Below are 72,089 nucleotides of genomic sequence, written 5' to 3'. Positions count from 1 at the left end.
TGGCCTATGGCTAGAGTAGATAAAATGCAAATAAGTTAAGGGAAAGGGAAACAGGCTGATTAAATTTTTGTCTATGGAGTTAAATTCTTTTGGGGAGTTTCAGGTTTCCAACAAAATTGAGAGGAAGATATAGAGATTCCAAATACCTTTTGCCCATACACATGTATAGCCTCCCCTATTATCAACATCAGACACCAGAATACCTTTTTTGTTTTTTTTTTTTTTTCCCAAGGATGAACCTACATTGTCACATTTAATCACCCAACATCCATAGTTTAACTTAGGGTCCACTCTTGGTGTTATACCTTTATGGATTTGGACAAATGTATAATAATATATACCCATCATTATAATATACAGAGTATTTTCCCTGCACTGATGATCCCTAGTACTCCGTACTCGGCCTATTCACCTAGCCCCTCTCCTTCCTACTCCCCACTCCCTCCAGAATGTCATATAGTTAGAATCACACAGTGTGTAGTCTTTTTAGATTGACTTCTTGCACTAATATGCGTTTAAGTATCCTCCATGTCTTTTCATGTCTTAATAGCTCCTTTCTTTTTAGCACTGAATAACATTCTATTGTCTGTTTGTACCAGTTTATCTGTACATACACCTACTGAAGGGCATCCTAGTTGTTTCCAAGTTTTGACAATTACGAATAAAGCTGCTATTAACATTCATATGCAGGTTTTTGTGTAGACATAAGTTTCTACTCCTTTGGGTAAATACCAAGGAGCATGATTGCTGGATTGCATAATATGAATATGATTAGTTTTGTAAAAAAAAACAAAAACCATCAAACTCTCTTCGAAACTGACTATACCATTTTGCACTCCCACCAGCAATGTATGAGAATTCCTATGGCTCCATATCTTCGTCAGCATTTTGTATTGTCATGTTCTGGATTTTGGCTGTTTTAAGAGGTATGTAGTACTATCTTACTGTTGTTTTAATTTGTATTTCTCTGCTGACATATGATGTGGGGCATCTATTCATATGCTTATTTGTCATCTGTATATTTTCTTTGGTGAGGTGTCTGTTAAGGTCCATTTTTTAATTGGGTTGTTTGTTTTCTTCTTCTTCTTCTTCTTCTTCTTCTTCTTCTTCTTCTTCTTCTTCTTCTTCTTCTTTTTTTTAGATTTATTTATTTATTTGGGGGGGAGGTGTAGAAGGAGGAAGAAGGAGAGAAGCAGAATCCTTGCTGAGCAGGGAGCCCAACCGAGGCTCAATCTCTTGACCCTGAGATCATGACCTGAGCCGAAATCAAGATTCGAATGCTTAACTGACTGTGCCACCCAGGTGCCCCCAGGTTGTTCGTTTACTTACTGTTGAGTTTTAAGACTACTTTTTGTCTGAGAAAGTTTTTGGTTCTCCTTCAACTTGAAGAATAATTTGGCAGAGTGCAATATTTTAGGTGTTTTTTTTTTTCTATCTTGACATTTTAAATATTCCATTCCACTCTCTTCTTGCTTGCATGGTTTTCTGAGAAGTCTGTTATAATTCTTATTTTTGTTTCTTTATTGATGAAGTGCTTTCCCCCCTGCTCTGGCTTCTTTTTTTCCCCCTTTATCTTTGATTTTCTATAATTTGAAATTGTAGGCCAATTTTTTTCCCCATTTATCCTGCTTGGTGTTCTCTGACGTTTTTGGGTATGTGGTTTGGTTTCTGACATTAATTTGTGGAAATTATCAATCCTTACGGGTTCTTTTTTTCTGTATCTTTCTCTCTTTCTTCTCCTCTGGTATTCCAATTATGTAGTTGTCCCACGGTCCTTGCATATTCTATTCTTTTTTTTTCTTTTTTCCCAGTTTTTGTTCTCTTTGTTTTTGGTTTTTGAGCATTCTGTTGTTATATCTTCAAACTCAGAGACTTTTCCCTCAGTTGTGTCCTGCCTACTAATAAGCCCATCAAAGGCATTCTTTATTTCTGTTTTTTTTTTTAATCTTTAGAAACATTTTCTGTTTCTTTCTTAGGATTTCCATTTTTCTGATTATGTTGCCCATCTGTTCTTTCATGCCATCTACTTCATCCATTATAGCATATTAGATGTAGTTGTTTTAAATTCTGTCTGTTAAGTCTAATATCCTTGCCATGTCTACTTCTAATACTTGGTCTGCCTATTCAGATTGTGTTATTTTGCTTTTTGGTATGCCTTGTACATTTCTTTTTTAAAGATTTTATTTATTTAGAGTGAGAAAGACAGTGCACACAGAAGTAGGAGGGGAGGAGCAGAGGGAGAGGGAGAAGCAGGCCCCCCCCACTGAGCAAGGAGTCAGACATGGGACTGGATCCCAGGACCCCGGGATCATAAACTGAGCGAAAAGTAGATGTTTAACTTACTGAGCCACCCAGGTGCCCCTTACCTTGTAATTTTTTCCTTGATAGCTGGTCATGATGTGCTGGGTCAAAGGAACCGCTTGTAAATAGGCCCTTGGTACTATGGTGATAGGTACGGAGGGAGGGGAAGCATTCTATAGTCCTATGATCTGGTCTCAGTTTTTTAGTGAGCCTGTGCATCTGGACTGTGACCTTCACAAATGTTTCTAAGTTTTTTTCTCCAATCTAAGAGGGGACAGTCTTGCTGGAGCCAGTTGGAATCAGCTCTTTTACTTCTGCAGGTCAGTTAGGCTCTGATAGTACCTAGCAGATTAGGTTCTAGTTAACTAGTTTCCCCTGAGGGCAGTGCTCTGGTGTATTTCAGAATGGTTCTTTACTTTCTCCCTACCGGAAGTTTCAGGGATTTTTCTCTGATATTTAACTGTGGGAACATGGTCAAGCTGCTGGAGATAAATCTCATGATAGGAGGCTCTTCTCTGACTGGGTCTTTCTGGAGTTTTTAATTCTCACAGTTGTTTGCATTGGTCCTTGGGCAACATATCAGTTACAGTTCAGATTTACTACCCCCGCACTGGCTTCCATGGAGCCTTCCATTCCCTGCTCAGAGAGGCTGTGACTCCATGTATTCACCTGTTTCTTCAGTCTTGGGGACAGCAGCTTGCCCTGGGTCCTCCCCTCTCTTAAGAATTCAAAAAAGAGTTGGTTTTTCAGCTTTTTCTTATTAGGACATAGTGGAGATTTCTGAGCTCCTTACATGTGGAACTGGAAATTGGTTTTTAAAATTTATATTTCTAAGAGATACTAAATGTCTAAAACTCAAAACATAACGCTTGCAACAATGAGGCAGTCCTCTATGATTATATTCTATTTTAGTAGTGTTTGTAAAGATAAACTGAAATATTAATTTCATTAAAATTGCTGTTTTTTATTTGCTAATGTATCTATTAATTTATTCATTTATTCACCAGAATATAAGTATATATAATCAATAAAACCAGTGACTTACTTGAAATCTAAACTGATGTATAATGTAGTTTAGAAGATTAACAGGTAAATAAAATAACTTTAAATAGTGGTAAAAATGGGACAAAACAGATTTGTAGATTTTTTTTTTTATTCTGGAAAATATGGATGCCTGAGGCAATATTTTTTTAGAGATTTTATGTATGTATTTATTTATTTATTTAGAGAGAGCTTGCACGTGGGTGGGGGGGGGCAGAGGGGAGGAGCAAAGGGGGAAGGAGAGGGAGTGGAAGAGGGAGAGAGAATCTGAACCTGAACCTAACACAGGGCTCAATCTCCCAACGGGAGATTATGACCTGAGCTGAAACCAAGAGTTAGTCATTGAACCAAATGAACCACCCAGGCGCCCCTTCCTGAGACAATTTTATCCATTTTTTGGGCAAATTGTATTGGGGCTTTGAATTTATACTGATATCTTTCTTATGCTACTGTTCAGCAAAGGAAGAGATCCTTAAAGGTGATGTTGGTGTTTTGTTTTGTTTTACTTATCCGGTAATATGTTTATAACCGTAGTTGAAGATTGAAAAAAAAAAGAAACAAACAAACAAAACCCAAAAACGCGTATAGTCTTGGTTTAAAATAAAATTTAGCAAACTTACGAAAAGTTGGGATAAAAGTTTTAAAAAAGATTTTAATAGAGAAAAAAGATGATTCATACAGTTACAATTATCAACTGGTATAATTTTTTATACTCTTACACTATGTGGTAGTCACATATTTTCAAAATATCCAGCTTCAATCAAAAAGTTTATTTCTTAAAATTTTGAGAATCATTAAATTTAATATGCTATTGCTATCAAAATTATTTGCTTTCATTTTTTTTACTCTTCCTTTTTGTATTTCTTTAATTCTGAATGGGAAAAAGAGAACCATTTTACCATAGATTTGTTGGAAACAAAATTTTCTTTTAGATCTATAGCTATATATATATTTTTTAATCTGGTGGGGCAGATTTTCTTTGTCTACATAATCACTGACTACTGTTTAAAATTATACAAACTTAGCTATCATGCAAAGAATTTACATGAAATGCCCATTTGCTGAATGTCAATAATTTGTCTGTGGGCCAGAAGTAGAAGTAGTATGTACTAAGAGATGTGATCAATGCAAGACAGCCACTCCTTTCAGGCTGATCATAATACATCTTGAAACAGCATGAGATGGCTAATTAAAATTACTAAAACAACCAGTGAAATCAGTTTAGAAAAGTAATATTTTTGAATTTTTAAAAAAGATTTTATTTATTTATTTGAAAGAGAGAGTGAGCAGGAGGGAGAGAGAATTTGAAGACTCTGTGCTGAGTGCAGAACCCAACCTGGGGCTTGATCCCATGAAGGCAAGATCATGACCTGGGTCAAAACCAAGAGTCAGATACTTAACTGACTGAGCCACCCAGGAGCCCCTAGAAAAGTAATATTATTGAAGCATCAGTGTTACCATGACCTTTCTTCTTTTGTGCCTTTAAATAGTAATTCTTTTATAAAACTTGTAGAATGTTGGAGCTTATGACTAAGTCTATATACATACTTTATAGATGTTACAAAAATTTAGATAAGAAAAGATAAATACAACTCCTTTTTTTTCTTTTTTAATATAAAACAGTCAATGTCAAGATATACTAATTTTCTAAGTGGTTAAATGAGATTTATGCGTATACATACATATACACATACAAACTAACCAAATGGTTTTTCTAATTACAAATCATTTTACTCATTTTCAATGTAGAAGGCTGATTAGTAGAAATGGAAATGATCAAGGAAGAAAACAGAGATAAAGTGAAGTATAAGCATATTCATTGTTGGGTCTGTAAGTATGACGTAAATGCAAGCTCTTGCCCTGGGCCATCCCTGGATTTAAAACTCAATAGGAAAAGGAAAGAGGGATGTTATCATGGTTGAGAAGTGGTCATTAGAAGAATCAGTGAAACAAAATTATTTTCACAAAATGAATGAGAGACTATTTCTTTCTTCAGGAGGTTTAAACCCAAGACAAGACAGACATGTCTACTAATATTTTAAATATGAGGAAGAAACATATTTTGTATCTTAGGTTGGATTTCCTAGAAATTGAGCCTGCCTAAAACAGAGATTTTAGGTTCCTGGACTTACTGAAGTAGTGATCTTTAAGAAAAATGTGTAGTGCGGGGCACCTGGGTGTTCAGTCGGTTGAGCGGCCTACTTTTGATTTTGGCTCAGGTCTTGATCTCAGAGTCCTAGGATCAAGCCCAGTGTTTTGCTCTGTGCTCAGTGGGGAGTCTGCTTCAGGATTCTCTCACTCCTTCTGCCCCTCCCCACCTCCAATAAATAAATAAATCTAAAAAAAAAAAAAAGAAGTGTGTAGGGGAGTGAAGGAAGAACAACGAGGCAGAGGAAAAAAACTGACAAAAATGTGGTCTCCATTAAATGCTTTTGCTGGCCCAATCCAAGGGCTATTTTGGAGGATAAATTGCATTGTAAAAATATTCCAGTTGCAACTAGGGCAAGTAGCTTTGCATCCCCATGCAGCCAGGTGTCATCGACCTTCCTGGGGGTAGGGAGATAGCCTCCCAGGAGGAAAAGTTGGAGTTGGCTCTGTCAGCCAAGGGAATGGTTTCAGAGTAGGTTGTGTGTATAAGCTCTTATTTCCCCAGTATTCAGCAGGAAGTTAAGAGCACCAGGTAGAGGGGACTTGGGTGAAACACACCGTCATGCTAAGTAAAGGTACAAAATAACATGGGTAGAAGAGTTTAATTTCAGCTGGGAGGTTTGTCAGACTTGAGGAAATGAAGCTTTGGTTTCCCTACATAACTAGAGCTTGTAACTGAAGTTCACCCATTTCTGTTACTCTGAAGAATTACTTGTGGAAGATACCAGACTTCCTTTGGCAGTGATTTTAAAGCTGTATCAAGTAAAATAAACTCAAATAACTCACTTCCGGTTTTTATAGGCATATTACTAGTGAAGGTTGCAGGTTATCTTGAAGAAATATGAAACATGAAACAAGGATATTTTATGGTCCAGACCTTTATAGTTTCTGTCATTTTTTACTACTGCACTTTTATGCAGATTTGAGTTTACGTGTGGTTTGTTGTTGTGGGGGATGTAGTTTTCTATTTTGTATTTCTGGAGCTAGTGTTTGAAAAGTCTTATTTAGGAACGTCTTTTCTTTCCCCCTTCTATTTACATCGTGGTCTTGTGATTTAATGACAATAGAGGGAGCTATATTGTATTGGAGTTTGTAAAATTCATATGGTTAAGAGAATTAAATATGTGGGCATTGGGGGAGTCACAATGCACTTAACAATTATACTCAGGGACTCAAGTAGACATGGACGTTGAAGGAACCAAGTCTGTAATGTGTTCATAGTCTGATTGATGGCAAAGTATGAATATTTTTGAACATAATACAATTTTACCTTCAGTCTTCCATTCCTACGCTTGCATTAAATTCAGTCTTCTTGAATGTCCATATTCATTCTCAATAGCACACATTAAAAGTACAAATCGAGGATCTAATGTATAACATGGTGAGTGTAGTTGATAACCCTGTGCTGTAAAATTGAAATTTGCTAAGAGAGTAGAATTTGAATGTTCTCACAAGAAAAAAATGTAAGGTAAATATGTGAGATGATGGATGTGTTAATTAACGCAATGGGGGGAATCCTTTCAAAAGGAAAAAAATGTAAAATAATTACGCAAACTCTGTATTTCTAATACTCTCAGGAGAAAGTTAGCCACCCACCTATTTGGGAATTTATTAAATGATACCTAACTATGGACTGTTCCCAGAACAGCTTATTGTGTTGACCATATTATCTGTATTAGGAAGAATTCTCCCTGTATGTGTGTGTGTGTGTGTGTGTGTGTGTATTTTTTTTTTTTTTTTTTTTTTTTAGAGAGAGAGAGTGTGCATGAAAACAGGGTTGGGGGGGTGGTAAGGGACAGAGGGAGAAGGAGAGGCAGAATCTTAAGCATGTTCCACACCCAGTGCAGAGCCCTAAGTGGGGCTCGATCTAATGATCCTGAGATCATGACTTTGAGCTCAGGTCCTGATCTGAAATTGATAGTCGGATGCTTACAGGACCATGCCACCCAGGCACCCCTCTCTCTATTTATTCCAACAGAAGAATGTTTGGGATGTTATTTGGGGAATTGCCTAAGATATTTTTGCTTGAAGAAGGGATATCAATCTCTAGAGATAGAAATTAGGTTTTTACATACAGGAATCTTTGCTACGATGGTGAGAAATGAGATTCTTAGGGGCAGTGATCTCCCATTCTCACACTGCTTCTGATTCTTCTCATGCTTTGCAGCGTTCCCGGCATTCTTCTTCCCAGTGTGGCGAGAGAGCTGTTAGACGCTAAAGCAGAGACCGAATTCCTTCTGCAAACCAGTCTGAAGTAGGTGGGCTTCATGGGGGGAAACTAGAAGTCTGTGGAGTGGACAGCATAAGGGTTGATTTGAAAACATGTGGACTAAGTGGTGAGCCAAACACATCAGGAAATCTCAGGACTTAGGAGAGGTCAGTTGTGAAAATCAGGAAGATTGCAGTTGGACCCAGGGACTGGGACTCTCCCTCCTTGCCTGATGAGTTCTCAGATTTAGACACAACACCAGCGGCACCTTTTTGAAGTCTCCCCTGAGAAGCTCCCTGCTTCCTCCAGTAGGTTTGGCCCCTCCCTCCTTCCTGCTCCAAGGAGCTTCCTGTGTTGTTTCCGCACAGCTCCTAGGCCATCACTGCACCCAGCTAGAGAGGCAGCTGGGATTTTATATAAAGACTTAGAGTCAAAATTTTGAGTAGAGCCTCATCTTATGTCTTCCCTGTTGTAGGCAGCTTATTTATCTGCTTTGAATCGTTTTCTTTTGTAAAATCATTAATAGTATTTTATAAATACAGCTGTTTCAAGAAAGAGCAGACACACCATTTAGCACGGAGTGGGGGGGGGGGAGGATTTGCTTTGGCACATGACAGATTTCAAATCCTAGTTCACCACTTAATAGCTATGTTAATTTGGGCAAATTGCTTGATTTTTCGAAACCTGTTTCTAGTTAGTGATCAATTTGCATCGCATTTGGAATGGGAAACATCACTAAGCTTGATGTTCATATGTTGATTGTTGTAATGTTTACGTGTATATATTGAATATAATTATAATTATATCTTGTATATGATATGAAAAATGGTCTTCTCTGACAAGCCAACATTTACTCAAGAATGCATTTTTTATGAAAAGACAATGTTATTTTGTAATATCTTATTTCCTTCTGTACACAGATCTTATTTCTGCATGTTCTTTTGTACAGACATAATTTTATTCCTTTCACAATACCATACTCTCTTTATTATAGTGAATCGATAGTAAGTTTTACTATTTGGTAAAGCAAATATATCTATGTAGTTCTTTCTTATTATAATATTCTCGTATTTTCCCCATATTTTTTCCTTTAAATCAACTTTAAAATTAATTTAAATTAATGTATTAAAGTAATAATAATTGGAATACATATTAATGTGATTGACATTTCCCCCTAAATTCCGGACTCACATGTAACTACCTGGATTTCCACTTGGAAATCGAAATAGGCATCTCACACCAAACAGGTCTGAATATCCAGCCACTGTGCAGTCTCTCCATTCTCAGTCAATGGTAACACCCTTTGTGAGATAAAGCCAAAAATCTTTGACTCCATCCTCAACTTCACTCTTTCCCTTATGCCAAAGACCCGGTATCCGCACCTTAGCTTTCAAACATGTCCGGATGTAATCACTTCTCACAAGTTCTATGGCGCAATCTGGCCCACGCAGCCTCTATTTTTGACCCGGACAGCTTTGACAGCCGACGGCTGTTCTTCCTGTTTCTGTCCTTGCACCCCTTAGCATGGTTGATAGAGCAAAGAGAATTATCTTGGGAAAAGTTAGACAGATCACATCACTCCTCTGTCTATAGCCCTCCAGTCACTTCCCATTTGATTCTGAGTAAAACTCAAAAATACAATGATATGACCCGGTTCTTCCTCACTGGACTCACCTAGTACTCTACCTTTTGTCCACTCCACAGCTATAATAGCCTTCTTACACAACTGTCAACTCACAGACATTGTACTTTTCTCTCTGCCTGGAATGCTCTTTACCCAGATGCCACATGGCTTGCTCTCCTACCTCCTTTAGGTCTGCATTCAGATGGCACCTACTTGGGGCACCTGGGTGGCTCAGTTGGTTAAGCGTCTGCCTTCAGCTCAGCTCATGATCTCAGGGTCCTGGGATGGAGCCCCACATCAGGGGCCATGAGCTTCCTAGATCCTGAGCAAGGAGCCTGCTTCTCCCTCTCCCTCTGCTGCTCCCTCTGCTTGTGCTCTCTTGCTCTGTCAAACGAATAAATTTTTAAAAAATTGAAGGAAATTTTTAATTTTCTCACTGAAGCCTCTTTTGATCATTCTGTGAAAAATTGCTCTCTTTTCCTGCTTTATTTTTCCCCATGGCATTTTACCATTGTTTAACATACAATATGTTTTGTGAGATTAGGTCTTACTATGAGGGAACACAACATGGTTTTTCATTTATTCAGGGTCTATTTCACACTCTTCAATGCATTTTATAGTTCTTTTTAAGTGAGCTCTACCTCTCAAATAGTTTGCTCTAATATTATTTTATAAGTTTCATCATAATGATAAATGGGTTATTTTCCATTTTAACTGTTTATAGCTATTCTTAAAAAAAACTATTAATATGCTATATTGATCTTGTATCTAGCCATTATACCAAAGTATTTTATTAATTCTATGAGTTTGTGACCTGACTATATACAAGATTATGGAATTATAATGTTTTACTCAGTAGTCTTTAGCCATCAATTTATGGCCTCCCAATGTTTCAGATGAGAAGACTAGTGCTAATCTGATTCACATAATGAATAAAGCCTCCTTCCGCTTGCCTTCAACCTGCTTAGGTTTTCTCATTTTAACATGGGTTTTATAAATTTTTATTAATCCTGCCTATAAATTAGTGAATCTCTTCCGTATGCAGAATCAAACCATTCAGCTCAGAAATTTTTCTTCTATTTATTGTCTAATTATTAATTTTTATTCTATTCCCTTTTTTATTTATCTGGCATCCTTATTTTCTATAGTTTTAGATCTCCAGATAGCTGTCTGTCTTATCTTTTAGCTTTTCCCTGAAGATTCCATCCTTTTTATTCGTGCCCTGTGTTGTGAAATTTCATTTTCTATTTGATCTTCAAGATCAATAGATCTGTCCTTGGCAGTGATCCTTCCCATTTCCAGTTTCTCTATTGACATTTTACATTTAAAAATTATATAATATGTGTCCTAGAATGCATTCTATGCTCTAACTGCTTGTCCATGTGTATTAGCGAGATTTTAAAGTTTTTCTTTCCTGACTTTCTATCAATTCCATTTCAGCTGCTGCCAACTATTCCAAATTAACACTTGCTCTTCTGTCAGTCTTCTAAAGGGATACATTACTTTGTTTTCTTCTTTATGTATTCCATCAGCATTCATAAGAGTCTACAGAGTAGCAGGAAATTTTGGAAGGAAGGCATCAAAATGTCTGTCCTTGTGGCTCAGTTGACAACAAACTGGAGAGAATCACTTTCTGCTGAAAAATGGGGCAGAATCTGATGGTGTCTGATTTCCTTTGTGTAAATCACAACTCTTCCCCAACCAGTGGCGCTGAGACTGATGTTAAGTAGCCTATCCTGAAATTGCTATGAAGGTCAGGGTTGGTTCTTCCAGAAGGCCAAGTCACTCATTCTGCAGAGATTTCACTGCCTTTTGATGTTTGGATTTTTCCCAGAGATCTGTGAATTCCGTGCTTGATGTTGGCCTAGAGAAGGGCAAGTTCTCTCCCCAGCTCCTCTTTGCTGACTCTCACTGCTGCAAGAATGTAGTGCCTTCCTTGATCCTAGTTGGATGGCTGCTACCATGGTCTCAAAGCATATGACTCTAGAAAGGGAGATGGGAAGGAGAAGTCTAGAGACCAACATCTTAACTTGTTACATTTGCAGGTGTTCAAACTCTCTGAGACTATCAGGTTTGAATCAAATGTTAACAATTTGCAGATACTTTCATGTAAAGAACCAGTAGTAACCACTATACCATTCAGGTCATAATTACCACTTTTAGCGTGAGAGGATAAGTCTTGTTTCCCAAGACTCTTGGACAAAAAATGCAGTTTCACACTTTTCTTTCCATCAGCTGTAAAAACTTTATGGGAAGGCACTCCCTACTTTTTGTTATTTTTTGTTTCCTTGAGTCTTTGGCTCTGGTGAGTATGGAGGGAAAATTATACAAGGCAAAGAGCCGAGCATAGAGCTTCCAGTAAGGAAGAGTGGAGAGGCAAAGGGAATAAAAATGTGATAATTTCTTGGGGCGCCAGGGTGGCTGTTGTTGAGCGTCTGCCTTCAGCTCAGAGCGTGATCCTGGTGTTCTGGGATCGAGCCCCATATCAGGCTCCTCTGCTAGGAGCCTGCTTCTTCCTCTCCCACTCCCCCTGCTTGTGTTCTCTCTCTCTCTGGCCATCTCTATCTCTGTCAAATGAATAAATAAAATCTTTAAAAAAATGTGATAATTTCTTGAAAAATGACTGAAAGAGAGGAGGATATCTTATCTCTGTGTCATATAGTATCTCACATGGCTCTTGACTGTTGCTAACCGTGGCTGGCAGCACATTTCCAACAGCTACACTGTAATTTAGCCAATGCGGTGGGGGTTGTCCATGTCAACCGAGGGTCATATATGGCTTCACCCGTCAAGAGCTGCAAAGTAAATGTACATTGGTACTTTACTGAAGTGCATATAATTTAAGTTGCTTGTTCTGTTCTTTACTGTGGCATTATCAAAACTTAAGCCCACACTATTTCCCTACTGAGTCATTTTCAGTGCTTAAGAATATGCTTTCAAGCTGGAACTGCATCAATACCTGTGGTTGTACGTTCTGTCAAGAATAAAAATGCTTGNNNCTTTCCCTCCAGAGCTGTCAGCACTCCTGATGCTGAAGAGTTTATCTTGGAAAGTGTAGCTTCCGTCCTGCTACCAGTAGGAAGTGGAAAAAGTCCTTTATTTCACAATAAGTATCATCTGAATGATGCCAGTGTTTCTTATAATTGTGCAAAAAAATGTACTTCATTAACTTTTATCTCTGTGTGTTTTAAAAGGTAAAATGAAGCACTCATCTGATATGGGATACGGCAAGTTAGAGATCCTATCAAAGTCACATTTGTTCAGCAAAGCCTCAGACACCAGTGGTGCCTCTTTTTAGGTTGACCATCACTGATTTCTCCCTCGTTACTCCAGAAATTTGACATTTTACATGGAGCCTTCCACAGGTTGGAGCCACAGTTTTGCTGTCCGTTGTTACATGTTTATAACTGACAATGGAGTAAGCAAACACCAGTTTGGTTTAGCCACTCTGCTTAATTCCACTGTAGTTCCGTATGTTTGCTTCCATTTTATACCCTCTGCCTCTTGGACCAGAACTACTGTTCCCCAATCTTACTTCGTAAGCAATATTCAAAAACAAACTTCTTTGGTAACCCTTCTGCATTTCTCAGTCATCAGATGCTGGGATCAGATGCATAGCCACACATTCAGTTTCCCACACGGTACATGTAATGTGTTCATTCTAGTGGCTTACTTTACACCTATTCTGTTGTTGTCAGATGTCAGTGCACACTTGTTAGGAGACTAGATGCTTTTTCTACATTTAGTGAATTGCAACAGTGCTTCTGCTAGGAAAGTATATGATAGTCAATGCATTTATTTTATTAAACAACAAAAAACACGTCGTTATTTTAAATTGCCCGGTAACTGAAAAATATTAGCTTAATTGAATAAATATAATTTGACATCATCATTTCTTCTCTCTTTATTAAATGTGAGTTCTACAATTTGGTGAACAGACCTTTATTAGGCCTGTGTCTATTTCCCATGGCACTTCTAATGGTATCAGTCTAGTCTTGGTTCAAAAAATGCATGCTGTTTTATTCAATACAGAAACGAATACAGCTAATCCCCGCTATTCACAAATTCCATATTAGTGAGTATGCCTGTCAACTACATTTTATTTGTTACCCCAAAATCGATACTTGAGGGCTTTCGGATCATTTGCACACATGTGCAGAGTGGCCAAATTTTGAGTCACTTGACCACGCATGTTCCCAGCTGAGGTTGAACAAGCAAAACTCCGCCTTCTTGTTTCAGATTTTATACTGTAAGCAAGTTTTTACTTTGCAGTGTATTTAGTGCTGCCCATTATTATTATTGTTATTGCTATTATTAGCGATTTTTTGTTTAAAATACAAGAAAGCTATAATGTGACTTGTGAGTGAAAACACATGTGGCGGATAAGCTTTATTCAGGCATGACTTAAAGTGAGTTCTTAAAGGGAGTTCAGTGTTAATGAATTAACAATTTGGTGCATCCAGGAAAAGGAAGAGAAAAGTCACCAATCTGTACATGAGACCGCTCTAGAAAGTGCTAGAGTCACATCTAGAGTGTGTGATAAAGCTACGGAAAGATGGAAAAATGGCTTAATTTGTGGTTTTAACTGATTAAAAAAGGGCAGTGCCTGACACTGCCATTAGGCTGAAAGCCAAGGAAATTTAAGCTCCTGTTTACCAGGATCAGGCGAATGGCAAACCCTTTTCTAATTGTGCTGGCTGGCTCAGATGTTTCAAAAGGTAATATGGCACGAAAAATGTTAAACTTGCAGGTGAGACCGGCTCTGCAGATTGGGAGGCTGTGGAAGGACGTAGAATATATTTGCTATCTGTGGTATACAGGAAAAGGATTATGTAGAAGAGGTGACTTTCAATGCTGACAAGACTGGCTTGTTTTACAAGGAATTCGGCAAATGACCCATATAACACAAATGGTGTTTGAGGAAATGATATCAGAGGCTTGCCGTCCCGCTGTTTCTTCTGCCTGAAATGCATTTGCTATCATTCCCTCTTGGCCTGGTTAATACTCTCTAACCCTTTAAAACTTCTCTGACTCCTGCCTCTTTCCCTTTTTTTTTTTTTTTTTGCCTCTGTCCCATTTCAGGTGGAATTGTTTATCTCCTCTTTCTTGCTCTTATACTAAGCCATCTTTCTCATAGATTGCAACACATCGTATGGAACATGTCACTATATATATATCCACCAGACTGTGAACTCATTTATGGCACAGAAAGTATATCTTAATTATAATCGTATGCCAGTGTCTCATGCAGCCCTTGGAACATTTCAGTTTGCTAATAATTGTTGAAAAAAATAAGTAAATGAATCAGTTTTGCTAATAGAGCAGATAACATTCTATGTGTATTATTTAGACAACACAAAATCATAGTAAGTCCAATAATAGTTAATAAATCTGATAATAATCAAGACACCTACATGCTCATAGAATTTATATATCTGGGGAACTTTATAAACTTTACATATTAATGTTTTCATTTCATTTCATTTCATTTCAACTGAATGTTGAATACTTTTGGTTTTGTTCCTGCAGAACTGATAAAAGAAACCACAGGAATAACTTCCAAAACATTGTGTAAAATTAGCAGGGAGCTGGCTTTTTGATAAAGTTGAAGAAGCTTCTAACTTGCTTATGCATAATGCCCAGGAAACACTACACAAAGGCAACTTTTTTTAAGGGAAATAAGGACCTGAAGCAGGTACTATTATGATAATAACACAACATTCTGTCCTGATTTTCTGATTCATGAGAAATTTAAGAGAATGCAAACAATGAACTTCACCCTTGAATGATGAAGCAAGGAGATCCAAACCAGAACCTATATCAATCCTTTCTGGTAGCAATGGCACTTTGCAAAGGGGTCCATACACATCGGTCCTATATCCTGTATTGAGATTAAAGAATTTAAAACTCTAAGATTTATTTAAAATTTCAATAAATTTGCAGTTTCATATCTTACCATTAAAGGTTGCAGTTTTCCAAGACTTAGTTGGACTTTTCTTCTTCTCTTTATTATCATGTGTTTTGACCCATGTCCACTTCTTCAATTACCATTTATAAGAAGATTATTCTCTAATTTATGTGTAATCTATATCTCTCATCTATGACCTAGGTATCTCTATATTCAACCATTAATGTTGATTCTGTGGATTTATTGAAAGCATCTCAAACTCAATATTTCTAAATGTACAATCATACCTTTTCTTTCTAAACTGGTCTTCTAGGTGACACCGTTCAGTGAACAGCACCACTATGCATTTAGACATGCAAATCTGGTCTAGGAGTCTGTTTTGCCACTTCCCATATCTCCAATATCCAATATATGCCGTGCCCTCCATGTTTGGCTTCTTGATTGGATTTTCAACCCACCTCTCTCAACTTCCAGTGCACTACCCTAAGGCAAACTACTATGAGCTCACACCTGGAATACTGTAATAGCCAACATCCCTTTGGCCCCACCAACAAATGTCTACATTTGCATTAGGCTTCTCCAGATAAATAGAACCACTAGGATGGATATGGAAGGAAGGAAGGAAGGAAGGAAGGAAGGAAGGAAGGAAGGAAGGAAAGAAGGAAGGAAGGAAGGAAGGAGAGAAGGAGGAAGGAAGGAGAGAAGGAGGAAGGAAGGAAGGAAGGGAGGGAGGGATTCATGAAATTACAGAAGCTGGGAAGTCCAAAATCTGCCTGGTTTGCTGCAGATCCAAAGAGGAGCTAAAGCTGCAGTTCAATCCTGAAGATTGTCTGCTGTCAGAATTTCTTCCTGTGAGTGGGAGACCAATTTTTTGTTCTATTCAGGCCTTCAACTGATTAGATGAGACCCTCTCACCTTATGGAGGATAATTTGCTTTACTTGAAGTCCACTGATTTAAATGTGAATCTCATCCAAAAACACCTTCACAGAAACATCCAGAATAATATTTGATCACATATCTAGGCACTATGGCCCAGCCAAGTTGACACACAAAATTAATTATCACAAAATTGCAGCCAGAGTTTTACTTTTGTATTAGAAAGTCAGTCATGGCAGCCTTAGTGGGGCTTCTAATGGCCTGGCAGCTGCTTGCTTCAGCTTCATCAGACAGCACCCTTCTGCCTCTATCGGCATCTCAGGTGAACCTTCTCTTATCTGCCTGAATATGTCAAATCTCCCCAGTCTGTATAACACTATTTACATGTCATTTGGAACATGGACCACACTTGAAAATTCATATTATTTTGGTAGTCATTTGATGTAATATTTTAAGCTCTGTGAGAGCAGAACCAATATCTAGTTTTGCTCCCGTCCTTATTTTGCTCATCACAGTATTTTAAGCACAAAGCACATCAAAAGTAACACTATTGTTGAATGAATGGATGAGAATCAGAAGAATGACCAAATGCCAAAGTGCATGTCTTTAACGAACTTCAATATGTTCGCCACAAGAAAGGACACACAACATGAAAGTACATGAAAACTAAAGAATAATCTCAATAACATACAGCATGTTGTACTGTTAAGTTCATTACTTAACTTCTCTAAATTCTTTTTGGTATTAACCCTCAAGATATTGAATATACTGATTCTTTTCTCTGAATATTTTTCCACTCACTTTTTTTATTTAAATGTATCCCTACACAGGACCTTTGTAAGGGTATTATTATCAACTATTTTCTAGATAAGGAAAATCAATTTAGTCCAGTATATATAACGTAATCAGGAACACATCCCATTCAAACCTGGGAAATTACTGTCACCCAGGATTTCCCAACATCCCAGCTCTCCCTTATCTGGAGATTGCCAACAAATGGGGTTTTAATGCTTGCAGCATACTGCGTGTTCAGAGAGTACGCAAAGCCACGGGCTAGAGAACTCCAGTAAGAAACTTTCTTAGTAAATGCAAGAAAGAAAACTCTTCTGTAGACATTAAGACTAAAGGGATATGAGCAGCAGGAAGCTTTAGCAATGAATTTTAGAATTAGAGCCAAGGAAACAACATGAAGAGGAAGTTAACCAGTGTGAGGCTTTAAAGAGAAAAGGCAAATACTGTGGTCTAGAAATCAAAATAACGTAAAGAAACAAAAGCCATAGTAAAGTGGGTAATCTAGATAGTAAAGGTAACGAAAAGTAGACTATTAAAGGAGACTAACAAGGAAAAGCTAAGTACCTGTTGCCTTGTAATAGAAAACACAAGGAATCGTGAGAGAAAATGAAGCAATCATAAAGTGAAGGCTAAAGAAAGAGGAACTAAGGAATAAGTATTAAAACTTTTCATAAAGGAAAGGAATATCACTATCTTGGACTAGAAGAAAGAGGGGGAGTAAGTTTTTTCAGTATAAAATCACCAATGAGAAGCTGCTGGTAATATACTATTATTAGAAGATTCTCTCTCTCTCTCTTTTAGATTTATTTATTTACTTTTAGAAATAGAGAGTGTGGGGGGTGGGGAGGGGAAGAGGAAGAGGGAGAGAGAGAACCTCGAGCAGACTCCCCACTGAGCAGGGAGCGTGAGCCCCATGCAGAGCTTGATCTCATGACCCTGAGATCATGACCTGAGCTGAAACTAAGAGTTGGACATTCAACACACTGAGCCTCCCAAGCACCCCTAGAAGACTCTCTTTTAATGTTTTAAGTTCTGATTAAGATTCTCTCCTTGAACAACCTCTATGCTGGCTCTTCTGAACTCTCTTCTCAACTAGGCTTTGAGTTTTGGTCTTCCATGTTCATCTGTATATTGCCCAATGTTAGCAAAAATCATCCTAAGTCAATTTAGCCAGAATCCCCCATCCTTGATATCCGGTTAACCTGGAGATCTTATGATCAGGTCTCTTATCGCCCAGCATTCCTCAGTGATATCTGGTCACTCCAACCTGCCTTCGGCAAGAATCTGTTATGTCAGTTTAGCCAGAATCCCCCTTTATTCCCAAGGTTTCCTTTTAGTAATTTTCTATTCATCCTCCTCCTGTTACTCTGTTATGAATTCCTACTTTTCCATATTGTATTCATAGTTGAACCCAATCTCTCTTCTCTACTACAAAACTCCTTGCACTCTATCAGCCCTGCTGTACACCCATCACAATAGCTCTCTTGAATAAAATCTACCTTACCTCTTACATTACATTATTACATAGAACTGGTAGAGATAAGTATATCCAACATACAAACATAGTGCTGGAATTAGCAAAACTAAAGAAAACAGTCTCTAGCTCATAATTCTATTATGTTCCAAGAATTACCTTGTGGTACGTTTCTCGGAATGAAGAATATATTTTCAATGAAAATAATATCTGTTAAATAGTAGTTAAGTCCCTAGACCAAATTCCCCAAATATATTTGTTCTAAAATGCAAATAAAATATTAATTTTTGACAGACACCATTAGACTCTGTTATCATTATTATTATTATTTTTATTTTCTCATCCGAATAGTGGTGTTTGAGGACACAAGGTTAAATTTGAAGAAAGTAAGGAAATAGAAGAAATTTCTTGATAAATAGAAGGGGAATTTAAGTATTTTCAAATACTTTAGAGGTTGGAAACACCGAAGTTTAATTTATCTAACATTAGAAGTTACTAATAAAAATATTTATTAAGCAACAACCATGTGCTCACAGTTATCCTAGGTGTGAGCAATCCCAAGATGAGAGCATTCAGTCCCTGCCCTTAAGGAACCCAAATTTATTTGTACCTTCTGTTTTCTCCATAGAGATGTATTATGAATTCCACTCCTTGGCTTATGACTTAGGCTGTTATGTTTCATGGCACGTAGCTGTCAGAAGAGAAGACAAAGAAGAAAGAGGGAAGAGACAGAAAAAGGTTTGTGTGTGTGTGTGTGTGTGTGTGTGTTAAGTAGGTGAGCTTTGAGTTAGACAGGGAAAGAAGAAAAGGAGCTGTACCAGTTTCCTATGGCTGCCATAACAAATTACCACAGACTTGGTGGCTTAAGACAACGGAAACTTATTCTCTCATATTTATGGAGACCATAAGTCTAAAACGGAGGTCTCAACGGACCACTCTCCCTTAGAAAGATCCAGGGGAAATTTCTTCCTTTGCTCTTCCAGCTTCTGGTGTCTCCAGGTATTCCATGGCTCCTCACAACACAATTCCAATCTTTGTCACTGCCTTTGCATGGCCTTCTCTGTGTCTCTTCTAAGGACGTTTGTCACTGGACTTAGGACTGACTCATGTAATCCAGGAGGATTTCATCTCAAGATCCTTAACTTAACTGCATCTTTAAAGACCCTTTTTATAACTAAGGTGACATTCACAGGTTCTGGTGGTTAGGATACAGACATATCTCTTAGGGGGCCCGCTACCAAACTCACTAGAAGAGTTAAAACAGAAGTCCTTTGTGTATGAGGAGACAGTTGTAGCAGAGGGATAGATTAAGGTTAGAAAGAAAAACACCAAGAGAAAAGGCAAAACAGTGAAAGAGCTTCTGGAAAATGAAGGGACTAGGAGAGAAGGAGGAGGCAGATTTACCTGTAGTGTCACAACTGCACGAGCACACTGGGTGAGTTTCACAGGAGCTACAACGAGGTTTTAAAGGATGCATAGTGTTTTGGGAGATGGATATAAAATTATAAACATGTGTCTAGTTGGCTCTTCCTATATATTGAACTATATATCTAAAAATCAGTGGTTTGCTCATCACAGAGTACCTTTGAAGTAAATTAGCTGATTATCAATCAGAATCATCTAGGAAGCTTACAGATAAGAATCCTTAGATACTCCTCCCAAGTCTATTGAATCAGTTGATTCAGAAGTTACTATCCTACTGTACAGGTAGGAGAAGCAGAGAAATATGATAACATGTCGACAAAGTGTCCTTTGAAAGGGGTTAGCCCTGCTTCTTGCGGAAGAGTAAATAAAAATATAGCTCCACTTTCGCAGCAGTGTTTGAAATGTCTAAGTCTTGCATTTCATAGCAGCGAGCAAGTGCCAGGTAGTTTTATATATGGAAGCACTAACTAAATCAAGTACTTTGAACAAAGACAGCTAAATGGCATTTCTCAGCTGAAAGAATCCAAATATTCTAAGGGAAAGTGACTTTTTTTTTTTTTTTTTTTTTTTGTGGAGAGACCTTATGCTATAAGGAAACTTGGAATCTGTACCAGGTTTTGGAGGCATATTATATTAAAGTTCCCTTAGAAAGAAAAACATAAGCTAAAGAAATGCGTACCTTCTCTCTGTGTCCCTTTTCCCTCTTACGTTGGCTTTAGCAGCCTTATCCGTAGCAGAAGCACTTGCAGCTACACAGCAGGGACTATCCTCAGTTTATGTTACACTTGACTCAGCACTCTACAAAACCCATGTGTTTGCAAATGTTTATCCATAGGATGGCCGTCAGCTTTCAAACATATGCAATCTGCAGGCAAATAACACGTGGTTGATTTTAATTGAAACAGATTAAATATTAGTTCCAAAAAATAAACATGGGAACATACTACCGTATTAGCATTCGCCTCCATGTGGCTGGTGAGATGTGAAACACTTCCCTCTTAGAACTTGACACAGCACCCAGGGCTACCGTGTAAAGCATCGAGGTAGCGCTAACCCTCTACAGACGCTCGACCTCCGCGGGAGAACTATCCTCAAACGGAAGCCTTTAAAAGGACACAGATGAACACGTTGCTGAAAGTAGGTTGGGGTGGAATTCTTCTTCATGGAATACTCACGTGGCCTCTTAAAAAAAAAAAGACTGGATTCTGTTTCTCTAATTAATATCTGCTATGTTTAGTTGCATCTGTGATGTATGAATTCCCAAAAGGCTTCCACTCCGAATTATGAATCATAGTCCCTCTTCTTGCTTCAAATTCTCCGTGGTAGATTGAGGCGGATGCATCTCTGAGACACCCTTCCCACTGGCCCGTCTCATAGATGTTTCCACCAATAGTGGCCGACCTAGAGCAGCTGACCTAAAGAAATGTAAAGAAAGAATTTGGCAGCTGGCCCAATCATATCTATAATGGGGAAAATCTGAGAGGATCAGAGAGGGGAAAATGATGGTAGATACACCGTCTCGTGGGCACTGTGAAGTGAGATCCCCTCTATTGAAGTGCATTTGAACGACACTGAAACTGAACATCTCTGGACTCTAATCCTCATAGGATTGGCAGCTATAGAATATCACGTAAAAAGGAAGCAAAGCCAGCCCGTTGAGTTACCATTGCTTTAGCAGAATAGTAAGAAGCTTTGCATTGCATACGGATGGTGTACGTGTATACGTACGTGCATGTGTGGAATTATTTTAAAAGAAGGTAATGAAAGTGTAAATGGGAAAACAAATTACATGTAGAAAAGTGATATAGAGATATAAAAGAGGGTATAGGAAGGAAGGAAGGAAGGAAGGAAGGAAGGAAGGAAGGAAGGAAGAAAACCCTGCTTATTTGCCTATTTCTCTCCTCTTGCCACAAAGAAAATTGAACCTAAATTCCAGTGTCTGATGTCCTCTTGATAACTGAATCCTAGAAGATGTACTTTGAAAGACTTGGATGTTAATCTGATACTAATTCAAGCCTTTGAGTTCAAAAATTGGATTGGAAATCTTTTAAGAGCAGCTTTCTCATGAGATTTCCATTACTTCTATTCTTACTGATAAGCCACAGGTATCAGAGAAACATCCATTTGTGCTATCTTTGGATCCTTCACTACAAGAGAAGAGGTACAGAAAAAAAGATGGAGTTTGCTTTGATTCAAGTTTCAGAAGAAACTTTCAATCAATTCGAATTTTGTCTGAAGCCACTCTACTATAATAGCTTAAAGTCTTTATTACGTACTCGTATGATGTTACCTTCAGTGTAATATGCCAACTTCAAGGGAGAGAGTGGATCTGTTCTAACGAAGAGGGTCTAGTTCTGGCTCTATTCCTGACCTATGAAACTGACCCTGGATAAGTAATTAATTTACTTTATTTCTCAGTTTCCTTACCTCCAGCTAGTTACTTTAGAGAAGCATAGTCTGTGACGTGATTTGAGTTACTTGATCGAAGTTGACATTTATACTTGAATATTATTATTAATACTTTAAAGACATTTATATATATGTGCTGGCTGTGATATCACTTTTCACTTTTCAAGTAGAGCAGCTTGTCAGGAGAACTAGCTATATGTTAAGGGAATATGCATACGTGTTTGGTTCCAATGTCTTTTTTTTTTTTTTTTTTAAGATTTTATTTCTTTATTTATTTGACGGAGAAACAGCCAGCGAGAGAGGGAACACAGGCAGGGGGAGTGGGAGAGGAAGAAGCAGGCTCCCAGCGGAGGAGCGTGATGCGGGGCTCGATCCCAGACCGCCGGGATCACACCCTGAGCCAAGGCAGATGCTTGACGACTGTGCCACCCAGGCGCCCCTGGTTCCAACGTCCTATTGGACATACACGTAAACCTCTTTCAGTGAGCACACAGGTACTTTTTTCATAAAGTGCTTGAGAAATGCATATTCTTCTTGTTTTTTTCTCCTCTGAACATGATTCTGCCAATGACACTAATTTTCTATCAGCGGAGGAGTTTTATTTGGCCATTGGTGTGATATCAGCATTATGGCAATTGATTATGGCAATGGCCTATTTTTTCCCCGGTCCGTGCCCTGATGCCTCACCTGCTCAGTAAAATTACAGTGACAAGGTAACAGTGTTTATCTCTTGTATGCTGGAAAGAAAGGACTCAAAACAGCTCTTATTTTAACCCCACTGAATCCTCTTGGAGATCCCAAGTAATAGGATTAATAGGATGAAACTCCCTTCCTGAGAATTATTGATATATTTTAAATATGAATTTACACTGCCAAGTCAACCCTGGAGGCAGAAACAGGAAAGAATTGAAGTTTCTAATTCTGTAATAAAAAGGAACATTTTCCTCAATCAATTCCTATATCATAGGCTGTAAATAAAAATATCACTAAGGACTTGGCTTCCTCGGAATGATGTGCTCCCTGTGGCATGGCATAATGTCCTGAGTGTGCCGCAGGTCCTAAATAAGTAACTAGCTGATTGAGAATTCAGCTCTATTTAGCACGGAAGTGGGGATTTTTTTTAAGTCCCTTATACTAAAATAATGCACAGTTGCACAAGTTACTTTGTGTTTCCTTGTGAAATATACAGTGTCTGCTTTATTTCAAAGATTTTTTTTGTTGTTGTTGTTGTTTGGTTTTTTTTTTTTTTTTTTTTTTTTTTTTTTTTTGCTCCTCTAACCTGGCGAATGAAGTTTTATGTTTACGTAAGGTCAAAATCTAAGACGTTGGCATTCTCCCATGATGCTTAAGAGCTGATGCAGTCTTTTGTAAAAGCTCTGGTGTATTTGTGGCTATAAGCCAGTAGCAAGGACCTACAGTTATGTGCTAAGTGCAGAGAGTATATACGGAAAGTGAAAGAGGCATTGAGATTCCTTCACTACATTGTCCACCATGTTTGAAAAGTAATATATTGAAGTAAAATTAAAAACAATGCCATTTGTCCTTAATTTTGTCATTGTGTATTTTCTATTGTTTATTTTTATCAAACCTCACAGCTAATTTTACTCATCATTTCCACGGCAGAAATAAGCAGACATGAAATGTAAAATGTTTGGTCTAGTCATACGGATCCTATTGATTATGCATTAAAATCACCATATGGTCCTACCCATTAATCAGGCTTTTATCAGTGAAATATAAATATGCGACTATAGTGCACACACACACACACACACACACACACACACACACACAGAGGCACAGTTACTGTTAGGGTACATTGTGCTAGCACAGAAGATTCATGCACACAATCATTGAAAGAAGAGAAATCACTGATTAGAGAGAAACAAAAAGTCTAAACTCATTCTTACTTTTACTATTTTCAGCAAATCCTCGTTGAGCTCCTAATATGTGTTTGGTGTGTTCTAGGTATTACAATAAATGAAGTGACTAAAACATAGACCCCAATCTCTGCTTTTATGGAACTCATACAGCAGAGGAGGAGACTGACAATATACAACATAACTAAAGAAAATCAACACTGTGTTGTATAGTAAGGGGCATATATTATAAGGCTAAGAAGAAAAATAAGCCGAACAAGTAGCCATTACAACTTTAGACAAGATGGTCAGGGAAGACTTCAGTGAGAAAGTATGTCTGTTTCCTATTGTTGTTGTAACCAATGAACACAAACTGAGTGGCTTAAAACAATACAAATTTATTCTTATGGTTCCAGAGGTCAGCTGTCTACAACAAACTTATTGGCAGGACTGTCCTCCCGCTTTGCCTTCATGGGAGAATTGGTTTCTTCATCTTTTCAACTTCTAGAAGCTGCCTGCATTCCTTGGCTTGTGCCCCTTCCCTCATACCACTCCAACCTCTTGCTTCTGTTGTCTCATGTTCTAAAACTTACTCTGATCTTCATGATGCCCTTTTATCGGGACACATGTGATTAGATTGGACGTACCTGGATAATCCAGGATAAATTCCCTATCTCAAGATTCTTAACTTAATTATATCTGCAAAGTTGCTATTCCCACGTAAGGAAAAATATTCACATGTTCTAGAGATTAGGACATTGGTATCTTGGTAGCATGGGGAGATCATGAGTCAACCTTCCAGAGAAGGTAAAATTTGAGGAAACATCTAAGACAGTGGGGGACCCAGCCATGTCATGTACTTAGGGGAAGAACTTTCTAGGAAGAGTGAAAAATAAACTCTAAGGGACTAAACAGCAATATTCTTTTTATCTTCAAAGAATAGGAAGAAAGCCATGATGAGAGTAGTGAAGTCAGAAAGGTAAGAGTGTTATAAGAAAGACATAAAACATCCAGGATGTGTGGGATGCCTGGGTGGCTCAGCCAGTTAAGTGTCTGCCTTTGGCTCAGGTCATGATCTTGGGGTCCTGGGACTGAAGCCCCACATTGGGCTCCCTGCTCAGTGGGGAACCTGCTTCTCCTTCTGCCCAGTGCTCCCCCTGCTTGTGCTCTCTCTCTCTCTCTGACAAATAAATAAAAATTTTTAAAAAATGGCTAGGATGTGGCTATAAATCACATAATTATTTTGCCTTTCTTGTTGATTGACATAAGGCCCGTTGGTTGGTTTTGAGGAAAAAATCACACAACCTGAGTTATGTTTAACAGGATTACTCAGCAAGCAGGGTTGGAAAGTCTGAAGAAGTCCACAGCAAAAGTGGGAGACTCATCAGAAGGTTCTGGTGAGAAGTGATAGTAGCTTAGATAGGGATAATGGCAGTGGTATATTCTATACCACNAAGTAGGAAAGAGTGTCTCAGAGCTGATATACTGTAGAGGTGCTGACCTTAACTAAGAACAGAGAGACATCATCCATTCTAACAATCTAGAAGTTATACTGTCCGGGTCCTGATGCAGATAAGAGGATACATATAAAGGAGAATTGGTTTAAATTCTTTTGGTGAAATAGGAAGGAAGGTAGTTATCCAAGAGTGGATAGGAGAAGAGATGTTAAGTGCAAAATAATAGGGAGAATAGAAGAGAGAAGGAGCAAGGAAAATATAGTATGATTATCAGGTAATATTAAGGGTCTATGTATGTTAAATAATCAAAAATTTAGATTTTGTCTATGTGGTTGTGTGTTTTCTCCTTCTAGTTTCAGCCGGCTGTACCAGTACATGCATAAGAGTAGGGTCAGATCTAACAAGGCTTGTTACTTTGCCACGGGAGTATGTTAAACTGATAGGGTAAAAATAAGGCATAATAATAATGATGTATCATGAGATATGATTTTTATGAGAAGTAATGAGGACACAAAGAGAATGAGGAACAGTGAAAATGGTAGGATTAATGAGTTCGAGGTAAAAATGGAAGTGAAGGATTGTTGAAGTTGAGATAATACAGACAATGGAGAAGAGACAAGGAGGTGGCCCAGGGTAGAACATCTGAAACTGAAGTTGTGGAGAGTTTATAGCTAAATGACAATAGTGACAACAGGTTGGCTGTCGGAGTGTGAAGCTGAACACTTGCGTAGAGACCCAGTTCATTAGAGGAGGAGAAATCAAGGATCCAAGAGGATTAGGGCATTGAGAAAATAATCTGTGTGAATATTGTGATCTCCAATAATGACCACCAACAAGAATAGTGTTGGAAAGGGGTGCCTGGGGGGCTCAGTCAGTTAAGTGTCTGCCTTTGGCTCAGGTCATGATTTCAGGGTCCTGGGATCGAGCCCTGCGTCCTGCTCCCTGCTCAGCAGGGAGTCTGCTTCTCCCTCTCCCCCTGCCTGCTGTTCCCCCTGGTTGTGTTCTCTCTCTCTCTCTCTGTCAAATAAATAAATAAATAAAATCTTAAAAAAAATATATAGTGTTAGAAAGTGTTACCAACAAACCAGGTACTAATGCATTTATGGAATGCCATTAGTACACGGAGGACCAGCAGGTAGCTGTGGTGAGGGTAGTGGGTGTCTTGGTCTAGTATGAGATTCAGAGCTGAGAAATTTTTTAAGTGAGGGCAGTGGCAACATGGACCAAGGAGGAAAGATGCCCCATTTCCAGGAATTGTATTCTGGGGGAGAAAACAGCCACCATTCAAGAAAGCTTCAAAGAAACGTGTAGTATTACAGAATCAGATTTCATTACAGAAAGAAGGTGAAAAGAATATTGATAGAAAAGATTGAGATTAATGATGATTTTGGTGAGGATGAAGCCCCTTAAAATACCCTTTCATTGAAGTTGGGCGGGCTTCGGTAAATTTAAAATGATTGAAATCATATGGAATATATTCTCCAACCACAGAGGAATTAAATTTGGAATCAATTACTAAAAGATACTTCTAAAATCTCTAAATAATTAGAAGTGAAACAACACATTTATAAATAACTACAAAGGAAATTAGAAAAGATTATTTTACCCAAATGAAAATAGAAACACATGTTATCAAAATTTGTGTGATGAAGATAAGTAGGTGTCAGAAAAAAATTTGTATATTTAAATGCTTAAAATAAAGGAAGATTCTTGTATCAACAATCTAAGATTCCAATATAGGAAGCCAGGAAAAGAAAAGCAAATTAAATCAAGATAAGTAGAAGGTAGATAATAACAAAGGTCACAAATCAATGGAAAAAATAGGTAAAGAGAAAAAAGTAACAAAAAAGAAAAAGAAAATATGGATAAAGTGAGCTTCATCAGAGTCAAACATTTGTTTCTTCAACAAAAATCATTAAGAAACTGATAGAAAGTTGTTTTGTTGAATTTTTTTCAGCACATGTATTTTTTTATAGTTTTGTATTCAGATATATAAAGAACTTTGAAAGCTCAAAAACAAGAAGACAAAAAATATATGATAAACAATGAGTCAAAGATTAAGAATATATTTTATAAAATAAGCTATATGGATGATCAATGATTCTCAGCATATTTAGTAAATTAAAACCACAATGCAATACCACCGGCACACCCACCAAAATAACATTAAAAATATAAACAATGTCAAGGTTTGGCAGGGATGAGGAATTACTGGAGCTCATACATTGCTGGAGAGATCGTAAAATTGTACACTTTGGAGAGCTGTTTGTAGCTTATAAAGTTAAACCTACATTTACCATACGACCAAGAAATTACACTCCTAGTTATTTACCCAAGAGAAATAGAAACATATATCCACAAAAGACTTGCACAATGTTCATAGACATGTAAAAAAACCCCACACATGTCAATCAACAAATTGATGGATAAACAAACTACGGTATACTCATAGTATGAAATATTACTTAGCTGTGAAGAGATAGTCACTAGTGTATGCAACAGTATGGAAGAATCACAAAACCATTCTGAAAGTAGCTAGATGCATAAGAATACCTACTGTAAGTTTCACTGTATGAATTATAAAACAGACAAGACTAATTTGTAACAGCTGAAATCAGATTAGTGATTGCGTGGAGAGGGAAATAGGAGTCATTTGGATTGAAAACAGGTAAGGGAATTTGGAGGCTGGCAGAAATTCCTATATTGATTGAGACAGTGGTTACGCAGTAGACATAGTTGTATAACTCATCAATCATTCATATCAACTATACCTCAATCAAGTTAAAAATGAATTGCTTGTTATCTGTTATTTTATTGTATATCAAGGAAATCAGCAAAAGATTGTTTTTGCTTTAAGGAAACTATAACATCATTTTTTTGTTTTGTTTTGTGCCTTTTTAAATTCTTGTTTTGGGGTAATTTGAGATGATGACTAGCTTTGTTTAATATCTTATGGCGTTTTCACAACCAATTCAACATAATTATTAAGAACATTTCTAATAACTTGATAAAGCAGATTAGCTTTTAATGAAAATATGTCCTTTGGTTCTAAAATATGTCTAAAGGAAATTTTACGTGTCTGGATATTTTTTTTTCTTATTCTCCTTTGGTGGCTAATGAGTCTTAATTAAATTTAATTACAAAGTTTATCATAATGACAAAAATGTATACTCATCTGTTCTTCATCTTCATGCCCCCCGTCTCCACCTTGAGGAAAAAATAAAATTGGTTTTTGTTTTAAGCAGTAAGTAGTAGAGGCACATAGGATGATTGAATAAAGCATTGTGTTCTGTGTACGTTTCTTAGTACATAGTATATTTAAAGTAAGTTAAATTAAAGAGCTTTTATTGTTCTTGGCCCAATGCCAATGTATAACTGAATAATTATTTTTCTTCACAAATCATCTTTATTTTTTAAGAATTATTGCTATTCCAATAGCTGGCTTTTAATTTCCATTCTTAGACTTTCTGTTGGTTGCACAAGATTGTCTTCCTTTTACAGCCTTCTCTCTCTTCTCATCACCAACCAGTCCTACAAGGGTGGGGGGTGTGGTATTGGAACAAAACTATAGGGTCTTCCGGATCCACTCAGTGGTAAGAAGCCATGTTTCTTTTGCTTGTATCTCACAAACTATTTTCCTCATCTTATTCACTGAAGCTAATCTGTCCTTAAATGAATGAGATCATGTTTATGTTGAGAAAAGCCCTGCCTGCCCTGAGTGATTTTTTGTTCTCTCCTTTTAAACCATTTCCTTTAGTCTCTAAATGTAGCTCACTCGGCCAATTTTTTCCTTAGTATCTTGGAAAAAACACCAAATAAGATGAGATTTATTTTTGTCTTTACTTTTAAGTTGTAAATCTCTTAGGATTAATGAGAATATATTCTGCATATTGTATCGTGTCTAATACAGTGTCATGTGCGGTAAATAGTAAAGACATTAAGAAAACTGAATGTCATGAATTTATTCAGTTCAAGAACAATTGTTCTATCTGAATGAAATGAATTTCAGTTTATGGAGATAGAGAGGTCTGATAAAAACGATACTCTCAGTCGGAAGAACTAACAAAATTATCCATTATTAACTACAGAGCTGAAATGGTTTCAGTGGACCTGATTTCGGCATAACTGTAAAATCTGGAAGCATTTTCTTAAAAAGAAAAAAAAAAAAGGAAATGGGAGAACCTAACAACAAAACAAGTGACTTTATTCTCTTACATTTGCTCCACACACACACACACAAGTATTTGAAGAGTTACTTTTATTTTCTTCCACTTCATTTTCATAGTAATATAAAAATCTCCTTTTTGGATAAAAGCCCATTTTGTAGGCTCAGTAGAAAAATCTGGACCAACTGACTTCAATAGCTCTGGTCATTGGGGTACTAATTATAACAAGTTAAAAATAGGCATATATATATATATATATATTTTTTTTTTTTTTTTTCCTGCTGGATGCTACAGATGGATTGTGCCTCTGGCAGCTCATAGCTCTCTTTTAAGAAAGCAATGTTCAATTGCATTTATAGCGATCAGAATAGACCTTCTCTGGCAGAATGGATGATCTGAATTTATGTTTGAATCACACAATGGCCACGGCGCCGTGTGCGTCCCAGTTAATTGTTCTTGGTCCATGTCCGGATAAGGTGACTGAAAGAAGAGCCTATCCACCAGGTAGGGGAGCAGGATGTCATTGGGAACATCTGCCTCTGGCTGACTTTCATAACCTCTCTGTGGAACACTGACATATTTCCAGGGATATCCGCAGGCCTCCTTTGCGTGCAACCAGCCAACCCACAAACTTCCATCTGTAAGAAACATGTAAGGAAACCATAGAGTCTAAGGTACAAGCATTACTGAATGAGACAGAAGGTAAGATGTTGTGGAGCCTAAAACCCTCCTTGTATCCTGAAGGCGGCACACAAATCATAAACATTGAGAGCACTGTGAAAAAAATTTCAACATGAGGTTCTTTCTTATTATATTTTTAATACAAGTAATACTTCTTGTTTTCACTACACTAACTAACATTGGGTGCTCACCATGTTCCAAACACTGTACTAAGCACTTTGCCTGTCTTCTTTTAAGTAATCCTGGCAAGAGTCCTGAATCAGCATTTCATGAAGAATGAAGTAATCATTTCTCTCTCCTGGTCTGTGCCTGACTTCATCCTCCTTGAGGAAAACTTCCAGTCAAAGGGAGGCACAAGATGAATATTCGTTCGCTCCTGGATCACATGCATGGTGGGAACTGCCACGGCCGAGCTCTCGTGTGGAATGTCAAACAGGGCCGTGCGTGCCTCTCATTCAGAGAAATGGAAAACTAATTTCTGGAGTCGAAAGAACTGGGTTTACTACCAAATCACGTGTGATGTAGGCCTCTTTCTTAACCTTTCCAAGCTCCTGTGTTCTCACCTATAAAAGGAGAGACTCTCCAAATCCCATAAACCTGAAGTTTAATGTGTTAGGAATTGAGGAATACAGGTTAAGGCCTTCTGTCCAAAACATCTCTTTTATTACTTAAAACGAGAATAAAAGAAATGTATATTTTTTGTTTTTAAATATTTTACATCTCAAAATTGTATATTGAAATGGCTATTCATAAGTTGGCTGGGCCCCGAATAATCTTGAGATGTTGGTTAATAGCTGTCCGTGAGCAGGTTCCTGGTGTTGCTTGTATTCATGAGGATTTAGAAGAATCAAGAAAAGGACAAGTGGTCCTGAAGGGGGAGAAGCCACGTAGACCTTCCTTCCAAGCAGGGATCCAAGCGTGCATGGTCTGAGCACACCCTTCTGGGTTACTTGACCCCGATTACACGGTAGCTGTTTTTTAGCTCTGGAAGTGGTAGATAACTGGGCACTCTGCAAAAGAATTCTTGTCTATAGACGTGCAAATTAATCCTACGGGTGGAAGAAGAACCCCTTCTGCCCAGGAAATAACAATTTTGCCCCCATCCCTGCACTCGTTTTCACTGTTACTATCTCTAAAGCTCTCTGTCCTTGGATTCCCCTTTGAACGGGCGGTAACACCTCACCAGTTTCTTCATTAATGAGTGATATAAAATCTTAAATATGTGATCATTTTTATAACTGTACGGGAGTTGTGACTTTACCCTTTAAAAAAAAATTATCTTTTAACACTCGAGCCTCAGTCTTGGCTTTCTTCTCTCCTTGGGCACGTTTATTGCGCACAGAAGAATAAGCAGGGCTTCCACACCGGGCACCCTGGGAAGGGCCACAAGAGCCCAGCAGACACAGTAAACCCAACATGTAACCTAGAGAAAATAGACTGGCAGGTTTGGAAATAGCGTCCCCTCACCCTGTAACCTTCCCATCCCCCCCCTTTTTTCTCTCTACTTTGCTTTATTTCTTTCTGCCTTGTGAAGTAAAATAAATGAGATGATTTTTTCATTATGATGAATGATACAAGCATAGGTAGATTGCCTCTCATTTATAATAACATTGATAAAGTATTTGAATTAAAAAGATTATTTTTCAATGCTACAAAGATGAAATACCTCTCCTTATCAAAAGGGGAGAAATGTGACATACCACTTTGTTCTGATCGAGATTTTTTACTCTAAAAATCTCAAAAAGAATGCCCAGAGACAGTGGAGTGATTCAGTGACCTGCCCTATGCAGACAGGAAGGAAGGAAGAGTCTGAAAGGAGCTATGGTACCCGACTGCCAGTAATGGGCTCAGTCACCACTGCTGGGCTGACAGGTGAATTAAATGGAAAGATATGCCTGCCAGGTTCTTTGGAAGACTTTCTTCTTCTCACCCTATTATATGCTCTGAACTTTATGTTGTGTCATTGTGATGAAATGAGGGATCACAGAGTAAAAAACTAGCTTTTAGCTCAACAATCGAAACCATTCCCTACCCCATTGTAATACGCCATGTATTTTCTAACTGTAAAGAGAGATAAAAACCACCACAGAATGGACACATTCAATCATTTCTATTAAAGCTGGATATGACCCATTACTTTGACCGTGGCCTTTATTTTTCTTCATCTTCAGACTAATTTTATGAGAATTGTAAAGTCGCTATTTTGTCATTACACTTAGAAAGTCAGAAAAATTAAAGCTGTATCTATATAACCAAAGTGAAGAGAGAAGAGTTGATATGATTATGTGGGGTTTTTTACCCTGTTATTCATTTCTTCTTACTTTAAAATTGATCAAATACAGTAAGTATTTATTAAAGGTTATATATCCCCTGGCATGGAGTACATAGCAGTGAATAAAAAAGACAGCCTGGATCTTAAATTTTAATTGAAAATTTAATGTTAAATTTAAATACAATTTATGAGTTAAAAATAAATTTAATATAAAGGAACAAAATTCTTACATATACATACACACACACATATACACACAGAAATAAAATTCTGACAGTGGTCAGTCAGTGCTATGTAGACAATTAAAATAAGTCACTGTTATAAAGAATGACTGGGTAGCTATCTTCTATTACACCAAGAGGGAAAGACCTTTCTCAGGAAGGTTTTTTATTTAAGCTGTTGATGGAAGTGGCAAAATGATACAGTCATGCAAAGATGTTGAGCTTGTATGAAAATAAAGGAGAATCATATTGTGCTATGATCTAGCAATTCCATTTCTGAGTATATACTCAAACAAATTGAAATAAGGATCTCAAAGAGATATTTGAACACTCATGTTTACCTAATGGCTAAAAGATAGAATAGATAAAAGGTAGAGTAACCCAAACGTTCGTATACAGATGAATGAGTAAACAAAATGTGTTATATACATATAATGTAATATTATTCTGATGGATGCTACAACATGGATGAATCTAGAAGATAGTATGCCAAGTAAAAAAAAGCCAGTCACAGAAAGATACTGAGTCCACTTATATGAGACACCTAGAGAAGTAAAATCCATGGAGACAGAACGTAATTGCCAGGGACTGCAAGAAGGGAAAATAGGCAGTTGTTCAAAGGGCATAGACCTTCAGTTTTGAAAAGTGAAAAGAATTATGGAGATTGGTCACTCAAAAATGTGAATGTACTTAACACTATTGAACTGTACATTTAAAATTGCTTAAAATGGTAAATTTTTTGTGTATTTTACCTCAATTAGAAATTTTAAAAAGGTTGTATAAGAGAAAAAAATAATACCTATTTTTAACAGAGGACCACATATTTAATATTTTTTCTGTTTTTAGTGCAGAGACAGTAGGTACCACAAGAATCATGAGCAATGGGAAGGTAGACGTTCCTGAGAAACTACCTCATGGTGAGATGGGGAGAGAGAGACAGTCTTTAGAGTCCATGTGTCAGTTCTCTTTTCTAAGAATGCCAGCACCTGGAGAGCAGAGCATTGGTCTATTTTAGTCACTGTTGTAGCCCCAGCACCTAGCACACAGCTTGTCAATATCATAGATATTCAATACATATTTGTTTACTTAATCAATTTGTTAATGAAGAGAAGGTATTAGGATAGGTTAAATTAATAATTCATTCATCATTTTTTTTCCATTGTGAGCAATATAGCACAGGGTTATATAAAAAATACACAGAGACCAAAGGGAGAGAGACCTCTTTTTTCTTTGATTTCTTAACCTTTCTACAAGGAGGGAGGAAAAAGTGATTATTTGAGGATTGGATGGAAGATGTTACAAGTTAGATCAAAGCACCAGAGTTTTTCAAAAAAGTAGCAACCGAAGTGCTAATCACATAGATGGAGATGATGTCTAAAGGAAAGAAATGAAGAACAAATTTGGTTTTTTTCAGCTGAGCGGATTCAGACTTGAAGAGGAGGACTTTTTATCTAAGAGCTCACAGTTGAGCCCATGCACCCCTGTCAGAGCTGGTAGGAAGGGTGTAAGAGTTGGAATCCTAGAGTCTCAGCACCAATGCGAAGAGGGTGGTGGTGGGGAGAATGGCGGGGCATTAAGTTTGAGAATTTTTTGAAAATTGGAATATTCTGGTAGTAGCGGATATCTGGTTATAGATATCTGATTCATTGAAATACTAAAAAAGGGTCCATTTTGTCCATACATTTTACATTTCCCTAATCTTGATTCAAGTTTTTATATCTTGTCAATATAATAGTGGTTCTTAAAGTTTGAAAAGAAAGACAACTAGGAAACATGAACAAAATTCGTATCTCAAGTCCCTTCCTCAGACTTATCCTTAATCTTTTTTTTTTCTCTCAGTTTGTAGTCCATCAGGCTTTATTTTTTTATTGTTGTTTTTAATTCTGGTTTTTTATTTTTGTTTAGTTTAATGGTGACACAGTTGACACAAAACACCATGTAAGTTTAAGGTGTACAACGTAATGGTTTGCATTACATATATTGTGACTGCTTACCACAATAAGTTTAGTGAGCATCCATCACTTTACATAGGTACCAAAGAAAAGTCTTTTCCCTGTAATGAGAACTCTTAGGATTTACTCTTTTAACAACTTCCCACTATACCATACAGCAGTGTTAACTATCGCCATCACGTTGTACATCTCTCGTACTTATTTATCTTTAACTGGAAGCTTGTAACTTTTGCCCACCTTCCTCCAATTCCCACTTTCTCCATCCCTTGCTTCTGGGAACCACAAATCTGATCTCTTTTTCTGTGAGTTTTCCCTTAAGATTATTTTTTCTAGTATTTAAGATTATATATGGGTATAAGTGAAATCATACAGTATTTGTCTTTCTCTGCCTGACTTATTTCCACTTAGTATAATGTGCTCAAGATCCTTCCATGTTGTCTCAGATGGCAGGATTTCTTTCTTTCTTCTGGATGAATAATACTGTTATACCATAAAAATATATGAGATATATATATATTCTGTTATATATATATTCATTATATATATACATTTCTCCACAAAGCTGTGGAGAAGAGGTAAGGAATCCTGTATAAGAAGCCTCAAGGAAGGACCCGGCGACTCATGGTTTTGAAGGGCCTGGAAACCTGTCCAGAGAGAAGGCAAACAGCACCAGACGGATGCACGCCCTGCAACGGGCAGTATCGGTGACATCCACGGTTTTGAATGGGCTAAGCCAGGGACCTTCAACTGCGTGGCATAATTAATTGAAGAAAAAATGCCAGAGGAGATCCAAAGGGAATCTTCTATAGCTACTGTTGGTTGGCATTAGGCTCTTACTGTAGGCCAGTGGTTTTCAAGCAGGGACAGTTTTGCCCCCCATCTGCAGGTTGGTGGCTGATGGTATCTGGAGACATTTAGTTGTCACAACTCAGGGCACTTCTAGCACCTGGAAGGTAGAGCCTGCCAGACAACCTAAGTGCAGAGAGCAGCTCTTAGGACAACCATCCGGCCAAAGTGCCAGTGGTGCTGAGGTCAAGAAACCCTGCTGTTAGCAATGGTTGCTTATTGGAGGTTTTAAGAATAAGAGGGCATATGGAAAGTATTATTTTAGTCAAGGTTCCTTGATTGCCCATAACAAAACCACCTTAAGCAAAAAAGTTTTATTACAGAGGAATGTTTCGTGGACCTCAAGAGCAGGAATTCAGACAAGCCTTAAGAAGAAACTGAAACCACAAAAATAGAAAGCTATCAGAGAAGTTTTCTCGAGGTTTCTCTCTGTCAGGCCGTCTTCATTTCTGTCACTCTCTATAAACTGTCTTTTATGAAAGCCGCTCCATTGCAGATGTCAGACCGGAACTGCCTCGCTCCTCTCAGGGCTACTGTTACCCTATCGTCCACACTGATAATTGTTATTTACTCCTATTGCCGGGGCCGCTGTTGCTGCCACTCCTGCTACCATACTCTGAACTTAGTGTTACTAAGAATCAAGATTTTCAAAGCCTTCTCTGAGTCTAGACCACTGCAGGTCCAGCTCTGAAGGCCCTTTCTCTTATTATGCCGACAGGAGTTGAGAGTTCTTATTTTCCCTTTCTAGCAGGGAAGGGAACCCAGAAAGATTGCAAAAACAATCTTTATATGCAAAGTTCCCAATCTAAAACCTTCTGTGTACATCATGCTTGCACACGTGTGTGAATTTGTTCAATGCTTTTGGCTCTTAGCTGTTAGAGGACTACGATATAACTGAAGGAATATCACCTTTTCTTAACCTAACATGATCAGCTTGTCTTGGCTAACTATGTGCTAGTAGGGAGAGTTAAATTAAATTGCTTTAAGATTTTTATGAAAGTTCATAACATCCTTGCTCTCGATTTCTGAATTTATCTCAGTATGGATGTGTAAAACATCCCCAAAACAGGCATCTGTCTGTGGCGTACGCTTTGAGTAGCGCTGATCCAGCTAGCCCAGAACTTTTGGAAGTGCAACTAATGGAACATAGGTATCAATATTGTCTTTGGGAAAAAAAGTACTTTATAGTTTAAAATATATTATGGGTTGAATTGTGCCCACTCCCCCACACATATATATTGAAGTCCTAATCCCCAGCACCTGAGAATGTGACCTAATTTGAAAATAGGGTGTTCGAAGACATAATCAAGTTAAAATGAGGTCATTAGAGTGGGCTGTAATCCAAAATGCCTGGTGTCCTTATAAGAAGGGGACTTTTAGACAAAGAGAGGAGAATGCCAAAACACAGAGGAGATGATGTAAGCGTGGAGGCAGAGATTGGAGTTCTGAGCCTACCAGAAGCTAGAAGAGGCAAAGGATCCTCTCCTGGAGGCTTTGGAGGCAGCATGGCCCTACCAACACCTTGATTTTGGACTTTGAATCTCCAGGGCTGTGAGAGAACACATTTCTGTTGTTTTAAGCACCCAATCTATGGTACTTTGTCACAGCGGCCCTAAGACAGCAACATGGGATGCTTGGAAAATCTGGCATGTTATTACACCCTGATCTCAGCAATGCCTCATCCACTTTTAAATGAACAATCTGGGGGTACAGAGAGGCTATAGGCGGCCCAACCTCTCATAGTTAGAACCATATCTAGGACTGGATACGAGGTTTTTTACTACAGCATTGCAATTGCAAGGATTTAGAGAAGAACGAACAGACAACAACAGTAACAGAGCCTCATTTACCCTAGAATGAATTATTAAAGTTGTACTATATCCTTCATAAAACTATATCTCATGTATGATTGGGATAAAAAACTTAGATACACACGCATAGATTAAAGTTTTTTAATTCTCGTTATTTTCAAACACCTGTAAGATACTTAAACAATATAATATACAATAAAAGGAACATACGGAATGAATACCAGGTATTCTAGTTTATGTATTACTATATGATTAAAATATACAACTGTGGAAATACTGAAAATATAAAGTAGTCATTTATTCGATACCACTATATAGTGTTTCCAACACTTAATGCTTTGAATCATTTTACATGTTTGAAGAATCTGGATAAGTAAATATTAAATAATTATGAAAAACCCATAGTGCTATGCATTATTTTAAGATTTAAAAATAACATCTAGCACAAAACAAGAGCAATTATTTTATTGCTTCCCTAAATATGGAACAACTTAAGATAATATTAATAATCAGAAAATTAATAGTAATTCAGTCTATTAAGCTAGATGATTGGTAAGTACATACATAAAATTAAAATCTGAAAGTACTCGTGTTATTTTACAAAATGACATTATTTAAAACAATGTCATTATAGTCAAGGGAAAACAACACTGTGAAATGTTATGCTCTATTGATTTTATTTTAAGTGACCACTGTTTCTTATGATCAAAGAATTTATGTTAATACTGAGCCTCACATTTTCTTCTTCGGATTTTATTCTTAAACCAAAAGGTTTCCATCCTCCCTTTTAAAAAGTGATCCTCCTTGGGGGAAATGTCTACAGCTCGTGTTGGCAATCCAACATAGAAAAAACTGCAGAGAGGACAACACTTGCACTGAGGACCACAAAACAATACAAATTAAAATCAAAATAAAGTGAACCTGAGTCCTTTCTCAAAATGAGCCCAACTCAGGTTTGAAGTCAGCCAAACAACTTGGAGCTACTCAGATACTCATAGTTTATTGTGAGGAATTGTGCCTTTTTAACAGATGTCTCATGTTCTCCATTATAAGAGTCTAAGGGCTCATGATGACTTCTAACACTTTTCTCAAGCTGCCTAAAAATGGAGTGAGTGTTTTGTTTAATTTCTGACCAATGAAAAATGATTATTGACCTACAGTTTCACTCTCTCTTTTCTGTAGTATTTAGCCTCAACTTTTGGGATACAAATTGGAATGCTTGCAATATAGAATTATTAGGAGGCAAATAGTATACAATAAGCACTTGATATGTATTTATTGCATGAACAACTTGCTGAATGAACAATTTGTTGAATGGGATATTGATCTCACGTCATAGGTAAGGCATCCAAGACCTAGAAAATTTTATGTAAAATGTTCAAAGTCCCTTGGGTCTCCCTACTTCTACCCCAGCATTCTTCCCACTATGCAATATTTCTTGGGGATAAATTAGACTCAGTGGACAGTCTTAGGTCAGAGTTTCCAGAGACCATTTGTCCAGTGTTGTGGAATGATAGGTTTATATCAGTTCCAAAATAGAAAAAAGAAAAGCAACTCTTAATATCAATATCTCTTTATTCTTTAGTAATAGAATCCCAGTTTTAACTTGGGTGTATTACTTCCATCAAGAAGATTGTATTTCTTAATCTCCCTTGCAGCTGGATGTGGCCATCTGACTAAATTCTAGCTAACGATGGGACAGTGAAAATATTATTTGAGATATCCAAGAGGTCACCTTTAATGAGAGAGCCTGCACTCTTCTCTTACTCTTTCTATGGTGTGAAATACAAATGTGGTGTTAGCTTTCAACTGCCATTTTAGCAGTTTCAAGATGCTTTAATGGGAGAACAGTACTGTGAGAGAAGTCTGGGTAAGTGATGACTATAGGTTCTCCACACCAAACCTGTGCTGTCTACCTCCAGACATTTTTTTACCCAACAAAAATGCATTCCTGTCATATTAAACCACTGCTGTGTGCATGTGTGTGTCAGAGGGAATGGTGTCTTTTATATGTAGCTGATTGTAATAATAACTCAATCGGCAATGTGTTTCTCCTAAAATTTTATGTATTCAATTCAAAGGCTCAGTCTCTCTTATGGGAGTATATCTTCCTTATGCTTTTTACATCTTAGAAGTTAAAATGCCTTTTGCATTTTATAAAATAATTTTAAATAATAGGTATTAGGTTTTATGACTATGGTGTTTTGAAAAATAAAAAGTTGTCAAGTCAATGAAATTCTGAAAATTTCAATTCTTACATTTTATTGAAATGAAAAAGTCTGGAGACAACTAATTTAGGTTAGTCTGCATTTGTCAACCTCCAAAGAGCAAAGAGAAATTTGGAACGTGCATTGAATTCACTGAGAGTATAAAAAGAGGAGCGCCTGGGTGGCTCAGTCGTTGGGTGTCTGCCTTCGGCTCAGGGTGTGATCCCAGCGTTCTGGGATCGAGCCCCGCATCGGGCTCCTCCGCTGGGAGCCTACTTCTTCCTCTCCCACTCCCCCTGCTTGTGTTCCCTCTCTCGCTGGCTGTCTCTCTGTCAAATAAATAAATAAAATCTTAAAAAAAAAAGAGAGAGTATAAAAAGAAAAAAATCACCTGAAACAACGGCTTCATGTTTATGTGTTTTTGCATATCTTTGCTATTAATATGCTCTCCCCAATAATGCAGGAAAAAGTGTATTTTATTTTATGCAAGCCCTAAATGCCTGACCTTTTATTGTTATTGATTTTGATGATATTGATTAGGTTTAAAAGTCATACCATGAATTACAAGTCAATGGCTAATTAAGTAGTGGCAATTTAGAATGTTATAGTAAATAAAGCAAATAGAGTGACAGTGATCTAAAAAGAAATAAAAGTCTTCAAAAACAAGCAGTTCAGTTTGCTTTTGGAGTCAATTTAGCTGCCTAGGTAAAATTGTAAGCTCTGACAAGATTTGAACCAAATAGTAGCGAGTTTTATTCCCCGTTGATGAATGTAACATTCTGAAACCTCTTTTCTTTCCTCTTTACTGGCCATTAACTGCCTTCATATATATTTATTTTATTTGCAAAAGGAAGAACGCATATTATGAAAATGCAAGTTAAAAAAATCAATTTCCGTGGTCAAATTGCTTTAACCTCATTTATTATAAAATTTTGGCTTCCAGAGAAACACTCATAATTGCAAATTTAAAGCAACATGATGTTAAACAGGCCTGTGCATTGATCTACTTGGACAATGTATCTTTTAATGAAATTTGTGTTTAGATTCCATTCTAAGAAAAATGTGGAAACTGGCTAAAATGAATTCAGAATCTTGAGATTTTGACCTCTTTTAGATAGGACCTTTTAATAGCAACTTATTTTTCCCTTTATCTTAATGTAAAAACCATAAAAGTGTTCCATAAACATTGGCATAGTTTGTGTAAATATATGATACAACTTTTTTTTAATCCTCAGGACTTGTGGGTACTTTAATCGACAATTATGACAATATTAGACACATACAGGGTGATACTCATTTGCTTAGAATACTTCATTTATCTTCTTACATTGATTCATTATATACTTGAAATGCTTACCCAACTTAACTTCCTATTGGATTATTCCCATTAAAGGGAAACTGGTTCTGTTAATATGTGCATCACGCAATTCATGCCAATACAAGAGTCTTGAAATTGAACACTATGCCTTGGGGTTCTTATAACTCAAAACTTAAGTAGATCTATAATTATGATATTTTGTGAACTTTCTACTGTTTCCACACTCCATGATATTTAATTTTATTCTTTTTAACCTGGTACATTTGCTTATTTAGCTACTGACATTTAATATAAAGGATATGTCTTCTCATGTGGCTATAAAGGTCTTTTATATATTTAATGCAAAGCTGGCTAAGCTTTAGCAATATGTATTTTAGTATCTTTATGTTACACCTGGAAAATCTCTTCTTATAGCTGTAATTACGTACATGTCTCTGGTAACTCTTATTTTAGAAAGAGTACCATGCTATACTTAGTAGATACCATAATGACTTCAATATAATTTTTCTATTATTCTTATGATGAGTTCAACTCACTTTTCAGACACCTGCTTAGTGTTTTTCAATCTTCGAATGACCATTGTTCTTTTCCGGGGCCAAGGGTGCAGAGTATTTCTAAACGACTACAATTTCCATTATACCGAAAGAATATCCTCTCAGGGGATTATAAAAGCTGTAATTTCATCTCAAGCTTCCTATGACTAAACTGCTTGAGTTCGCTCCTACAATTTATGACATTACATGCACCCTCGAAGGAATTGTAGACTTATAATATCCCTTGAGATATAGTATTATTCTTTATGTTATCCGTGTTTATGTCTAAAAAAAGGTTCTGCAACTGGCACTTGATGGAAGAGCAGATTTGTAGTTATCTCCTCAAAGATTTTTAGCAATTTAAAAGACAACTATCTTAACAAAAATGTCTTTTTACAGCGGTGCACTCAGACCAAAGTCTACAAAATTTGCAAAGTTCTAACTTCCAGTTGATATCTCAGAATTCGTAACTCTGTCCTTGAGATTAATACGTCTTAATTGAACATAATCACTAGGTCATCATTTTAATAAAAGTATACTATTTGCAATGGAATATGTTCCTTTTACAAATTAGGCTGATAAATATGTCTGTGTATGTATATATATATATATAGAGAGAGAGAGAGAGAGAATATATTTAGATGTTTGCTTTGCTGAATATGCTGCCTCAGTTTCCTCCTTTTCAAGTTTTTATTTAAATTCTAGTTAGTGAACAAATTCTGGTTAAATTCTAGTTAGTTAGTTAGTGTAATATTGGTTTCAGGAGTGGAATTTAGTGATTCATCACTTACACATTCGTTCTCCTCCTTATAAATGCTAAATCCATGTGAGAGCGATCTTAGTTACTTTTACTATTATTTTCACAGAACAGACAGGTAGTCATTTCAGACTTTTAAACTAGAGTAACATAATCCAGGGCTTTTAAATCTCGACATGATTGCTAGTTTGAACCAGCTAATTCTCTGTCGCAGGGGGCTGTCCTGCACCTGTGGGTGTTCGGCAGCATTGCTGGCCTCCGCCTGTTGGATTACAGGGCTATGCCTCAATCGTCACCACCAGATCTGTCTCCAGATAGTGCCAAGTATGCCCTGGGGTGCAAAACTGCCCCTGCTTCAGAACTACTTTAATACGGGGCACCTGGGTGGCTCAGTCGGTTAAGCGTCTGCCTTCTGCTCGGGTTATGGGTTATGACCCAGGGTCCTGGGATTGAGCCCCACATCAGGCTCCCTGTTCAGCAGGGAGCCTGCTTTTCTCCCTCCCTCTGCCGCTCCCCATGACAAAAAAAAAAAAGAGAGAGAGAGAGAGCTACTATAATATAGTTGGACTCTTGACCAATGCACATGTTCAGGGCACTGGCCCTCAGGGAACCAAAAATCTGTATACAACTTTTGACTCTTCAAAAACTTAACTGCTAATAACCTACTGTTATCTGGAAGCCTTACTGATAACATAAATAGCTGATTAACAGGTATTTTGTATATGTATGATACACCACGTTCTTATAATAAAGTAAGCTAGAGAAAAGAAAATGTTATTAAGAAAATCATAAGGAGGGGTGCCTGGGTGGCTCAGTTGGTTAAGCGGCTGACTCTTGATTTCGGCTCAGGTCGTGATCTCAGGGTCCTGGGATCCAGCCCCACGCTGGGCTCTGTGCTCAATGTGGTGTCTGCTTGAGACTCTCTCTCTCCCTCCTCTCCTCCCTCCACCTCTTTCTCTAAAATAAATAAATAAATCTTTCTTTAAAAAAAGAAAAGAAAATCATAAGGAACAGAAAATACATTTGCAATACTGTACTGTCTGACAAACATGGTTGAATCCTTCCTTTCTTCTTCATTTTTTTCCCAAAAGAAAGATTTTTTCGAACCCCAAGTGACTACTAAGTCACTGTTTCCAACATTACATTCATGGTCAAAATGCTTTCAATTCTGTGGTGCTACTTAAAGTTACAGAGAAAAGCAAAGCGCAGAAGTAAGACAACAGTCTGCCCTTCTGATACATGCATTTTGTATTAATATTCTAGAATTAGATGTTTTACTGGCAAATGCTCCACATGTCCACAGGCTAAATTGTACTCACTTACTTACCTCTCTTTAACTTAACCTTCAGTGAAAGTTTGTACCATGAAGTGCTCATGTATTTTCTTCACCCATTTAACAAAAATGGTATATACACTTCAGATGGGAAGCATAATGAAAGCTTACACTTTTCCACAAACATCTTCCAAAATCTTTGACTCTAGTAATAATATCTTGATTGTTTCTGAAATCATTTTCTGGCTCTATAATACCTCCCTGCCACTGCTCTGTAGATTTTTGAAAATGGTATACTTGATCTGAACACTTTCAAAACAACTGAACGTAAGTTTCGATTCAAAGCTGCAGAGCAACTATTTCTGTGTCCATATGCACTTGTCATTTCACATCAAAGCAGAAATCTGTGAATATATTCTATTTTGTTTCCATCATTGTCACATATAATGATTGCCCCAAAGCTTTCCTCAGAGCCATTTTTTTCTTTTCTTTTTTTTTACTATCTCTGGTTTCCTTACTAAGATAACATATTGGAGACCCTGCAATGTTTGTAATAATTTTTTTAACTTGACTTACACATGAAGCCTAAGAGTTTAAAAACCTGTTTAAAAATTTCCTCTTGAGCCATCATCTCCTATGCCATTTTCTTCGTCCTGTTGACCCTGCTCAGTATGTCCTCTGTCTGTCTCTATTCTTTTGGTATACAGCCTTCTGTCTCACCTCTCATGCCTCCTTTTCAAGCCCAGACTCCACATCCAGTCTTCCCAATCATGTTTCCTTAGCAGCAGAGGCTTACTAACTTTAATAAGATACGCATTTGTGAAACCCTACTAACTACTGTTTTTCCCATGGCTGCTCTACTTGTGAACATTATGAAACCGCATGTGAATTTCTAAATATCTGAGACTGTATTATTCATCTTTTCATCATGAGTACCTAAAATGATGTCATGGGTTATATGCATTCAACAAAGTACTGGTGAGGGGTGCCTGGGTGGCTCAACTGTTAAGCATCTGCCTTCGGCTCAGGTCATGATCCCAGCATTCCGGGATCAAGCCCCGCATTGGGCTCCCTGCTCAGTGGGAAGCCTGCTTCTCCCTCTCCCACTCCCCCTGCTTGTTTGTGCTCCCTCTCTCGCTGGCTCTCTCTCTGTCAAATAAATAAATAAATAAAATCTTAAAAAAAACAAAGTACAAGTGAATAAAACTAGACCAATTCATTCTCCCGCACAGTTACAACATCACCCCAACTTCATTTCTTACTGCTCATCAATTCCTTTATTAGTCTGTAGTTGAGTCCTTAGCATACTCCAAAGAACGATGGAGCTAAACTGCTTCTATTCTCTTCAAGCACTCCGCCTTTGCCCTGCCCTTCCATTTTTGACATATAATCATGCTTTGACTTTTTTTTCCCTTAGTTAAGAATAGTCAACAGTCTGTTCAGTTCACATATGATTGAGTTTTTACTACAGGGGAGGTCTGTGTGAGATATTGGAGCTACAGAAAGAATGTTACAGTTTTTACCATGAGGTATTTATAAGTAATTTATGGATAAATTATAATACAATGCAGTAAGTTCATCAATACATTTTTAAAACTATATAAACATACAGAGATACAGTGATTACTTATATCTGGGTGGGGATGAGGAGTGAGGCATTGTGAAAAGCCCCTCAACTTGGGTTTTAAAATATAAATGGGAGGGGCGCCTGGGTGGCTCAGTCATTAAGTGTCTGCCTTCGGCTCAGGGAGTGATCCCAGAGTCCTGGGATGGAGGCCCACATCAGGGTCCTCCACTGGAAGCCTGCTTCTTCCTCTCCCACTCCCCCTGCCTGTGTTCCCTCTCTCACTGGCTGTCTCTCTCAGTCTCTGTCAAATAAATAAATAAAGTCTTTAAAAAATAAAAATAAAAAAATTAAAATATCAATGGGAGTTCTCTATTTGGTTGGAGTGGAGGAGAATTACCCTCTAGATAAAACTATTGTGTTTCTTTGTTCTGAACCTCATATTTACTCATCTTTGTGCACTTTATTCACCTTTGATTGAGATCTTACATCATCTCAACTTTGCCTGGACTTTATATCCCTCCTTCTTACATCATAACACATCATTGTGCATGGGATTTAGTCATTCGTTCATTCATTCAACAAATATTTATTGAGGTACCTAGGGTACCTGGTTCTGTGCTAATGCCTGTATAAGACAGACGTAGTCCTTGCCCTGATAGATCTTACCACCTGGTAGTGAGAATGGTAAATTGAGAGAAAAGAAAATGTGTGACCTTTATAAGAGAAATACACAGCATTTTGAACACATAAAGGTGAAAGGCAAGGCTTAGTTCATGAGTCAGAAAAATTACTACTATCAAAGAGAAGATGGAGATATTAAGATCTAAAGAATATGAAAGATTAGCAAGGTCCCATAAGCCATGTTAATGTCTTCGGACTTAACTGTTATGTAAAATTGATTAGATGAATGGCCTTATTTGAACATTTAAAGATTATTATGGCTATGCCTTAGGCAACTGATTGGGAAGTAGCAAGAATGGATGCAGGGAGACCAGTCAAGAAAGTTTTTAAGCTGATCAGACAAGAAATGATGATGTCTGACAATGGGACAATCAGAGTTTTTGCAACTTTGCACACCAGCATGTGTGAATTTTTCACAATCTTTTAGCACTTTTCCTTTATTCTGCTACTCTCTCAAACTAGAATACCTATTCCCCCTTTTCTCAACAAATTTCTTTTAAAAACTACTTTCTATTCATTTACTCCCTCCTGTTCCACATTATCTACTGTTTAGTAACCTTCTATAGCCTTGTTTGTGTGTGTGTGTTGTTTGTTGGTTGGTTTTTTTACTAAAAATGACTTCATTATAACGTAGTCAAGTGCCACAAGGAGGAGTATGTATGGATTGCTCGAGAAGGACATCACAATATGTAACTGTTTTTGCTCCTTTATCATACTTTCTTTCATCTCCAATTCAAATATTCAATTCATGCTAAATAGTCTTTTTTCCCCACAACTCCACTGAAGCAATTGTTGTCAAGGTCAGCTGATAGCCTTCATGTTGCAACTAACTGGGTTTTCTCCCTAAGCTCCCTCTGACTCTTTTATTCTTCTCCTCTATAGCACCTTTAAATATTTGGTTTTATGTAAGGTTTTGGTCATGGAGCACCTTATCTTCTCTATTTTTAGTATTAACTTTGTCAGTCTTAGCTGCTCCCCTGGCAATGAATGCATTTATAAACTGATACCTATCAAACTTACATATCACCAGTCTCAGTTGCTCCCTGGAGCCCCAGCCTTCAATCTCTAGCTACTAACTTGATATCACCTTTTAGTTTTCTGAAATAAATCTCAAAATTATGCAACCCCCAGAATAATCCCCAAGTATCCCTCAAGTCTGTCCGATCACCAGTATCTCCTTTCTTGGTAACCGCTATCCACCCAGTTTGTTTAAGTAAAATCCTTGATTCTTCCCTCTCCATCATCCCTCAAATGCAACCTCACAAATGTTTCTCCAAATTTTCCAATTCTCTTCATCCCCACCGCCTCCACCCAAGCCCGAAGCACATTATCATGTCTTGCTTGGACTCCTACGATTGCCTCCTAAATAATCTCCATGTTTCCATTATTTCTCTGGAAAGTCAGCCCTTCATCCAGCATCCAGAGCAATCCTGTAAGGACATAAGCATGTCACTTACTTACTCCTTCCAATGACTTTCATTTACACTTAGGAAAACAATCATCCAAACTGTCTACCAAAGCCTGTGAGGTCTTACAAGAGTCGGCCCACTTCTCTGATCTCATTTTAAAACCCTCTACACCTTCATTCACTAAAATATTAGACCTTTTTCTTTCAAGTATACCAGGTTAGTCCCCCTCCAGGCCTTTGCGCTGGATATGCTCTTTTCCTGTACACCTTTTCCATGACTCTAGTTATGGCTTATTCCATTTTATTAATTGGGTCTTTACTTCTCCATCTAAATGCCTTTCCTAATTCTCTCATAGAAACCAGAAAACCTACTCTGTGCATGTGTTCTGAATTTATACTCTTATATGAACATCCATTACTAAATAAAATGATATTTTTAATTTATTTGATTTAAACAAAATCTCTATGCCAGTCACTGCCAGCCTGTAGCACTAATAAAATATAATATTTATTGAGTCAAAAATCTTGTCTCTTTCACTTATTGCTCTATGTCTAGTATCTAGAAGAATAGTACCTTGTTCACCACAGGATCTCAGTACACATTTGCTTTTGCAATGAATGAATAAGTCCCTGTAATACTTGTACAGTTATCTACCTTCTTCAGTAGAAGAAAAACTACTTAGAAAGTGGAATGAGTGCTGTATTTACAATGGCACCCGGTATATGATAGATCTTGAATACATTTTTAAAAATAAATTAATTATACAGAGTCAAGGAAGGCTTCCAAAAGAGAGAAATATGTGAGCTGTTTCTAAGAGGATGAGTAGGATTTCACCAGAAGAGGAAGTGGAAAAAAACATTCCAGGGAGAGGAAATAGAACATTAAAAGGCCTAAAGACATGAACAAACACAGCTTTGGGGGATAATTAAAACATTTAGAGTGCTTGAGAATTGTAATAAATATCTGATAATTATTTTAACCACCTCTTCATTGTTAATTCCACTGCTCAGGTATATGAATTCAATATTGTCGACCCTAACTGCCAAATGCCCCTTTAAAATCTCTCCCAGCCTCTAGTTTCCTCCTTCTAATCTATATAACTTGATACTGCCAGACTAATAATCCTACAGTGAAATTCTGATCATGTACTTTCCCACCCCCAGCTGGAAAACCTTCGATGATTCCCCAGCATTAACTGAAAACATTTCCAACTCCTTTAATCCATTGAAGGCTCTCCAAAAGCTCTTGCCAAGCTGTTTTCCCAGGCTTACCTCCCACTCTTCCTTTTCTTGTGTTCTATGCTACAGCCAAAACTGAGTATTTGCATATCCCTGTGCATTTCTAGCTCCTTTCAAACTCAGTGTCTCTGCTATGCTTTTTTCTGTGTACAATGCTCTTTCTACCATCTCTACAATCTACACAACTTCCAAGTTTCACATGCCAACATCGAGATGTTAGTTCTGAACTATCCAGACAGAAAGAGCTCTTTTCACTTAACTCTCCTAAATGGGCAACTGATTGTTTCTAACTCATACTATAATTTCAGTAAACCATTTTTTTTAAAGATTTTATTTATTTATTCGACAGAGATAGAGACAGCCAGTGAGAGAGGGAACACAAGCAGGGGGAGTGGGAGAGGAAGAAGTAGGCTCATAGCGGAGGAGCCTGATGTGGGGCTCGATCCCAGAACGCCGGGATCACGCCCTGAGCCGAAGGCAGACGCTTAACCGCTGTGCCACCCAGGTGCCCCTCAGTAAACCATTCTTAAGCTTTCTATTTTATCTATATGTTCATTATTGTATTGAATGCAACTTATAATTTCTCATAATAAACTTCTTACTTTCCTTTTAAGTACTCAGTTGATATTTCATAGTAAAGAATAGATTGTATAGGGATATAAAAGTATATGAATGCCTTTATATTATTACATCTAAACAGAGTAATAATCCCGTATGAGAATGAAAAATCACAAACTTTGGTCAATGAAGCTGTGGGAGAGAAGGAATAAGAAGATAGAGAAGAACTGAAACCATTCTTCTCAAGCTCTTGCTTTGTGCTACCCACCATGATCAATATTTTTCCTGCAGTTCTCAGAAAAACTCACTCAAGTAGGTGCTCTTATGATCCCTATGTTCCTAAAGAGGAAAATAAGACTCCAAGTGGTTAAGTAACACACAACAGGTAGTTACCATAGCGAAGAATTAGGATAACTTCTATCTACCTTCAAAACATGTTCACTAGCCCAAAATGCTGAAAAACTTACCCATAGTCCCTAGACAACCCAAAAACTGAAGGTCAGATACTTTAATATCATAATGTTATGGGTGGCAGGATCTGGACTTGAAGCTGGGTCTCCAACATCTCAGTATTAAGTGACTTCCACTATCGTGTACAGACTGCATTTTTATTTTTCATTGTTTTTTTAAACTACAGTCAAATGAAAGTGTTGTTCTGCATGATTCAATGCAACATCTATTTGTAAATAGCTTACAATTTTTTTTTTTCACCTGAGGAATACAATTGTATCTAAGAACAATAACAGTGGTCTGGGAAGCTTAGTTTTCCAATACTAGGTTTTATGTTTAGAGTAGATATTAATTGTCCCCCACCAATCCACAAAATATCTGAGTATTATTGAACGAACATCTGTTATGCTTTTGGCTTGAATAATGACAGTTGATATTGAAAATATGTTAGCTTTCTTAACATCACCATGTGCAGAATTCTTAATTAACCTGCTGATACTGTCAATAACATTGAGTGAATATTCTTTGGGAATGAAATTTGTATGATGAACTCTGTATATTCTACTGCTAATAAAACCCTGGGGAGCTGGTAAGTCACTGAGAGAAGGCAGCACTCTTAGGAAAGAGGTCACCAAAAATTCACTGACCCCCTTGTTGACGAATACAGTGATGGGACAGACGGCTCAACTTATAGCTCTTCTGACTTCCCTGTTTCTATTTCAGGCACTGAAGTGTCTGAGAAACTGCAAGCTATGCTTGCTCCTGAAGCTCTCACGTGCTCTGTTCTGCCCCTCAGAGGTCTCTAAGATAAAGCTAATCTCAGTACTGGTTATAAGGAAGCCTGGCATTGAGGTTCAACAGAGACCACTAGATGGTTTCTTGTTCAACATTTTCAATAAGCAGTCCAGGAACAGGGTAAAAGAGAAAAATGAAACAAAAATTTTCCCACTTTATTAAGGCATAAAATCACAGAGAAAAGTCTCCATTTCTCAACTTTGAGTCTTTTAGACAGTTTCTGTTTTAACTGTATTAATGATTCAATGTTAAGTGTGTATTCTACCTGCAATTTTCAACAATGTGTTTACAGCATATATTCAATTGCTATTTATTCTCAAATGGGCTAAAAAAAAAAAGTAGCCTATGAGTAACTGTTCAAGAGGATTCCCGCAAATGTTTTACCCATTGGTATTTTATTTTATTTAATTTTATTTTTAATGGTATTTTAAAATTTGTTTTGTGTATGTTATTTCATTTAACCCTCATAAGAACACCAAGAGCTTACTATCTCCATTTTTAGATAGGCCTAAAGATGCTCAGAAATACACACTATAAGCTGCTGCCTTTATGCAGCCTTGCAAATTCACATTATGGTGATTCTTGGATTTTCACCAGAAACCCAGATTCACAACCATCCACTGAACTGGTTACCTACACATTTCCATACAAATATGCTTTGGGCCCATTATCCACTTCAGGTTTAACAAATAAAGGCATGATGCACAGTCAAACTTTAATTGCAAATAAACAATGAATACTCTTAAAATGTAAGTATCACCCTTACAAAACAGGAATAGTGCACGTTCACGGGTGGTTAGCATGCAATATTTGGGACATATTTATACTTAAAAAAAGGACTCATTGTTTATCTGCTAGTAAAATTTAACCAGGCGTCCTGCATTTTATCTGGTAACCTTCCTATTCCAGCTCCTCTTTTGAGTCGCAGTGCTTTGCTGCTTAGCACAGGAGCCAAAAATTCCCTTTCCCATAAAAGTTGCTTTAACCCTTACACCTTGTATGGTCTCAGCTTCACCTTCTCTTTTCCAGGGCTGCATTACTTCCATTCTGGGAAACCTGCCATCGGAAGGCCCAGGCTCTGTTAAAATTTGAAAAGATGTGCAGGGTTGAGGGGATGCCCAGGCACCTGTTCACAAAATATCACAAAAAAACAAGTGGTAACAATAAAATGCACATTTATTAATTTTTATTGAGAAATACCTGGCTCTACAATCTCACTAAGTGGCACATTTTTATAGTAAGATGTATGGGGATTAAAGGGATGTGATGAAAACAGCACCGTTTTTGAGCATCTGTTTGTAATCTGCAAAATGGTCTCTAAGTCCCAAACTCACGGCATAACTATGAAACTTGAGATAGAGCATGGATAAGTTTATTAGTTCATGTATTCATACTAATGAAAGAAACAATAACAATACTTTAGAAGCTGGATTGGTGAACGTAGAATCAGAGTGCCAAGAATTGGATAATCTCATTTTGCCAAAAGTGGTAATCATAACTCAAATAAAGGATCATATGCTTGATAAATACAGTATTCTTGTTTCTGAGTTAGAGTTCCTTCTCACATATTGGACACTGAAAAAGCCTTGCCAACGTTTTTTTGCTATCTCTGAACTTCTCCCCTTTTCTGTGCTTCTGTTGCTTGCCAAAATCTCTTTGGATAAAAAATAAACATTTCTTTAAAAGCATAAATACATTAGATTCTTTCCGGATCTACTGATTATACCAACAAATGGCATAAGACCAGAAGCCATTCTTTCTCTTGAAGCTGATTTTCTACATATTTTCATTGGTTTATTGGCTATCAATTTCATGATGATTCTGTTTTCTAATTTCTACAGTCTTTAAGTAGAGATTGTCATTCCTATATACCACCTAGTGTTTCCCGTGTTGACTCTGCTGCTTGTTTGTTGTGCATCCTTGACTTCGACTTCTTACTACCTTAATTCCTTCATCTGAAAAATGGGAATATTGAAACTTCATATCTCAGGTCATTATGATGATCTATTCATAGGCAAGAAAAGACCTATTTTTAAATTTTTTTTAAAAGATTTTATTTCTTTATTTGTCAGAGAGAGAGAGAGAGCACGCACAAGCAGGGGGAATGGCAGACAGAGAGAGATGTAGGCTCCCCACTGGGCAAGGAGCCTGATGTGGGGACTGGATCTCGAGACCCTGGGATCCTGACCCAGGCCAAAGGCAGACAGTTAACCAACTGAGATACCCAGGTGTCCTGCCAAGAAAAGATTTAAATATAAAAAAATTCTACAGAATTATCATAGATTAGAACTATTTAAGGCATATATTTATATTGAGACTGAAATAATATTCTTTATTTCTTTGGGTTATTTGCTCTTCATAGTCTCCATTCTCAGATGTTATGTCAATGTCTTAATTACCTGTATCAGATTCCTACTGCCTCTTTAACAAATCACCACAAACTAATCAGCTTAAACAACACAGATTTATTACTGTATGACCTGGAAGTCAGGAATCCAGAATGGATCTCACTGGGCTAAGACCAAAGTTTTAGGGGAAGGGGGGAGGGTCTTTTCTAGTGTTTCTAGACCAGCCCATGTCTTGGTCAATCTTTAAAACCAGCAACATTTCATATTCTGACCTTTCTTTCATATTGACATCTTCCTCTGACTCTCTTCTGTCCCTCTTTTCCACATTTAAAGACCCTTGTGATTACATTGCGCCTATCCAGATTATTTGGGATACTTTCCTAATTTAAGGTTAGCTGATTTGCATCCCTAAATCCATTTACAACCTAATTCCTCTTTGCCATGTAATCTAACATATGAACAGAATTAGGGTATGGACACTTTGTGGGGCCATCATTCCACTTTCTACAGCCCCCCTTAAAGTTAATTCTATAGAGTGGCCCCTTAGTATCTTGCACATAGTGATTTTGCCCCAATTATATTGTATCTCATTTCCTTAAAAACCCATGGTATCAATGAAGAGTTCTGTTCATTTCAAATTAGCAATCATTTATTGAAGAGCAACTATTCATTCATGAGACAAATATTGATCTAGCGTCTATTCATTATCAAGTTTCTTGCATTGTTTTAGATGTTAAGGAAACAGAAATGAATGCATCCACATAAATCTCAGCTTTCATGGACCTTAAATTCCATTTACGGAATGTAGAAAATGAATAGATAGAAAACTAAGTAAAAGAGATAATGTCTAATAATAGTAAGTGTTCTGAAGAAAATAAAGTAATGGGCTACACAGGCATAGCCAGAGTCTCCTTTAGCACAATCTCTGAAGAGAGAGAATCTGAGATGAGACTTGAAAGGATGTAACACTGCCAAGATAGAAGAAAAGCGTTCCGCCAAGAGAGACAGTGAGAAGAGGCTAGAGAGTTTTGTAATCAAGGCAGCAAGATGGCTGGAGTGCCTAAAGTAGAAGGAATAAGAGGAAAAGGAGTGAGAAACCATATTGATGAGTTAAACAGAGGGAAAGATCATGAAAGGTCTGCTTTATAAATCATGATAAAGAATATGGATTTTAAACTCATTTCAATAGAAATTGCCTGAAGTATCAAAGAAGATTTATGTTTTGTTTTATGATTTTATTTATTTGACAGAGATAGAGACAGCCAGCGAGAGCGGGAACACAAGCAGGGGGAGTGGGAGAGGAAGAAGCAGGCTCATAGCGGAGGAGCCTATGTGGGACTCGATCCCATAACGCCGGGATCATGCCCTGAGCCGAAGGCAGACGCTTAACCGCTGTGCCACCCAGGCGCCCCGAAGATTTATGTTTTAAAAGGATACACCGGCTGCTTTCTGAAGAAAGGATTGTAAGGACAAACAATGGAAAGCTCTTCTTCAGGCCAGACAGGGGGCATGGTGGCTTGGGTTTGGTTGGTAACAGTGAAGATGTTCACAATGGTCAGATTTGATATGTATTTTTGGTGGTGGAATCAGGATGACTTTTAATGAATTGGCTGTGGGGTGAGAAGAAATCAGAATCTTAAAGAGGTGGGTGGATATTGATGCCATCTATCCATAAGAAATGGCAGGTGTGAGGACGGCATGGGGGGTGTGGGGAGAGTGTCAGGTGCTAAATGCTAAGCCAGGCCTTGGAGCTTCAAAAAGTGGTCTTGGTCCTTGGTCCTAAGGAATTTAGTAATCTAATACCATGGGAAATTCCTAGTTTGTAAAACACTGCAAAGGGTGAGTCCTTAAAAATTATCTGCTCTAACCATTTTTTTTTTTTTCAGAAATGCAGGGAAATTGGGACAATTGCTTTACGGATAAGTGAAGGAGCTGACCATAAAAACCATACCACTCTGAACATCTCTTGGCGGCAGTGTCCCTAAGCCTTCCCTCTATAACAGACGGTAGTAGTATCTGGTCAGTAATCCTCTGACCTTGACTTCTCCCAGTGTATTTTCTTCTAGGACTGTGGGCTTTTTATGAATTAGCATAGCCATTGAACCAATAGCGGTAGGGTGTAACTAAGCCGTGTCCATCACGCCTCCCATAAGATAATGCTCAGGCATTATTTTATACCTTGCCCAGGTTTCTGTTTGGTACAAAGATCCAGTAACCTCTGAGATAGCTGGTTTAATAACCCACCCCTTAGTAGCTGCCTTTTCTTTTTCCTGTGACATTGTTTTTCTCTACCCATGTTCCCAGTTCCTCTCAAATAAAATAAGTACTCTAGAACCTCACCTTGGGCACTGATTCTAGGACAGCCAAACTGAGACACTCTCTTTATAGTTGATTGCTTCTACATAGTTTGATACCTCAGCTGACTGTTTCAAACATGGCACCTGACCCAGTGTGGGAGCTTGAAAAATGAAGAATGCTGTCAGAATGCACTTTGCTCGCTACCTTTATAAAATACTATAATGCAGCCATTTCTTATTCTGCCTATACCTCTCTTCTCTTCCTCTCTAAAGGCATCAAGAAATAAAAAGGAAACCTCTTCCTACACTGTTAATAAGTATAGCACTTTTGCAAGCTAAGGCCATGAATGAGCTAATATAATGCTTTGCAAGGTGCTACTTCCAGAAGGGAGAAACAGTAATTTTTCTCAGCAAATTTAGAAACATCTCAGTTATGTAAAGTGCCAGGTCAGCCTGTGGACTTTCTTACATCATCTCTATAGTTTATGTTCTATTGAGCGTAGATCCAATATTTTCTTCAATTGCACTTGCTAGTTATCTTTTATAAAATATAAACTTCTATAGAGATGAACTTGTTCTTAAATGTTTAAAAATATTTCTTTATGCCTCCAATTTAAATGGAATGAAACTATTATCGTTGGGTTGTAGGTGCCAATTCTTTATCTCTCATCACTGACACATGCCATAATTCAATCTTTGTGTCCTGTTGCTGTTCATAAACCAACAAGCTCTGGTGCTTTATGTCATCAGCAGAAAACCTGGAAGTGAATTATAGCCTTGCATTCAATCTCTATGTTCTGTGCAGAAATAGCCAGTTTTTCAGAATGTGCAATTTAGAGACTTGGGAGCAAGAGACTTATAAAGTGTATTTCTTGTAGCCTGTGCCAAAGTCAAAGCTATGAGCATTCAAAATAAAAGATTGATATAAAATCAGTTGGAAATACACCTCCAGCTTTACGGGCAACAGAATGTTTTCATTAATATTTGGGAAATGAGAGAAGGCTACATTCTACTTGTTTCTAAACTTCTAGAGAGTTTCTAAAAAAAATAACTCAAATTTGGATTTTGTCAGCACTAAATTAGGAGAATAATAACTTGGACATACTGACTCATGGGTAGAGTTCTTTTTAATTTATATGGTAATATTTATCCATGTTCAATGGTCAAGTAAACAACTATAAAAATGGCTATACAGGGAGCTAACCAGAAAACATGTACACTATGTCATCTTTTAAAAGTTGCTAAAGAGTTAGATATTTTATAAGGAAGATGCATTTAGGTTATTATTTTAAACAAACTATTATGATGTGAATTGATCACACCTATAACACCTGATACTTTTCAAAGCACAAAGAACATTTCCCAACATAGTTTAGATTCATCCTTTGAAACACATTGAGAAGCAAAGTCTGCTGTGTTGGGGTGTGATCAAGAACCCATTTCCGAGAAACCTCTTCACTTGAAAAATAATTTATGGATCCGACTTTGGGCTTTTATTTGGAAATAGTGCTTTATAAGGAAAGGTGTAGCACTTTTATTTATTTTTTGTGTGTGCAAACATAAGTTTTCTTTTTTTTAAATTATGTTCAGTTAGCCAACATATAATACATCATTAGTTTTTGATGTAGTGCAACTAACGATTCATTAGTTGCACGTAACACCCAGTGCTCATCACAACATGTGTCCTCCTTAATACCCATCACCCAGTTACCCCGTCCCCCCATCCCCCTCCCTTCTGTAACCCTCAGTTTGTTTCCTGGCATCCAGAGCCTCTCACGGTTTTTCTCCCTCTCTGATTTCTTCCCATTCAGTTTTCCCTCCCTTCCCGTATGGTCCTCCATGTTATTCCTTATGTTCCACATATGAGGGAAACCATATGATGATTATCATAAGAAGTAGCACTTTTAGATAAATGCTCTTATTTAAAGTAAAAATGGGTATCAGGGGACCCTGGATAGCTCAGTCAGTTAAGCATCTGCCTTCAGCTCAGTCATGACCCCAGGGTCCTCGGATCAAGTCTAGCATAGGGTTCCTTGCTCAGTGGGGAATCTGCTTCTCTCTCTCCCTCTGCCTATTGCCCCGTGCTCCTCTGCTTGTGTTCTCTCTCTCTCTGACAAATAAATAAATAAATAAATAAATAAATAAATAAGATCTTTAAAATAATGTGTGCCAGTGCTCCTACTTGGAAAGTCTCTCCAGTGCTCCTTTTGACCTTCATTTAGTGCTAAATAGGCCATTAATACATACCACGCACCATTCTAGGAGCTATCAATGCTTTAAAAAAAGCAGTAAACAAAATAGATATAATAACTATAATATAAATAATAACTGTCCTCAGTTATTAGTATATGAGAGAAGATAGACAATAAATAAATAATAATTATGTAATATTCCAGGTGGGATTAAGCATTAGGAATAAAAAAAAAAGTAGTGTCAGGGAATTAACAGGAGAGTAGAATGTAGCATTTTACATAGGACAGTCGAGGAGGGCGTTCAGATGTGAATGCACATATAAATAAATTGCTGTAATGAGCCATCTGAATACTTGAGAACAGAATGCTCCAGTAGAGGGAAGAGCAAGTAGAAAGATATTCAGGTGGGAATATGTTACTTGCTTTAGAGAAACAGTAAAGAGGTTACAGTGGCAGGAACAAAATCAGAGAGGAAAAGAGTGATGGAAGATGTGGTCAGAAAAGACAGCAGGATAAAATATCAGAATAATATACGGCTTGTAGGCCATAGAAAAGAGTTTGGATTTGACTCCAGGTGAAGCAAGAAATCAAAGAAAGTAAATCAGAAGTGATCTGAGGATTGCTGGCAATCAATTTTTTTGAGAATAGACTGCAAGGAAGATGAAGGAAGTTGATTAGAAAGTTATTGGAAATTTTTCAGGCGAGCTACTGTGGTGACTCCCACCAAGGTGGGTTAGGGAGCTAGTGATTCGTTTCTATGTAGATTTCGAAAATGGCGTCAAAATAATTTCTGATCCTTTGGATGTCAGGTGTAAAACTAGGAATCAAAGATGATTTCCAAGGTATGAAATTTACTTGTTCAACCCTCATCTGTTGGGAAAAAATGAGTGAAAACATACACTAGTCCAGGCGACAAAAATAATGGCTTTGAAACTATGACACGCAGACTGTGTAAGTTGGAAGGGGCAGTCACATCCAACAATTAGTTCTCTTGTCTAGAAGGAAGATTTAGGAACTCGCTGACAATTCTAATTTATTAATAATATTAGGTGATCCTGTGCATTGATCTCTTCAGCAAATAGCAATAAAGGGTAAGAAGTTTTCCCGAGGAGAATCCTATTCAAATAGCCCTTGTGATATCATGGATATGTCTGTGGATGTTTTAAAGAAAAGCCCCAGAAAAGTAACAGTTTCATGGACCATAGAATTCAATGAATGGTACCTGTGACTTTGTTTTTCAGCTTCGCATTCCTGAGGAGCAGGCCTTGGGTCTTGAGGGAGGCCTCCATGGCTTACATAGTTTCACTTCCCATTCGATGGGTCTTATCTATCACAACGTTAAAGGCACATCATAAGGACTCATTAAATTTTGGCTATATTGAAATAAATGTTCTGCTCTTCTAAGAATTTTGACACCAGAAAAATACATTATAATTCAGTGGAAAAAGTATCCTTGAATCAGAAATTTTACTGAATTTTTTTTCATCTAGTTTTTTTTTTCTTTCCATTTTTTTTTTTTTTTTTTTTTTTGGTCTGACATTCTTCACCATACAGTTTCCACCTTATTTATTTTTAACTACAGAATCATTTTCTAATCCATTATTATAATAGTCCAGTTATACAACTTCCTAATTGAGAGAGTTGTGATTTCTGGACGTAGCACATACTTTGGGAATCCTTGTTCTACCATAGCAAGAACATGGGCAAGAACTGAACCTGACTTAGCATTAGTTCTTCCACAAATATAAAAGGGATAGTAAGACTTACAGGGTTCTGGTATTAGAATAAAGCCACAGGACTGTCTAACAAAAAGGAGGGAAACAATAATTGAGAATTGTCTTCCTAAGATGTAACTTATGTATTAATTTTTATAGCTGTGTAGTCACATCAAATGGTGTTAACTTTAGAAAATCCCATAGTGGGAAGTAGAAGGTCGAGAAGAAGTAGAAGGTCAGCTTCGTGCTCCTCTCATCATTTTCTGAAGTGTCTCCAAGTATGGGGTGTTGCATATTAGGGAATATTCTAAAAGAAGCTGTAATTCGAATTATAGAACATTCCCTTTTATACAGAATGTCTAAAAATCACTATTCAGGCCATTTGGGGGGGTTAGATAAAGGGCTGTAAGTTCAACTTTTGTTCAGGTGCTGATTTTGTGAAAAGGAGGGAAAACAATCTGCTGCAGGGAACACTGACTCGCACGTTTCTATATAAAAATGGCTTCATCATCAATAGATCTATTTTTAGTCTTATCCTTTGAAACAGTACATTAAAAAACAGAGAACCTGGAGGAGAAAAAAATGGTTTGATCATGAAATAATGACAGAACGTGCAACTAAGCTACCTGTATCTCTAGCACAAGTACGTAAGGCATGTGTCCTTGAGACCTTGCATAACCCAGCAGAGTGTGACAGCTTAGCAGCCAGGGTCTCACTGAAATCTAACCCTGATGGATATTGCCAAGCAGTCGTCACACTGAGCCACGCAAGGACAGAGTTCAAAGATGGAAATTTCCTTGTTATTGGCACATGCAATGAAGAAATAAGAAATAACCCATGGCCAATATGCAACTTCATTAAAATTTTATTTTATTTACCCAGACAAGATTTCCTGACACTTGAAAAACTGGCAGTGCAGCTCAAATGGAAGGAAGAGTCACTGGGTAAAAAGCTCTGAAGTTAGAGTTCAAGACAGAACAGTGACTAGTAGAGAATCTATAGCAAGGTTTTCAAGTTCAAGGTACACTCTTAATACTTTAACACTAATAGCTTGCCAAAAAGTAGATTTTGCATATGCAGAAATTCAAAGTTAAAACTTGGAGTCTTAGGCTGTTCTCAGGCTGCTATCACAAAATATCATGAACTGGGTGGCATAAACCACAGACACTTCCTTCTCACAGTTCTGGAGGCTTGAAAGTCCAGAATCAAGGTGTCTGTGATTTAGCTCCTGGTGAGAACTCTCTTCTTGTATTGCAAACAGCTGTCTTTTTTGTATCTTCGCATGATGGAGAGAAAGAGAGCAAGGTCTCTGGTCTCTTCTTACAAGGGCACTAATACCAAAATGAGGACCCCACCCCTGTGACCTCATCTAAATCTAATTACTTCCCAAGAGCCCCACCTCCTCATATCATCATATTGGGGGTTAAGACTTTAATATTTGAATCTGGGTGGATGGGAACATCCAGTCCATATTACCCAGTAATTACTACACATATTAAATATTAGGAAATAGCAGTTCATCATTTAGTTCAATTCACTAAGTTGAGTTTTGCTTTCCCACAAACACAAAAAAGAATAGTATATACACTGCTTTTTAAAATGCTATGGCACAACAAAATAAAGCAACAAAAAAAGCAAATTGGGAAAGCATATAGGATGAATCTATCACAAAATTCTATAAATAGTAAACCTATTTAACATTTAAAAAATGTTAATGATCATTCTTATGCTTCTGAACTTCTCAACTACCTTAAGCAGCTTAAATAATCATTTGAACTATGCATCTCTGAAGCTGGAGCAGTTTGAATACAAGCCAGGGCTGGATTTTGCCCTGGGCACAAGCTCCTGTGAGACATCATATCTACAAATAGGGTTTCCAATGAGTTACACACACAAAAAAACAAGGAGTAAAGCTCTAACTCATTTGTACTAGAGAAAGGCCAGTGATATTCAAAGGGCAACAACATATTCCTGCTTGTAATAACCTTTCCACCTATTATTTATTTTCTTACTTACATTTTTAAGCATTTTTCATCTTGGTCTTGTGCAGTCTTCATACTTCAGCTCAAACATCACTCTTATGAAATATCTCTAATCTCTAAGGCAGAGAAGGTCATATACCGGTCACTTCTTACGTCATATTCCGTAAAGCACTGATCTTGCTATATTTATCCACTAGACCATGGGTTCTCTAAAGGCAGGAGGTATATCTTACTCAGCTTTGTTCTTGGGCACAGTATACAACTGTTTCTAGTGCGGAGGGACCCCAAATTAATCATTGTTGAACTAAGGGGATAAATAAATGTATAAACACAAAGGTTTTTTGACTCAAAGAACCTTCACCATTTTTGCTACCAATAACGTAGCTTTCGAATTACAAAAATAGTAAGTCACAAGATGATGATGTTTGTTTATATAAATGAAGGTGGAGATTATTAAAGATAACTGTTTAAAAGTCATCTGGAAAATAACCATCTACTAAATTCTTTTTGAGATAAATTTAACTATAGGCAAATTGTCCCTTAACTAGAATATGACTTGTGAACTTCATCCTGTGTGATAAACTTTGCTACTTAGATGTGGATGCCGTTGAGTAGAAAACCATCGTTAACACTGAACGTTGACAAAATCCACATAAAATATAAAAATACAAAATAATAGTCCTTCCGAAAGTCAAAACACACATAAGAAAAGTGTTTGCCAAAGAAAAACAAAGAAATACAAACTTTACAATGAAGAGTTCAATAGTGAAGTCAGCATGAGCTTAAAGGATAGAATGTAATGAACAGTTGATAAAGGTTTGATAAAGATTCAAAGCTCATGTTGATTATGAGAATGAAGGCTTAGTATTTTCATTATTGAACATTTTTCTGCAGCTTTCTTCAGCAGATATTAAGCTTGTAAAGAGCAAATGCTTTCAGGAATCAAGTCTTTAAGAGAAGCAATAATAGCATTTGGCAAATTTATTAAAATACAAAAGGATCAAAAGTCTTTAAAGAACTAATCTATGTGGTGATCTTGCATTCTCTTTGTACAACTAAATTGAGTCCAAAGTATTAAACTGAAACTGTGGAACTGTAATTACACAACTAACTAGCCACCTGCAGTTCAGATAGTGTCAAGTGAATTGGGTCAGATCGGAATGAAGTCAAATATTGAAATGAGGAATAAAACACTTCCTTGGCCCTGTGATTAGGCTGTTAGTGTGCCTATGAACTAGCTGACACTTTGAATAGCAAAATCTTCAGGGTTTCACACATTTGCTCTTATGTTATCCTCTAAATGTCTTTAAAAACATACATGATGAGAGTGCTTAATTTGACAGCAAAACACTCAAGATATGAAAACCAAATGGATAAATCTCTTTTTTTCCCCTATAGATTCAAATAAGAGCTAGAAATCAAGTTTTCTGAGTATTGGCCCGTATAATACAGTCATAACAAGAGTTACAAACTCTTGTACCATAGTCTCGTTTCTAAAATACTTTCCCATATAGTGTTCCATTTGTTCTATAAGACAGCTCAGGAAACTTAGACTCTGCCAACCTGATTTTTCCAAGATTCTTTAGCTTATAAATAGTGGAAGCAGAGCTTAAATTTTCTAATTTCAAATCCATGGGCACCTAAAGGACAACGTTACTAATTGTTAGCCTAGTATATTATACATATAAAAGTTCCAGCAAAATCAAGCGGTATTTTCTGGGAATTAGAATTATGAGCCATTGGGTATCGTATGGGGAGTAAGAGATAAGAAATGAGAAGAAATAAACATTTCAGGTATTTTCTCCTTAGTACATATACCAGAAACTATAGGTTGAAAATTTAAAAAAAAAAAGAAAGAAAGTTTAATATGGGGAATTCTTAAAGTAAGAGAGTAAAGAATCACAGTTCAATAGTCAATACTTCTGGAAATTCAGAAATCACTGCCTGAAACTTTGCCTATTTTGACCTATTGTCTTGTAGACATTACTCTCAGTATTCAGATTTACATTGACAGCCATAGTAAAAATGTATAGTTTGCTAGCTCTTCCATATATGTAAATTGTACCCTTTCAACAGGTGTCAGTTTCTGGGCAGATAAAATATAGTCCCCAAGCGGAATCTAATAATGTAATTCAAATGAAGTTGTTTTTCTGGTATTTTGTTTGTTTGTTTCTTGTTTTGCTTTGTGCTGAGAGCGTGGACCCCTAGAGCATAGTAGGTTGTGACAATAGCCGAAAATAGGTATTATAAGAGATCTCATTGACTCCACTAGACTTCCGAGCCTGTTATGCAGAAGACCAAGCAAGGGATTATTTACAGTTTAACTCTGATATGAAAGAGAAGTTTTACTTGCTGTCCAATAGTGTGAATGACGCCAGAAATGGGTTTATCACAAGCGACTTGGGACATCTGCATTCATGATTCAGGATTGTAGCTCCCTGCTCCTTGAAATGCAAAGGATTTTTTTAGTCAATGAACAGAGCTCACCCACACTTACAGAGCCTTTTTTGTACTTTGTGGGAGTTCATGTTTTTAGAAAACATTCATCCAATCTTGCTGCAGCTGAATTAGTCTCTATCCTGGGAAAAACAAATCTTAGTTTTGCTGTACCTCTAGTTTTCTTTTTTTAACTTATAAAATTAATATTTAATATGCTGCAACATATTTAAAGTCAGTACAATATGTGTTTCAGACATATGAACCAATTTTACACAAAATGAGATTAAACAAGTTTTGAGAGGAACTCCACGAATGCACTCTTGTAAAGGTTGAGCTAGAGGGCACTCGGTTCCACTTGTGTAAGTGGTTGAACATAAATGAGAGAAAAAGCCCACTAGGAATACTAGAGCCCACCAGAGACCACAGTTCTGTTTCTTGGTTATAAATATTTTAAGTTGTTGAAAAACAGCAATTTAACAAACATGAACAGTGAATACTGTCTCAGAGTGTCCAAAACTCAGAAAAGTACTTTGCATAATTAGCTAATGCAAAACACTTGTATGCAAGACAATGCAAATGAAGTGTCTGGAGAAGGACTTGATCTTCTGTAGAAGGTGTCAAATTCATTACAGAGAATATTATGCAATAGAACAAAAAAAAGATTAGTGTGAAGCTTTATGGGCTAAAGGCCAGGCAGATGAACCTGTTAAAGCAATCTACATAATAAAAGGAGGAGTGTAGAGAAAAAGAAGAAATAGGACCTATGGGTGGATGAGATATAAGAGGAAAAAAATTGACAATGTGACAAGTTTTAGGATGTAAAAGTTGAATGAAGAAAAGGACTTCTGAGGTTTTAATAGGCATATAACAGAAATTGATTTGTTTATGCTATTGAGTTTTTTAAATTTAAATAGTGGAACTTTTGGGCCTTTGACATATTAGTATTAAAAAAAATCCATAGAAAACTTGGCTTTCATACTTTGACGTCCAGGAGGTTTGTGACTCAAGAAGGTAACCTGATGTTGTCCCAGGACAAGGGCAGATTGCATGAAGACAAATTCCGGGGGTACCTTAATGCATTTACCTTCCCCCTTCCCCCACCTATGACTACCCCATTCAGCATCAAACAGGTCTTGAACATCCTGATATCATCACGTATTTCAAGTGTGCTGCCTCCATGGTAAACCTGAATAGTCGGTTTCCCTTCTTCTCCCTTCAGAGAAATTTTGGGGTATATTATTGTCTTCTTATTCTGAGCCAAATCATGAGCATTATTTCTGTTATTTTTTTCTGTTTTATTACTCATCCTCAATGGTTTTCCAAGTTTGTAACGCCACTAATGCTTTATTAGCCATCTCCGATGTTCTCAAATTTGTAATCAAACAAAATGTTTTCTATACATCTCCTTGGGTATGTACTTCCTCAGAACTTAATGGCTTGCTCCTTAATATTCCATAATGTTCTTGGTCCATTGTATCGGAATAGCATTCCAGATACTCAGAAACACAGTGGGGTACTGACTTCATTTCCTTCTTCAGTTTTCTTATTATTACTTTAGGCCCTACCTCTCAGCCTATTTCTCTTTTTGTTTGATCTTCATTTAGTCAGGTTACCATGTGCTAGGAATTGTGCTGGGTACAAGGACTCAAGAAAAATTTAAAAAATATATTTTTGTATCCTCTACCATCAACATATTTAAAAGCTAGTCAGGTGAGTAATTAAAAAAAATAACATGGTGAAATTTTGTTTAGACAATTTAATTTTGAACATGTGCAATTTTTTATTATAATCTGGCTACAGTGGAAAAAGACTTAACAAGTCAGTTTAGATTTATTTTTCTTTAGGAAATACTATAGGTAAAGAGGATGGTTAGATAACCATTGCTGTACTATCTAGAAAGGACAAACAAAGAATCTAGTTGAGAATTATTAAACAGTGCCTTCAAGACTGGTTAAAGGTGATTAGGCCCCTCCCAAGATTAATAGTCCATTGAGGAGTGGATAGCTGAGTTCTCAGTAGTGGTCTTATTCTCATTAAAATTTATTTGAAAATTAATTAAGCCTTTTATCAGCGATGATATTTTTTCCCCAAAAAGGATTTGTAAATTACAACATGAACAAAGTTTCTCTCCTAGTCCAGATTTGGGTCAATTTTTTTCTTTTCATGTGAGTTTGTGACAAGTAGACTTGAAGGTCTGAATAAGGGATTACTAATTGCCTATTATAAGGTAAGAAAGGAGGGTCAATAAATCACAGTCAAAAATTACTGCCAAGATAAAAAAAAATTATCAGCAGTGGAAAAGGAATATCTGCCATAACTGGAATCCTGGATAAACTGAAACAAATGAATGGGGCCAGTGGTTAACTGCTTACATCATTCTAAAAGCTCTATGGCATGAGATGTCGAAAACTGAAAGAGGGCCCTATAGAAATCCAGCTTTGATGAGGGGTACTGTAAGGATTGAGCCCACTTAGACACAGATGTGCTATTCTTGTTTTAGCACAGTTACTGACTTGTACAGAAAACTAGGATCTCTATGAGTTTATACAAAGAAGAAATGTTAAAAATATGCATTATTTTTTTTAACTCTAAAGTGAGAAGTGTGTACATAAGAAATCTTTTTCCTTCCTTCCTGACTCCCTCCTGCCATCCCTCACTCTCTCCTTCTCCCTTTCTTTCTTTCTTTCTTTCTTTCTTTCTTTCTTTCTTTCTTTCTTTCTTTCTTTCTTTCACTGTTGACCACTATGATGGAGGTTACTCCTTTAAAAATGAAAATAATACCTTTGAGTCAAGTAATGATATGAATAGAATAGCCCAGGGCCAAGATGGGGGATTTCCTAAAACATGGAGTTAAGTGTCACTTAATGGAAGGAGGAAAATTAGAAAATTAGGAGAGAATTGGGGTGGAGAGCTGTAATGGACATGATTAGCGAATTTCATCTCGTGTTTAAAGAAATGTTGAAAGCAGACACTCCTAAATGTTTCCAGTTACAATTGTATAGACCTAAGGACTCTCTGTCATCTTTGTAACTTCTTCGTGTTTGTTATTTTTGTTATTCTATCTGGTTCTTGGTATTGATGAGCAGTAAAAGTTTTGACAGACAGCATTAACTAGAAATAATAATATTTGAAAGTTAAAATATTACTGAATACTTGCCTTTCAGGTAATATCTTATTACATCCTGACAACCACCTTATGAGGTACATACTGTTACTGTTTCTAGAAGAAACCCAGTGGGTAGGTAATTTGTTGAATGTCACAGAGTACGGTTGACCATGCAAGCAGAGGTCTTCTTTTCCACTCCACGCCTCTGTGCAAACCTTGAATGCTGAGCTTGGATCCCACCTCTGCTGGTCTTTAGTAATTCTGAATAAACTATTTAGCCTCTCTGAGCGATATTTTCTTTCATGTAATGTGCTCAGTTTGAAGACTCATTTATTGAAAGCCCATGAATCTGTCCAGGGCATCAAGCAGCATTAGTTTCCTCTCCTCCCTAAAAATCTTTTCACTGGGATAAGCAAAGAAGAGAAGAGTTAAAGAGACGGCATTTCCTTCCGCTTTGAAGGCAAGTCTACGGGCGAAATTCCCAAGGGATAGAAAGTGTTTTGACTCATTAGAAGGGATAGTCAGCTGATAAAGAGCATGGGCTTGAAAAGTGTCTCTGAGACTAAGCAGCAAACAGCGGAGGGGGTCCTCCTTGTGTAATCGCAAGACGGTCCTCGGTCTACTTTGCTTTGTACTACTTCTTGCAGCAAGCTACAACACCCCATAAGCTTGTCGAGAGGGCTATTGTGAGGATGGAGGTATAAACCAGTAGGAGGTAGTTATGCTTTTTATATTGTCTTTTGGCGTTCGAGTAGAAACACCCTATAAAAAGTGGAATTATAACTCCAGAAGTGTTTCCATGGTGATAATGTTAAAGAAAGGACAGAAAAGAAAAGCCCAGTGTACCATTAGGGAGGAAAAGTGAAGAGATCTAAATCAAGCCAGTCCTATTAGCTTTTTCCCCTCTTTTCAGGGAGTATGTGGTAGGTGCTCATTAAATATTTATTAAATTGAATCGAAAATAATGTTGTAACTGCCATTGTTTTTGTTTTGTTTCGTTTTGTTTTTCGGTGCTCTGTGTGAGATAATCGAATGGATGACAGGAAGCACAAGAAAGCTCTTTTGCATATAATAAATTGCTACGTAAGTGGGCGTGGTTATTAATAAATAAATTAAACCATCATTTTTTAGACTACTAAGCATATATTAAGTACTGAAGATATAAAGATTAATAAAGTATTAATCCTAAAATAAATCAATTGTATAGAAAAGGAAGTGTCAAAAAATTGGCTTGGAAATGGCAAATGAGATTCCTGTGGGGGTCCTTTCAGTGGAGCACTGGGTTGTTTACAGGACCCTCTGGGGATTATCTGATTCTATAGGACTGAGCACCTTTGATTGTCTTTTATAATTTTTTTTAAAGATTTCATGTATTCGTTTGAGAGAGATAGACAGCATGAGCTGGGGGAGTGCAGAAGAGGCAGAGGGAGAGGGAGAAGAGCAGACTCCCCGCTGAGCAGGTTGCCTGAGATGCTGGATCTTAGGACCTGGATGGAGATCATGACCTGAGCCAAAGGCAGATGCTTAACCATCTGAGCCACCCAGGAGCCCCTAATTGTCTTTTATATTGACTAGGTAATTTTTACAATTTTCTAAGGACAGTAGTTACGTTTTAAGAAACTGGTAACAATGCAAATGTTGCTTGTGCCTAAAAATGCAAATGAACTTTGTCCAGTAGAGAATAAAAATCATTATAAGACATTTTCATCTGAATGAATTTTAACATTTTTTTGTTTCCTCACTAATTGATGAGCTAAATAAAATCTTTGATAAGTGTTCATTTTATGTTTGATGAGAGTCATGATTTCACCATCTTGAAAATTATACTTTCAGGGGCACCTGAGTGGCACAGTGGTTAAGTGTCTGCCTTTGGCTCAGGGCGTGATCCCGGCGTTATGAGATCGAGCACCACATCGGGCTCCTCTGCTATGAGCCTGCTTCTTCCTCTCCCACTCCCCCTGCTTGTGTTCCCTCTCTCGCTGGCTGTCTCTATCTCTGTCTAATTAATAAATAAAATCTTGAAAAAAAAAAAAGAAAATTATACTTTCATAGAAGGTAAAGACTGAGTGTCTCTAAGTGCCTGCATTAAGCTCCACATTGCCATTTATGCTAACTTACTAAATACTCAAAACAACTCTACAGGGTGAAAGACTTCCTTGTGGAGTCCTTGCAGATTAATGTTAAAGAAAAAAGTCTTCAGTGGTCCTTGTTAAAGAGCAGTAAGACAGACTTTATCCAGGACCATCACGATAAATGTAGGGACCCTTGTGATGTTTTGCAGTGGGAAGAGAAATTGGGCTCTACTCCGAATACAAGGAAAAGTGGGAATTTATAACCAAGGAACAGAGTGGGAGTAAGTAAAGGGAAAATTACTAAAAAGAAACATCAGAGATAAGGGGGGATTCTAGCTAAACTGACCTAACAAGATTCTTGTTGAAGGGAGGCCGGTGTGAGCAGATTATCACCTAGGGGATGGTGGAGAACCAGTTACCGGATAATCAGATAGTATGACTCATTAGATGCTGAAGATGGCTGAACTGACCTAACAGGATTTTTGTTAACATTGGATAATGCAGAAATGAACATGGAAACCCAAAAGTCAGGGCCTGCTTGAGAAGTGACTCCAGAAAAGCCTGCCTGGAGTTTGGTCAAAAAGAGAATATCTGTCACTGATAAGAGCTCTGAGGTTTCGGGAGGAAAAGGTAAGTTAACAAATATCTGTGAAACATCACAATAGGTTTTCTAACAAGGGTTTAAGGACGGCCCAAGTAGCAAGTACCTGTTAGGGGTGAACTGGAATGTTTGACTTATCAAACTTATAAAATGCTTAAATATCTGTATTTTAATATTAGTTTACAATGTGTTATTATAATCTACATTAAAATACATTTATCATGGTGTATCCGTAAGTGAGAGATAAATTCATCTTTTTATAAACTGGTACTGTATCTTTTGGAAAATTAACAGTGAAGAAATTTTGTAACATGCTATTTCATTGAATTTGCTCTGAATCTCATTATTGTAATACTTGAGGTTTTTTAACTGCTAATCTCTATGAGATAAAAATTTATATTTTATAAACATGCTTACTTTTTTACTTCAACAACTAATTAATAATAAAGCTTAACAACAACAAAGTAGCACTTACTTATTTGTTTTCAAAAGCAGCAATACTAATAAAACAAAATGAAGGATTAGAAATATGGAGTATTTTAGAATTTTGACACATTTATGCAAATAATAATAATAATAATAATTAAATAAAGGATCTCATTCTTTCCTGTATATGAGGTGATCACGAACCATTTTCTTACCTGATTTTACACTTTATCCTAACTCTCTTATCCCATTGTCTGATTCTGTTCATGGTCACAGCTGGAAACAAATTTTTTACCCACCATTTAAAAATGTGCACTGAGCTACTGCAGGAAGAGTAAGTACAATAGAGACAATAAGCAGTAGGAGCTTGTATCCACATCCCATCCTTAAGGACTAAGATTAGTAGAAGGTAGGAACAAAAATGTCTACATAGTCCCAGATTTGGTGTTCCTTCATGATTTAGCGAAGATTAATAATAACTCAGTTTTTCTACTGTGGGGGCTCTTAGAGTCTCCATTCTTATGGACATTTACTACGGGACAGCAAATGAATTTTAAAGTCAAATGGACCTAGGATTGACTTCTGTCTGGCTTTGTTTTTGACTAGTTGTAGGGCAAGATTTTTAACCTTCTAGAACCTCTTTCCTTAGTTGTAAAATTAGTATAGTATGTCCTTCATGAGGATATTGTGAAGGTTAGAGAAGAAGAGGTACATGTTACATTTCACAGATAGTTGAGTTTTAATAATGATAGCCATTATAGACACAATATAAAAACCAGGTACAATCTCTGCCAGAAAGAGTTTCACTGAATTTTAGTGATCAATACTCTTTCTTGGTATGGTGTTTGGACCTCAGTAACTACAGCATCTAGTGAGGGGGGAAAAAACCCCAAAAAACAAACTGTAAGTGAAACAAAGGGTTTGAAGTTGATAAGGAAAGGGACTACCAAAGACAATGTTGAAGCCAAACATAAAACCAAACTTGAACCAACAAGAAGGTATATTCTAAAAAGCTAGAAGTTTTATCTGGAGGAATATAGGGAACCAGTGAAGGGTTTTAGACTAGAGAAAGTTCATGTGTGTCCTTTAACAATATCAATCTGGGTAGTGCAGTGGGCTGAGCAGCCGACTCTTGGTTTCAGCTCAGGTCATCATCTCGTGGTCTTGGTCATGCTCAATGCAGTCTGCTTAAGACTCTTTCTTCCTCTTCCACTGCCCCTCCCCTGCTCTCTCTCTCTGTCAAATAAATAAACCAGTCTTTAAAAAATATATATCAACCTGTGCACAGAGTAGGGAATCGAATCAGCAACTGACTTCCTGGTAAAATGACCACCTGTTCCAGAGGTCCGTCTAAAAGTAAGAAGGATAAGGGTAACCTATGGAATGTTAAACTGGGGAAATAAATATTTGGGGGACTTCTTAAATTGCACCCATTCATGACTATTTCTCTAAGCATGAGGATATAACACAGCTTCCAGTTGCTGAGTACGACACAGACTCAGTCCTCACCACACTTCGGAAGGCAGAATTTCGAATGATGATGTCAGTCATTATGCTTGCCCATTAGCCCAGAGCGAGCAGGCTCACTGCTGGAGGACTCCCTCCATCCCCAGACACACTCTACTGGGACCTTAAGTTGGTGCCTTCCTTGACAGCTTGACCAGCGATGGCAAACCAGGTAGGAAAAGATCATTGGGAATGTTCAGTTTCCCTCTCAAGAATTTGAAATAGAAATATGAGTGAATTTGCCAATAACCAGTAGGCAGATATGTTAAGAAACAAAACAACAACAACAACAACAACAACAAAAGGCTGAGAAGTAAATGCAGTGAAGTCTTCCACAGAAGCAGAGCACTCACATTCAGACCCCACACCCTGGCTCTACCATGTGTCAGGTTCTCACTGGAGCTCAGCTGTGTGTCAGTTCTTGTGGAGACCAAAGACGGGTTGTTCAAATTTCCATAAGTACACGTGCATATACGTCCTTCAAATAAAACTTCTATTAAATAAGACAATTGAATAAGCTTCCATGTGGAATAATTCAAACCCAGGCTATCTAACCTCGAAGCTTTTACGTTTTCTCTTATATCATGTTTCTTCTATTTGTAGATGAGATCCATCGTTCTATATCATCTTGTCAGCTTTATTATTTGTTGGTTTGATTTTCAGGATGGTTGAACTCTTGAACAACCACACTGCAAATGGTTTATTGGCTTTGTCCTCAAACTGAGTAAAGAAACTGAGCAGTATGGTAGCTAGGTAGATTGGATTAGCCTGCCAGAAACTCATGTGGTCAATTATTCAGATTCAGTTATTATAATTTCTAGATACATATGAAGTTGTGCTCTTGAGCTCAACTTCTATCAAAGGATTCTTTAAAAAGTCAGAGGTATTTTAAGTTGCTCAGTGCCCATGAGAATAAAACTACACATGAAAAGCTAAAGCAATTATGAAATTAAGGAGGTCAGCACGACCATGGGTTAGGCCAGAATGGTATTATAGCTGTTTATTCCCTCACCTTAGCCTTTCAACATTCCTGTTTTGTGAGAATACTCCAAGAACAACCCTTAATGTAGCTATCCCTTAGAAATCAGCTCCATGGGGCATGGAATCAAAAAGAAAATTCTCTGCAGTGCAATCGGACAAGTTGTT

The sequence above is a fragment of the Ursus maritimus genome, unplaced genomic scaffold (assembly GCF_017311325.1).
Source record: "Ursus maritimus isolate PB19 unplaced genomic scaffold, ASM1731132v1 scaffold_12, whole genome shotgun sequence".
Lineage (NCBI taxonomy): Eukaryota > Metazoa > Chordata > Mammalia > Carnivora > Ursidae > Ursus > Ursus maritimus.
Note: the sequence above shows the minus strand (reverse complement) of the source record.